Source organism: Topomyia yanbarensis, chromosome 2 (assembly GCF_030247195.1).
Source record: "Topomyia yanbarensis strain Yona2022 chromosome 2, ASM3024719v1, whole genome shotgun sequence".
Taxonomy (NCBI): domain Eukaryota; kingdom Metazoa; phylum Arthropoda; class Insecta; order Diptera; family Culicidae; genus Topomyia; species Topomyia yanbarensis.
In genome coordinates this window covers 181679081-181748995 of record NC_080671.1, presented here as the reverse complement: position 1 = coordinate 181748995, position 69915 = coordinate 181679081, and the positions used below count along the sequence as shown (strand labels likewise).

At 40.8% G+C, this 69915-nt stretch overlaps 8 protein-coding genes and 3 non-coding genes across 14 annotated transcripts in view; 5 read left to right on the top strand and 6 right to left on the bottom strand.

The window, feature by feature from the left end:
- Nucleotides 1-1357, bottom strand: part of LOC131682307 (replication termination factor 2) — a 2619-nt gene extending 1262 nt beyond the window's left edge. Inside the window, exons 1-3 of the mRNA XM_058963695.1 lie at nucleotides 1174-1357; nucleotides 412-783; nucleotides 1-351 (exon numbers count right to left, since the gene is read on the bottom strand). The exon at nucleotides 1-351 is cut by the window's left edge and continues 367 nt beyond it. Of these exons, the coding sequence (XP_058819678.1) occupies nucleotides 1-351; nucleotides 412-783; nucleotides 1174-1242 (792 nt within the window). The 5' untranslated portion in view covers nucleotides 1243-1357. The remainder of the gene's footprint in view (nucleotides 352-411; nucleotides 784-1173) is intronic.
- Nucleotides 1358-3078: 1721 nt separating this feature from the next.
- LOC131682303 (nonsense-mediated mRNA decay factor SMG8) lies at nucleotides 3079-6586 on the top strand. 2 transcript variants are annotated; one of them, XM_058963691.1, is made up of 6 exons: nucleotides 3079-3156; nucleotides 3373-3430; nucleotides 3484-3622; nucleotides 3674-4507; nucleotides 4584-4685; nucleotides 4745-6586. In XM_058963691.1, the coding sequence occupies exons 2-6, from the start codon at nucleotides 3381-3383 to the stop codon at nucleotides 6359-6361; spliced, it is 2742 nt and encodes a 913-aa protein (XP_058819674.1). In that variant the 5' UTR covers nucleotides 3079-3156; nucleotides 3373-3380; the 3' UTR covers nucleotides 6362-6586. The 2 variants fall into 2 exon arrangements, with proteins under 2 accessions (XP_058819674.1, XP_058819673.1); XM_058963690.1 differs by lacking the exon at nucleotides 3079-3156 and having other exon boundaries at nucleotides 3189-3430.
- A 68-nt stretch (nucleotides 6587-6654) lies between these two features.
- Trnam-cau (transfer RNA methionine (anticodon CAU)) lies at nucleotides 6655-6726 on the bottom strand. The gene has a single exon. It is a non-coding gene; the product is annotated as a tRNA-Met (tRNA).
- A 341-nt stretch (nucleotides 6727-7067) lies between these two features.
- On the bottom strand, nucleotides 7068-7149 carry Trnas-cga (transfer RNA serine (anticodon CGA)). Its single transcript has one exon. It is a non-coding gene; the product is annotated as a tRNA-Ser (tRNA).
- A 2464-nt stretch (nucleotides 7150-9613) lies between these two features.
- Nucleotides 9614-12430, top strand: LOC131679915 (uncharacterized). Its single transcript, XM_058960664.1, has one exon. It carries the CDS (start codon nucleotides 9614-9616, stop codon nucleotides 12428-12430), a length of 2817 nt encoding a protein of 938 aa, XP_058816647.1.
- An 8054-nt stretch (nucleotides 12431-20484) lies between these two features.
- LOC131682305 (ADP-ribosylhydrolase ARH3-like) lies at nucleotides 20485-23439 on the top strand. The gene is made up of 3 exons (XM_058963693.1): nucleotides 20485-20814; nucleotides 20872-21551; nucleotides 23123-23439. Exons 1-3 carry the CDS (start codon nucleotides 20652-20654, stop codon nucleotides 23315-23317), a joined length of 1038 nt encoding a protein of 345 aa, XP_058819676.1. The 5' UTR covers nucleotides 20485-20651; the 3' UTR covers nucleotides 23318-23439.
- Nucleotides 23440-35961: 12522 nt separating this feature from the next.
- On the bottom strand, nucleotides 35962-36043 carry Trnas-aga (transfer RNA serine (anticodon AGA)). The gene has a single exon. It is a non-coding gene; the product is annotated as a tRNA-Ser (tRNA).
- Nucleotides 36044-36268: 225 nt separating this feature from the next.
- Nucleotides 36269-45058, top strand: LOC131682304 (uncharacterized). The gene is made up of 5 exons (XM_058963692.1): nucleotides 36269-36521; nucleotides 42722-42867; nucleotides 42934-43076; nucleotides 43135-44204; nucleotides 44349-45058. The coding sequence occupies exons 1-5, from the start codon at nucleotides 36416-36418 to the stop codon at nucleotides 44987-44989; spliced, it is 2106 nt and encodes a 701-aa protein (XP_058819675.1). The 5' UTR covers nucleotides 36269-36415; the 3' UTR covers nucleotides 44990-45058.
- LOC131682306 (uncharacterized) lies at nucleotides 44986-45832 on the bottom strand. Its single transcript, XM_058963694.1, has 2 exons — nucleotides 45455-45832; nucleotides 44986-45180 (listed from the first exon to the last, which is right to left on the bottom strand). Exons 1-2 carry the CDS (start codon nucleotides 45692-45694, stop codon nucleotides 45073-45075), a joined length of 348 nt encoding a protein of 115 aa, XP_058819677.1. The 5' UTR covers nucleotides 45695-45832; the 3' UTR covers nucleotides 44986-45072.
- Nucleotides 45833-49105: 3273 nt separating this feature from the next.
- Nucleotides 49106-61661, top strand: LOC131682301 (centrosomal protein of 97 kDa). The gene is made up of 8 exons (XM_058963685.1): nucleotides 49106-49264; nucleotides 49474-49634; nucleotides 49701-49961; nucleotides 50020-50216; nucleotides 50279-50649; nucleotides 50703-50999; nucleotides 51067-51267; nucleotides 59170-61661. Exons 1-8 carry the CDS (start codon nucleotides 49261-49263, stop codon nucleotides 60363-60365), a joined length of 2688 nt encoding a protein of 895 aa, XP_058819668.1. The 5' UTR covers nucleotides 49106-49260; the 3' UTR covers nucleotides 60366-61661.
- Nucleotides 61599-62426, bottom strand: LOC131682302 (probable RNA-binding protein EIF1AD). 3 transcript variants are annotated; one of them, XM_058963686.1, is made up of 2 exons: nucleotides 62281-62426; nucleotides 61599-62213 (listed from the first exon to the last, which is right to left on the bottom strand). In XM_058963686.1, exon 2 carries the CDS (start codon nucleotides 62193-62195, stop codon nucleotides 61740-61742), a length of 456 nt encoding a protein of 151 aa, XP_058819669.1. In that variant the 5' UTR covers nucleotides 62196-62213; nucleotides 62281-62426; the 3' UTR covers nucleotides 61599-61739. The 3 variants fall into 3 exon arrangements, with proteins under 3 accessions (XP_058819669.1, XP_058819670.1, XP_058819672.1); XM_058963687.1 differs by having other exon boundaries at nucleotides 62268-62419; XM_058963689.1 differs by having other exon boundaries at nucleotides 61599-62205; nucleotides 62281-62407.
- Nucleotides 62427-69915: the final 7489 nt, after the last annotated feature.

Below are 69915 nucleotides of genomic sequence, written 5' to 3'. Positions count from 1 at the left end.
CTTTGCAACGCTGTAATCCAGTTTGGATTTCTTAAACAAGGGGCCATCTCCGATTTTATCGCTTATGAGGGCTCGCTTATTCAGTACAGTCGGCTTTTTAGATGTGCATCCGGGTATCCCACTAGTTGTTGCCTTTGATGGTCCAGCCTCCACATCATCTTTAGTATTTTCCGAAGCTGAAACTGCTGCTACCGGGATTTCAAGTTTTGATTTGGCTTTTTTCTCTGCTTTGGACTTTTTTTCAGCTTTGAGGCGTGCTACACGAGCATCCATTCGTGTGCGCATTAAATCAACATCCTCATCTGTTCCGTTCAAAATTATAACATCCTGTTCGGTGAATGGCGTTTGACACTAAAAATAGGCAAATATTTGAGCATATTTAGTTATTGTTCTCAAATATACAACACTTACCACTGAACAAATTTTGTCTTTGATCTCCTTCAGGGCCCGTTCCGAAAACACACATCCACAGGTCCAAAGCCCAGCAAATCGAAATTGGCCACTCATCTCTAGTCCAATTAAAGCGCAGATGAACTCTGAGCTTTTGCTGTCTTGGAGCTCTTTATAGGCTGGATTTGCCGTTAAATTCAAATCCTTAATGTCTTTGAGCGATTTAATGTGGGTGCATAGTTCCGGCATTTTATCTTTTTCCAGTAGATGCTCAATTACATTCTGCTTCGAATAAAGCCTGCCGAGACCACACATAACTATCGGTTTTTGCAGTCGTTCCTGGGTGAGCGTACAATGCTTCCAACGAAATTGTCTCTCTGCATCTTTGTCTTTCTGAAAAAGAATAGTATTCATGTTGCTTTTCATATTATAACAGTAATTTATTGATTACTTGGAAAAGTTAATACGAAATTATCCCATATCAACTTTTTAAAGTGCGTAATATATTTAACAAACAAAACATATTTTTGTTAATTTGTTGTAATTTTGGCACAGAAAACGGAAAACGATGCGGAATAACTCATTTTCATGAAACTCTAGTCCACAAAATAATGAGCGAAATAAGTTTCTTTAGACAAATTTCTTGACATTTTAAAGAAATAATATTGATTTACACAATTTGGATTACTGCAGTTCTATGCATGAATGTCCCATGTATATAGGAAATCTCGATCGTGAGACAGTTATGCGTTGGCCACAGTTTACAAAAACAGTTAAATTCACCTGTTCTGGTTTCTTTTTCAATCGCACTAGCTCGTCCCGCCGAGGAATAGTTCCACCGTCGCATCCCATGTTGGTTTTCCAATGAAATATGAAGAATAGTATACAAACTTCTAATTTTTACGTCCGCAAGAGCTGAGAACGAAATACTTTCTCAAAAAATTTGACACTTGACCGACGAACTCTATACCTTCATTCAAAACTGCTTAAAATTTGAGTAAATAGTAATCAATTTCAGTAATTAGGCATAAATTCTGAATATAGCGGAACTCGCATGTTACCCGTACGCAAAAATAAAACAACCTGCAGGATAAATTCTGTTAACTTAAATTTAGGCACTTTTGACCCGGTCAAACCATTCGGAATTGGATTCGGAATCCTGAATGAAATCAGTATGGAATGAAACAACCGATTTCGAAACCGATTGAGTTGGTTGTTGCATTTGAGTTGGAATCCATACTGACTTTATTCAGAAATCCGAACCGGTTCCGGAATGGATTGAACTGGGGAGTTGTACTTCGACTCAGCCGAGGTCTTCTGTGCAGTAAGGTACTTTTGAGTTATTTGGGGTATACTCAAAATAAGGTGACATCAACTTAAATTTAATCAAATTAAACTCAAGGTTAAGTTATGGTTTTTGCCGTAGTTGTTAAATGGAAACTACCTTCAACACGGTTTATCTAATTTTATCTACCTGCACGATATCACGTCATTGAGTCAAAAGTACTCAATTTTAGGTAGTGTGCATGTTTGCAAACTGAGAAATATAGCGATAAGAGCATGTTCAGCAAAGTATTAAGGCATGTTCAGGAGCGTTTTATTTTGTATGGGAGTTTCAAAGTAGAACTGGAACTGAAACATTCACATCCCCAGCAGAGCGTTTTGTTTTATAATTTCGAACAGTTGTGTTTTAAAATTTAAAACTGTTGTACAACGCCGTTCTATTTGTTACTGATTTTAAAACACGTTTAGAACTGTGTTTTCAATACATGTAAAGTTTTCAGCACAGACACTTAGACCCGATGGACTGGGGAAAAATAAATTTGAATGCAGTAACGTTCAAGGCATGGCGAGAAATGAATTTTAAACTAAATAGAACACCCGCTAAAACTGCTGCTGGGGACAGCAAGTTCTAGTTTTAAAATTTTCAGTTTTATTTTATAGAGCTGTCAAAATTATGAATCTAGAACTAAAACACTCCTGAACATGCCCTAATAATATTAAAAATACTGAATGATTATTTTTCGCATTTGCTTTTTGAGTAAAATGTACTCACATGTGACATTTGCATCCAAAACTCAAAACTGAGTAAACGAGGCGAACTCAGTTTTTGACTATGGGCAGTTTTTATAAAATTGAGTGGCTAGCCACTCAAATTTGAGTTACTATCAATGAGCGTGTGTGGTTGCCCGAATAGAAATGTACAGTAACAAAAACATGATTTTCACTGTGACAGTACAGTAATTTTACAATAATTTACAGTAAGTTTTAGTGTTATGCTACAATACAAAAACAATAAACTTTAACGTTTTTACAGTAAATTTCAATGTAAAATAGACTTTTACAGTGAAAAAGGGGGGTGGTTATGTATCTTAACATTAAAAAAATCAATTTTTCTCCATATATTTTTTTCTCGAAAACAGTAAAATTTAATGTGAATGCACTGTATCAGTTTTTTGCTGAACAGTGAAATTTATTGTTGCATAAAATTTTATTGTATATCTACTGTCAGAACTTGGCATCGAACAATGTTGAAACAGTAATAACTATAATATTTATTGTTTTATGATTGTTTGTAGGGTAAATGCTATTGTAAAATTCTATCCGGGTGTAAATCAGCTGTCAGAAATCTGATCAAAATCGTGCTCAAGAGAATTCAATCTGGCCACACTGGCTCTACTAGTAACTGTTATACTCCCTGTTGTTTCGAAACATGACTCAAAACAAACCCGCAAAAATAAAAATATTACAAACGTGGGAGTTTACGAAAAACCGCTTCAAGAAATACTAAAAAACAACGACGACCACGAGCTAAAAACGATCAGTAAATTCCTCCAGGAATGCAAAATACACATTTAAGCCAACACAACGTTAAAAAACAAACGTAAAATCGAAAACACCGAGAAGGGCGAGATAGATCTCCATAGGTCCCAGCCCTGTCAAAACTGACAAAGCAACAAAAAAAAAAACGTGGGAGTTTACTCTTTAAAATGAATCCCGTACATAGTTTCTCTTTCCCTGAAATCCCTAAAGAATTGAGGTAATATATAATTCCAACTAGTTCTTTATATTTTTTAATATCTTCCTTTTTAGTAAAATTCTCTTCAAAAATGATAAACAAAGAATTATTGTCGGCGTCATTGGAAAATCATCTACTCCAGACTGCAACAAACTTGTTGGTTTTGATTTGTTGACCGTTCATCCTGCCCTAACAGACTCGGGATGTTGCGAGGTATTTTCTAAAACGTAATGAAAAGCCAGTGCATTAATTTCTTATTCACAGGGTCGAATTAAATTTTACTTCGAGAACAAAAGCAACGTATTGTTCCTGCATTTCGAAACAACATTCGATCAGTATGTAATGGGAGATCTGTTGGCTAGAGCGGCCGAATCCGGAATCGACGATAACTTTGTAAATTTCAATAGCCGTATGCGGACACGATTCGCCCGTATGCTACTGTTTGCGATTCAGGTGTGCCACATGATTGTTCTAGTTGAACCAACGTCTGTATTCGACACAAGTTATTTATCGATCTTCAAATCGCTGAAAATCATTCGTGAGAAATACGTACTGAAATTTCTACCAAAGTTATTGAAAAACTCCAGCGTGGGAAATTACATGGGAAAGGAAGCTCGATTGTGTAGTCCACGTTTTATATTCTTTTTCGAAGGAACAAACGATATAAAGCCGGAAGATGTCGACAAGTTGGACGCTTTGGAGTGCTCTGTTGAGGACGATATTTACAAAATGCTCAGAAATGAATTTATCATCACAAACAATAGTGCGATGTCACTGTTTTCAATACCAAGAACTAAGAAATTTGTGTTTTTCAACAGTGACAGTAGAGCCAAATCTGATCCACTGATTGAATCAATAGATTTGCTGATGCAGTATTTGGATAAACCATCTGGGCAAAATGAAGCTGATGACGAAGATCTGATGTGTAGTCTGAGGCCATACGATGGTTATGGGGTGTCCGCGTGGAGCGTTGGGTTGAGTAAAAATGATAAACCAAAGAGAAGCATATTGGCACTCCTGAAGGAACACGTTTCCGAGGCATTTGAACAGGGTTTTGATGACAGCATGTCGAAGTACAGGGGCAGAAGTCACTTTGTGGTAAGCATTGTGTAGAAAGTTGGACCGGGTTGCAGGGGTTTACTTGATATTTTTTTGAATCTTTGTTTCCTTTAAGATCCCAGGCATCAAAACTTGGTTCGAAGGTTTTAAGTTGCTTCACAAAATTTTTATCGAAAATTTTGATAATAGTAGCTATGAAGCAGATGATCTTGACTATGTAAGTTTTAAAATAGGAAAGTCTTAAGTGACTAGTTAACTAAGCGAAAATTTTTTCAGAAAGCTTTTTTGGAAAATTTCCACAAAATCATCGACATTGATGAACGTTTTTTTGCCGAAATTTGTGAGCACGGTTTAGAGCTAGCCATGGTCAATTACAAAGAAATGTTACCCCATCATTATAGCAGTAACTTTCATGAGAAAAAACACCAGCAGGCACATGAACTGTTCATACGATATGCGCGAGGGCCTGAAGTGGAGAGGCATGAAATTAAGCTGAGGGATTATTGCGATTCTATTTGGCTTAACGGAAAACAACAGTGCGAGTATCCTAGCTTACGGGGAAACCCGTGCGCATTAGGAAAACACAAAGCAAACGATCCAACGGAACACTCCAGTGGAATGGTATTTGTGTCTGCCTGTAATTGTGGTCGCACTCAAGGTCATCGCGAGGATCCGTACACGATTAGACAGGCAAATTATGAATTCTACCAGATTATCGCCAAAAGTTGTAGCAACTGTAATATTCTGGAAAGGATCAAATTCCCCATATTTGAGCCATCCAGTAGTGATTTTAGAGCGGCGGAATTCATCAACAAGAATTTGTCGAATCTCATGTCATTCGAGAATTCCAACAAAACACCCGACACGAGCACGCACCCACCACTAACGAATGATCAATCGCCCCATCTTTCGGGTAGTCAGAAAAGTCAAGACGGGGCTTCAAATCTCACTTTCAGTATGGACGATAAAGACGAGGAAGGGAATCGTCCAAAGACATACGCGAGCGAAAATGAACGCGAAGAGAACTTAGATCACGAATCAATTAACGAGATTGTTATCAAAGTAGGAGAGCACGCAGCAGAAAAGGAAAAGGAAAAGATCGTTCTCAGACAGCCTTCTACGACGGAGTACCTTCCTGGGATGCTTCATGCAGCCAGTCCTGCCGGATTGCTTCCACAATTTCCCTCGTGGTCGTTGCTCTGCCTGGGACCGAGCTCGATATATACTCACAATAGCGGCATCCCAGAGCATGTCCAGAGTGGTTTTTTATCCGGGGCTAATTTTTTGCTACCCTGGGATGTTAGTGTTCGCTTGGAACATGCCCAATCATGGGCAGCATCATACGAGAAAATACGAAATCGAAAGAAAAACACTGCTCAAGCTAAATCAATTGAGACAAGTAATAATTTCACTTTGAAGATATTCATCGGTATTGAATACGAATGTCTCCGAGGACATCGTTTCATTATGAGCGGTCCAGATAGTGTACTGCGTGGTGGTTCAGGTATTGTGCGGGACAGCGGCAGCAAAGTTGTTTTCAACGATATGCCTATCTATTTTCCCTGCCCGTGCCGCAGTTCAAACGTCGCTCAATTAATGCGTGTCCACATCGTTACACCGAAGGCACCGGTGAATGTGATTTTAGAACCGAAAGTGAAAATGTTCCAAAATCATTCTCAAAATAGTCTCACATTTACCACTGGTCTGCCGGAACCGATCAAACTAAGCCAAAGTGCATACTGGATATTGCGATTGCCTTTCATCTACGAGGGTGAAAATGGACCGTTGCTGCCGCCGGTTGAGGTCAGTCCGGCGGGTGCTGCCATGCACGGTGTGTTATTAGCAGGGATGTATGGAATTCGTGAGAGTGAAATCAGCGAAGATCTGGCGTAAGAGATGTAGCTTTTCAGGTGACACAGTGTCGAATAAAACTTCACGAGCTCTCATTCAAACTTATGGAGTAATCTAATTATTTACATAACATCGGTGTAACATATTGTGATAACTTAAACCGTATGATTTGGTTAATAGGCTTATAACAAGCAACTAATTATCGATTGAGTATGCTTCGTTACAATTCGAATGGATAGATGAACACTATTAAATGATAAAAACTTATGGATCGATTCAATTATATGAGATATCAAGTACCTAATTTTAATCAAATAATTAAAAAAAACTAAGTTTAGCAGAACGTAGTTTCGATCTACGGACCTCTGGGTTATGGGCCCAGCACGCTTCCACTGCGCCACTCTGCTACGTGGAGGAAGAATATTGTGCTCATGTGTCGTTACATCTCAGTAAAAGCGAAGAGTGCTAAAAATAGATTTGATGTTCTGGATCATCTTCCTTATCTGTTTCGATAAGCCTCTGCTCTAATGTAGAGATATTAAAAAGAGAGTTATTACTGTAAATGTAGTTTTCTGCCGTGATATGCATAACAGCCCCACCTGCATAGGAAACCCATAGTAAATGGAACTGTTATGCGGATCACGGCAGTTTTGTCGAAAACTATAAAAAATAGAGAACAACTCGCCTAAAGATAGTGAGACGAGGAACGAACAATAACACATCAAAAACGCTGCAATGAGAAAAAATCCGCAGCCGGTAGGATTCGAACCTACGCTCCCAAAGGGAATCTGATTTCGAGTCAGACGCCTTAACCACTCGGCCACGACTGCACGAAAAAATTTCTTTCTATTATACATCTATACTGAATTCAATTATTTTATTCTTAATTAATTACATAAATTTTGGTCTTTCGTGAAATGCTTAAAGCAAATAGCAGGAACAAGTTTACATTATAATTTCACTGTTACCAGGTATAGTGATATGTTATTAGTTCCATTAATATCAAATTTCTTTCGAAGTACACATAATATTTAACAATATGGGATATATCTTCATACAGTAGCTCTAAAAAGCCTCATGCGAGTTCAAAAACTATTCGTCTATGTATTATTGTCATCATTATCACGAAAAAGTAATCAAGGGATAGAAATGAATAGCGTAAAGTACATATTATGGCAGTAGAGTCTATTGGAACTCTTTTTCGTGCCTCTTGGTTACGAACCAAGAATATGAGATAATGACAATATCTATTTGCCTAAAAACGGTATTTAAAAGTATGTTATATTCTTCATTAGTTATGCACACATTCATTCAGAACTATCGGCTAATTTTTAATTGAAATTAATTTAATTTTTCTCCTTTATGGCCAGCGAGGGTGGTGGCTAGCGGGTTTCATACACCCTTGACCTGACGGACAAAGCTATGGGGCCTTGAGCACAGGCAACGCAGATCCAAGGGCATCATTCGAATGACAAGTTCTGCGTTTGAGATGTACTTGCCCCGGTTGCCAGACGAATACCTGTAAAATTATTTCGTGTGACTTTGTATGTACACTCAAGTTTTTTTTGCGCGGTATTTTTTTACGCGGTTTTTTTTACGCGGATTTTGAAATTTACGCGGTTTTCATTTACGCGGATTTTGAAATTTACGCGGTTTTCATTTACGCGAATTTTGAAATTTACGCGGTTTTCATTTACGCGGTTTTCATTTACGCGGCTCGTATCCCCCGCGTAAAAAAAAACCTGAGTGTATAATACTCTAAATGATGTTCTAATGTGGTCGTGTGTGCGCGGAAGGTGTGCGTTTTGGCGTTGAGTCTAGGTCTGAGTGGGGGTAGAGGCAGGGTTGCCAAAATTAAATCTGTATTTTTATCCTAAAAAATCTTTTCATCTGTGTTTACTCTTCGAAAAATCTTTGTCGATATCTGTATCGAATCAGTTGAGTCGTTTAACCTTTTGCTGGATTATCTATCGAAGATACTAATTCCTGTTGTTTAAATCAATCAAGCAAGGACCTGTTTACATTTTTGTAAAAAAACACTACAAATCGTTCTGATATTTTACATCCAGAAACTTGAACTTTACCGATGTGCAAAATGGAAAAATAATTTTCTTCTTCATTTAATGACTTTTGTTGATATATAATGTTATATACATTAAGTCAACCAATGTAGCTGTCATATTTTCGGACAAAGAATTAAGACTTAACAAAGTCACAGAGCGTTTCTGGAAGTAGGCTTCAGCCAGGCGTTTGCTGGGTGCTAACCTGAGTGTACTACAAACCTTTACCTTTCAGAATGAGCAACCACTCCCGAATGTGAAGATATATTTTGATTAGGCTGTGCACGCAGACGAAGTAGAAATAAATAATGACTTACTGTGAGCCGTGTGAAGCAATGTTTGTAAACACGGCTCACAGTAAAAGTCATTTTTAAGTCGACTTCGTCAGCGTGCACAGCCTAATATAGAGGGCTAAGCTAAGAGAGACAAAGAGGAAGTATTACTGAAATTGTAAAAAATATTTCTAAAAATAGTTTTTGTAACATCATTTCTCAAAAACCTGTATATCTGTACATACACGCAAAAATCTGTATATCTGCACATACAGATTCTTGATCTGAAAATGGCTGAAAAATCTGTATAAATACAGATTATTCTGTATTTTTGGTAACCCTGGGTAGAAGTTCACTAATTGCGTAATAGTGTGTGGATGCCTTTTTAGCGTTTGTAATTGTGTTTGGGTCGATGTTTGAACTTGATGCGCTCGGTCTTTTCGGTGTTTTTCGTATTGACTAATCCATGTGAAGTTGTGTTAGTGCGAGATTGAGGTTAAATCGGGGTGATTTTTTGTCGAATGAGGTTAAATCAGATGGCGAATTGAAAACATCGTGTTATATGTATGTTGTCTATACACATTGCAACTGTGTTGGTGTCCTAGACGTCAAATAAGTCAATTGTATTATTTTGCGCGTGTGAGTCAGTTATTTAGGTTATCTTATGTGCCAGACCATTTCAATATTAAATGTGCAAAAGGGTGAATAAGATTTGTAAACAAACTTTTATTTCGATGGTTTCTCTTAATTTACTATAATTTGAAAGCAGAAAACAATTGAAATTGCTTCTACGAAGGGTGAAAATTTACATTAACGCATATTTTTCGTGAAATTCCACTCTGCAGCAGACTAATAAGCAAAACAAGTTTGTTTACAAAAAACACTTTCGCCCTTTTGACGAATTAATATTGATTTGTACTGTTCATGCGTGCGCATGTGTAGTTTTGTTCACAGCAGTGATAATGATAAATCAAGTCTTGAACGGCCAACTTCAACATTCAGCGGGAAACTTCACGCATAGAGTACTCGAACAAGTCATCCTGTTTCGTATTGTGCCTGTGGTGTTACGCGGGAGTAAAGCTACCATTAACACGTTCGCTTTTCTCGACGAAGGATCGTCACTGACGCTTGTCGAAGATAAACTTGCAAACGAGCTCGGCGCCAACGGGATTACGAAGCCTTTGTGTCTGATGTGGACCGGAAACGTGACGAGGATGGAATCAGCATCAAAACAAATTTCTCTGACGATCTCGGCGGTGAACGGAAATAAGGAGTACGAGGTAGAAGATGCACGTACAGTGAAGGAGTTGTCTCTTCCAAAACAAACAGTATCATTTGAACGCTTGGTCAACCAGTATCGTCATCTCCAAGGACTTCCGATTGCCAGCTATGAAGATGCTACACCCAGACTGTTGATAGGAGTAAATAACTTGAATCTGATTGTTCCACTACGAACTAAAGAAGGCCTACGTTACGAACCCGTTGCTGTCAAAACCAGATTGGGCTGGTGCGTCTACGGCGGAAAGATGGGTGAGGGAACAACACATACAGTGAACTGTCATTCATGCGGTTGCACTGTAACTCAAGAGCTGCATAACACAGTGAGAGATTATTTCGCGCTAGAGGATGTCGCGGCTAAGGCGGTGACCGTGCTTGTGTCAGAAGAAGAGAAGCGTGCCCATCGTATCCTAGAACAAACGACAACTCGTATTGGCAAACGCTTCGAAACGGGGCTGCTATGGAAGTATGACCATATTGAGTTCCCTGATAGCTACAATATGGCTATAAGCCGACTGGAATGCCTGGAGAAGAAACTGTCACGAGAACCGAAGCTTAAGGAGATCGTTCAGGAGCAGTTGACTGCATACCAAACAAAAGGCTACACCCATCTCGCTTCAAAGGAGGAACTACTCAATGCGGACCTGAAACGAGTCTGGTATCTGCCACTAGGACTGGTGACGAATCCTCGGAAGCCAGACAAAGTGCGAATAATTTGGGATGCAGCGGCAAAGGTCAGTGGAATTTCTCTCAATACGGCGCTTCTGAAAGGTCCCGATCAACTGACTTCGTTACCAGCGGTCCTGTTACGTTTCCGCCAGTTCAAAGTTGGAGTTACCGCAGACATCAAAGAGATGTTCCATCAAATCTCCATACGCAAAGAAGATCGCCACTCTCAGCGATTCCTCTGGCGTTCGGATCCTTCACACCGTCCGGAGATCTTCTTGATGGATGTGGCGACGTTTGGATCAACGTGCTCACCCGCATCAGCGCAATTCGTGAAAAACAAAAACGCTGAAGAGTTTCGGGAACAATATCCTCGCGCCGTGGAGGGCATAGTTGAAAACCATTATGTGGACGACTGCTTGGAGAGTTTTGAGAGCGCTGAAGAAGCCTTGCGCGTCAGTCGAGAAATGCGCATGATACACGATGAAGGAGGCTTCGAACTGAGAAGCTGGCATTCGAACAGTGCAGAAGTGCTAAATGGCTTAGGCGAAACCAAATCAGCTGAAACGAAGACCATCGTTCAAGGCGGTGGATTCGAGCGCGTGCTAGGACTACTGTGGAGTACGGAAGCAGATGAACTTCACTTCTCTACAACGATGACGAACGAGATCCAGAACTTGGTGGAAGGCAACCAACGTCCAACTAAAAGACAGATGCTGAAATGCCTAATGGGTTTCTTTGACCCACTGGGACTTATGAGTTTCTTCCATATCCATGGTAAGATGCTTCTGCAAGACGTCTGGCGATCGGGAATCGAGTGGGATGATGTGGTCAGCGATAGTATCTTTGAGCGTTGGCTGAAATGGACAAGACTCTTCAGCGAAGTTAGCGTAGTGCGCATACCCAGGTGTTACTTCCACGAAGCGACCCTAGAACACTATGATGGACTACAGCTGCACGTTTTTGTGGATGCTAGCGAGGTAGCTTACTCCGCAGCTGCTTATTTTCGAGTAGTGAATCCTCACGGTATAGGCGAATGTGCGTTGGTCGCTGCGAAGGCGAAAGTAGCTCCGTTGAAGCCCCTCTCAGTGCCCAGGATGGAATTGCAAGCAGCTGTTTTGGGATCGCGGTTGATGAAATTCGTGGAAGAAGCTCATAGTCTCACCATAGCGCGAAGGTACTTGTGGACCGATTCGGCTACTGTGCTGTCGTGGCTTCGAGCGGATCATCGCAGGTATAAGCAGTTCGTGGCCTGTCGTATTGGAGAGTTACTTACCACAACGGATGCCGGTGACTGGCGATGGGTGCCCTCGAAATTTAACCCTGCTGATGCCGCAACCAAGTGGGGTAAAGGCCCAAAATTGACAACGGACAGTATGTGGTTCAAAAGTCCAGAATTCTTGTGCGAACCGGAGACAAGTTGGCCTGTTCAAAGAATTCGTTCCGTGGACACGGAAGAAGAGTTGCGCCCTTGCTATGCGCACCGCGGAATTATCCTGCCAACGCTGATAATCGATTTGGATCGATTTTCAAAGCTTTCTCGGGCGGTGAGGACCATCGGCCACGTGCATAGATTTCTGGGGAACCTGAAACGGAAGCGACTCAGCGAGAATGCGGTAAATGGAAGATTCAGTTCGGAGGAGCTCAAATCGGCAGAACGCTCATTGATACGGATGGTGCAATGGCAGGCATTTCCCGATGAAATGGCGATAACAGCGCGAAATCAACAGAAATCAGCTGAGCAGTGGGAACCTCTGGACAAGAGCAGCAGAATTTACCAGTTGTCTCCGATCGTGGATGATTATGGGGTGCTCCGGATCGGCGTGAAACCGTGACAAATGAAATACGCCAAAAGTATTATGTACCGAGATTGAGAGTAGCAGTGAAGCAGCAAGCAACAGCTTGTCAATGGTGCAAAATAAATAAGGTCAAGCCGCAAACTCCGCAGATGGCTCCATTACCGGCAGCACGCATGGCCGCATTCACTAAACCGTTCACTTATGTGGGCCTCGATTTCTTCGGACCGCTACTCGTGAAAATCGGGAGAAGCAACGCAAAGCGTTGGATCGCTGTGTTTACATGCCTGACCATTAGAGCCGTTCATGTAGAAGTAGCGCATAGCCTCAGCACCGACTCGTGCGTGAAGTGCGTACGGCGTTTCGTTTGTCGACGGGGTTCGCCGGCAGAGATACACAGCGACAACGGCACCAACTTCCAGGGTGCTAGCCGACTGTTGAGGGAACAAATGCAAGAAATACAAGGAGAGCTTGCAGCAACCTTCACCAATACGAGCACAAAATGGTTATTCATACCACCCGCGACCCCTCACATGGGTGGATCGTGGGAAAGAATGGTGCGCTCTATCAAAACCGCGATGGAGACGGCCTACAACAACTGTCGTAAGCTGGACGACGAAGCTTTGGAGACGTTAGTCGTAGAAGCGGAGGCGATCGTAAACACTCGTCCCTTGACGTATTTGCCATTGACTTCCGAAGAAAGTGAAGCCATTACTCCGAACCACTTTCTGTTGGGGAGCTCAAGCGGTGTTCGTCAGCCAACGGTTGAACCAACGGATTCATCGGCAGCCTTGCGGACCTCCTGGAATCAGATTCAGTTTCAACTAGACGTCTTCTGGAAAAGGTGGACTCGGGAATATCTTCCGACCCTCACGAAGCGCACGAAGTGGTTCGGGGATGTAAAGCCTGTCGCCGAAGGAGACTTGGTGTACATCGTGGACGGAGACAGAAGAAACGGCTGGGAACGAGGTCGCGTGCAGTTAGTCATCAAAGGAGCGGATGGGAAGATTCGTCAAGCGATTGTACAAACTGCGAGGGGGGTTGTGCGTAGACCTGTCTCGAGGTTGGCTGTCTTGGAGGTGGATCGTAAAACTGAACCTGGTGGCCAGTGTTACGGGGGGGAGGATGTTGGAACTGGCAGCACGGACAATGTTGGAACTGGCAGCACGTACATTGTTGGAACTGGCAGTACGGACATGGTCGGAACTGGGAGCACGGACATACACGAGTAGGATTTACACATTTAGAGAGAGGAAAGATTTAGAGTGTAGAGAGGAAGAAGTGTCAGAATGAGAAAAAGGAAAAGATTAACAGCGTGCGGAAGAATTTCTATTTCTAAACCTAAACCCTAAAATTTATTGGCTAGTGTGAAACTTATTAACTAGTTAAAACTTAATATCTAGTGTAAAACTTAACCTATCTTAGAACTACTGCGAAACACTACTGTAAGTAAATTTGATTCAATTGCAATAATTAAAATATAAGCTAATTGGAAATTTATCCTAACCTAGATTCGCGTACGATAGAGTTAGTTTGCACTAAAAGCGGGAGATAGCGTATGCAATTGAACGAATACCGATTTATGTAAGTCTTTATTGTATAACTGCATTACCTTTATCTAAACAAATATAATTGCAGCTAAAAGCTGAATCGAAATCACAAATTGTGATTTGTTGTTTGCGATCTGCTAAACAGATTTCGGATCTTCACGCGCCCCGTCTTCTTGTTCTCCGGAACAACTAGTATGTGACTAGGTTCCTTAAGGGTGGCTATTAGAATGACAAGAACAAATGACCCACCCCTGACCTGATTCCTAGTCCCGCCAGGAGTGCTTGTTCCAAATCAAAAACAAATCGAACAACTAATTACTGGACCAACGTAGACAAAATTTGTATGGGATTTTTCGATGATTTATATGGAGAAAACCATTAGATTATCACTGTAAGTAAAAATAAAGAAGATAATTTAACTGCTTAGAACTTTGTCGAAGACTGCAAATCAATCCTACACTGAAAAAAATCCAAACGTTAATTCTATTTGCTTCAAACCGCTTAAAATTCATATGAAGAAGAAATGCTATTGTTATCACGCGCACACATACCTTCTATGTGTCAACTGTATAAACTATGTATGCACACACATAAGTTATATGCGCATATTGTTATAGAATGGGGTTTTATGTGGCTAATAGTTATGAAATGTGAATGTAAGATTAATATTTCTTGTAAATACACACATTAGGTTTATGTGCCAGCAAATAGTGTCTATATGCCTCCATTAATTGCAAAAATCTATGTGTAAAATCAATAGGCATAACGTTTACTTTTTTTTGAGTGTACTTTGTTAGAAGTTATGGCACTTTTCACGAAGTAATGTTTAGGTCAGACTCCCACGAATTATACATTTTTGTGAAATAATGGTTAGGTTTAGCTCAACCGTATGTTTGGAAGAATTATTTATTCATTTATTCTTCTTATTTCCCATTTGACCTGTGTTGGTCTACATGAAATGTTTCTTGAATGGGAAAAGCCCATTTCAGGATATACTTCAGAAGCAATCCTCAAATGGGCGTAAAACCCATGATCTATTCATACCTGATTACAATGGTTTCACACTACAATTAAAGATAATCACATAGTACACAGCATTACAAGAATAAAAATCACAAAAAATGAAACTTAAAATCTATAAGTCAACCTTCTCAGTCTACTTTTAAAATCACCACAAGATACAGAAAAATCAAAATGGTCATACACACTATTGATAACATTACATCGCCGGTTCTAACTGTACTCGGTGCGCTGAAAGTCAAGTCCTAAAAGTAATGCGATCTAAGGTTTATGGGGGGTACATTGATATTGATTTGTGAGAGAATATCTGGGGCATCTATTTGGCCAGTCAATATTTTCCCAACAAACACTGCTCGGGATGTATTTCGTCTATTGGCCAGAGTTTCAACATCGAGCAGATGACAGGGATCTTCTTCTCAATTCTGTTAGTCCAAATGCTCATATAAGGACACTATGGTGTCCTGGCTGCAGAAGCTTCCAGTACAAACCGAACAACTGAAAACTACAGTGCCCGCAAACAAGATCTCTATTTGCCTGTGCTATAACGTAAATATAATGTAAGTGACGAGTCCAGGAGCACAACAAGGTCTCAGATAATTGACACTCTCTCTAGTGTCTGGAGTATTTGGACACGTTGAGAGCCAACAAGATGCGATTGCACCAGTTACAGGAAACATTTAGATGTCGTTGAAGTTCGATATGGTCCTATATCGACCGCACAATGAGGAATAGTTTGAGAACATCAACGTATATAAGCTTGCACCCTCTGGGCACAACATAGCAAATGTTATTGAAGAAGCAAAACAGCAACGGTCCGAGATTGCTCCCTTGAGTTTATACGATTCGTTACCTCCTAATTTCACAGACAGAGCACAATCTACGATATATGATTCAAGCCACCTTCTGAAATTTGATGGGGCACCCAGCCGCTCGATCATTGCCAGAAGAAGAGAGTGGTATGCACGATCGAAAGCAGCTTTAAGATCAGAGTATATAGTGTCTACCTATGATCCCTTTTCGATGTTGTAATGCAGTATGAAGTAAATTGGGCTAGATTGGGTGTTGTTGATCTGCCTGAAAAAGCCATGTTTGTGCTTCGACATGTATGTTTTGATCTCACGAAAGAGCATATTTCCTACTAGGATCTCAAACAGTGCAGAGCGAGATTATGCCACGATAGTTCGCAACATTTCGCTTATCACTTTTTCCAAAAACTAAAAATCTAAACACATTACTTATTTTTTTCAACACACGGGTAACACTGATTGCGACAGTGACTGGTTGAAAATTAGTCGTAGAGGTGTACACAATGCGCATCTTTTCAGAATAATAGAAAGAAACCCATCTGGCCCCACCGATGTAGAGGGCTTTAACATGTTTATGGCAGCTAGTACGTCTTCGTCAGTAAATTGAACGTTTCTGAAATTAATTACATCACGAGGGGCATCTAGAATGCCACAGTCCACCTGAGTCGAGTTAGCCTATTAATTTTTAAACACAATCGAGAAGCGTTTCGCGAACAAGTTACAGATGCCGCTGGGTTAGACATTTCATTTACAAGAAGCATACCGGAAAGAAAGACCATTTTATTTACGTTTCCTATTTACAAAAGCCCAAAACTGTTTTGGGTTTCGCTTCAGGTTTCATTGGGTTTGTGTTACGCATCTTGAGTAGATAAATCGATTATATTGTTTGTAGCTGTTACTGGCTAGAATGTAATTGTGTTTCGTGGCCTGCTGTAATATCGGAGCGCAGCTGCTCGCAAAAGTACATCAATGTCAGACATTTTGTGCGGGAAAATAAAATGGTTGTTGTAGTGTATCAGCTCAGATCAGCACAAGTCCGATGCTCTTATGAAACCTGTCGCAGCTCCCAGATTGTCACAAGCGCAAAATGCTTTGGGTTAAGGGAGTCATGTTAGCACATTTGCAATATATTTCCTTTATAGCACTGAGAACTGACATACAAGTAAAGTTTTCAACTTGTGTAAGAAATAAAACTGTCGCTTTGAAATGACAACAGTAAGTAGCAACTTGCCACTTGGGGGCGCTTCGATCGGCCAGCAATCGCTATACGTGACTTGTGTGCAAAGTTGGATACAATGGTGACTCATGCATGCGAACCTGTGTGCGATGGTGATTTTCAACGTATTTTCATTTAAATGTTACACAGGTTAGTTTGTTCATCCTTATATGTCTGTTCTCTGTGTTTATAGTACTCTGCTAATACAATAAACGTGTATAAATATGGATATGCACTATATGTTTTTCACTTGAATGTGTAATTGATTTAAAAATCTTACCGTTCAGGCTAGAGCCTTGTTGTCTCTTGCTGTATGCAGAAGCCGTCTCGGTCCATTGCTGCTTGTCGCCAGCCTCGCAGTCTTATAAGGGTCCGCAGGTCGTCCTCTATCTGGTCCATCCACCATGCTCGCCGCGTCGTCCGACATTCTTACGACGTGTCCAGCCCACCGCAAGCGTCTTATTTTTGCGGTATGCGCGATGGATGGTTCTTCCAGCAGCTGATGCAAATCATGGTTCATTCGCCTGCGCCACGTTCCGTCTTCCATCTGCACGCCCCCACAAATGGTACGCAACACCTTTCGTTCGACAACTCCTACGGCGCGTTGTTCCTCCGCGCGCATAGTTCAGGTCTCGTGGCCGCTAAGGACTACCGGTCTAATCAGCGTCTTGTAGATAATCAACTTCGCGCGGCGGCGAATTTTTTTTCGACCGGAGCGTCCTCCGGAGTCCAAAGTAGGCACGATTTCTCGCCAAGATCCGCCTCTGAATGTCTCTGCTGGTATCATTGTCGGCGGTTACCAGTGAGCCCAAATACACGAATTCGTCGACCATCTCGATTTCGCCACCGTCAATCCGAGCTCGGGATGGGATGTTCACATTGTCGCCTCTAGAACCTATTCCTCTCATGTATCTTCTAAACGTTGATGGCAAGTCCAATCCTGCTGGCTTCAACCTTCAGTCTGATGTACGTTTCTGACATCGCCTCAAAGTTCCGTGCCATTATGGCAATGTCGTTGGCGAAGCCCAGAAGCTGGATGGACTTCCTGAAGATCGTGCCACTCGTGTCTATCCCCGCTCTCCTTATTACACCTTCTAACGCTACGTTGAACAGCAGGCACGATAGACCTTGCCGTAACCGTCTTCGAGATTCAAAGGGACTCGCGAGGGTCCCTGATACTCGAACAACGCACATCACCCGATCCATCGTCGCTTTGACTAATCGTGTTAGCTTATGATGATGAACAAATGATGTGTGCGCACGTTGTATTCACAGCACTTATGCAGAACCTGCCGAATCGCGAATATTTGGTCCATGTTCGCAAGAACTCCACTTGAAAATCACATGACGGCGCCGCCGCCGGTGGTTGAGTGATAAGCCGAGGTCGTTGAGATTTTTCTGAGGTGAAAAATCTGTGGTCACGTCTTCTTTCGGAAGGGAAGTAAAGCCGTTGGTCCCCGGTCCATGAGTTGATGGATCGATATCTAGTCCAGATGGTGGAGAGTCACCGCTTTGTCGTCGGTAGAGCAGAAGTAGAATCCAACTTCTATACTTACTATCAAATATGCTTATTCAGTGATACTTGAGGAGTGCGCAGTAGTATATACGGCCTCTAGCAAAAGCAAGTATCGGAGTAACCATTTCTTCCCTTTCCTTCCGCGATCTACGTTCAGGCCTGACCAGCGCCGGTATTGATCAATAAACACTTCATCAATATCAATAAACTAAAAATTAGGATTACCTTGACTTGCACATTGACATTGAACATTAGAGTGGGACATGGTTATACGAAAAAAATAAAATTTTGCTCCGAGTAACTTTTTGGGTCCCATTTAGCTCCCAGAACAACTCTGCAAATTTTTAGCTCAACCGGTAAAACTATATTTTTGCGCCCACTGTTTAAAGTTTACATGGGATTTCGTATGGGAAAATCGTCTTTTGCAAAATAATTCTTCCGAGAGTCGCCCGTTACTTCTTAAAAATAAATAGATGTCTGATTTTTATAGGAAATTTGTCAAGAAAACAAAGTTTAGAAGACTGCGAAACGATCTGATGCTTGTGGAAAAAAATTATTAAGCAAAAACCGATGCCCAGAAAATAGATGAAAATTTCACTTTTCATAGCTGCTGCTGACGGTCGAATTTATAAAAAAACTTTCTCTTATTATGTACAAATAAGCCTCAATTTATCCCTCAAATCGCTTGTGAAGTGGCCAAATAGTATAGATAAATGATTTAGACACATTAAGAGAAGATTAAAACAAAATCGCGTATAATTGGACAACCAACAGCAGTGGTGCTAGAAAAAATGAATATTTTATCAATCGTCAGAGCATCAACCGGTTTCTGCTTAATATCTTTTTTCTCAAGCGTCAGGTAGTTTCGTGGTTTTCGAGACTTTGTTTCTTTATTAAATTTCCTATAAAAACCACATAATGATTTATTTTTAGGAAGTAATGGGCGTCTCCTGGAGGAATTATTTTGTGACAGTTAATTTTTCCATGCAAAATCCCATGTAAACTTTAAACAGCGGGCGCAAAAATATAGTTTCAGGGATCGAACTACGAATTTACACAGTTGTTCTAGGACCCAAAAAGTTGTTCGGAGCTGGAATCTAATATTATAATCACCCTATTGAACCTAGCTAGAGGTGGTCGCAGCAGCTAGCGGTGGTCGCACAAGCTCAAGCAAGAACTCCACCTGAAAATCATGTTGTCCGCACTCTATTAGATATTGAAATGGCAAATGTATCCTTTTCATGTGCTTTACAATTTAATAAATTCTCGACAACTGCCAGAATTCTCTTTAAAGGGAAATTCTGGACAAGCCGGTATGGGCCGAACACAGTTCACAACACTAAGGGCCGATTTTTTCACCCTCGCTTAACTTTTAAACCATGTTCACCAGTACGTTTAAACCTGGCTTAGGTGGTAAGCAAGGGTGAAGAAATCGGCCCTAAATGCAAGAGAAAAGTTTGCTCTATTGTCTACTGCCAACATCTGTGAATTATGAGTGACCGTTTGTCCGGAATTTTCATTCGAAATGAATTTTGACAGTTGGCTTTTACGCCATAATTATATGCTTGTCGAGAATTCAAGTGTTTATTTCCACATGACGTCTCTACACTCAAAAAAAAGTAAACGTTATACCTATTGATTTTACACATAGATTTTTGCAATTAACGGAGGCATATAAACACTATTTGCTGGCACATAAACCTAATGTGTGTATTTACAAGAAATATTAATCTTACAATCACATTTCATAACTATTAGGCACATATAACCCCATTCTATAACAATATGCACATATAACTTATGTGTGTGCATACATAGCTTATACAGTTGACACATAGAAGGTATGTGTGCGCGAGATAACAACAGCATGTCTTCTTCATATGAATTTTAAGCGGTTTGAAGCAAATAGAATTAACGTTTGGATTTTTTTCAGTGTAGTTTTTTCATCAGTGTAATTCATTGACATTATTCACATAAATCTTTCATTAAGGTCTAATTCGCAAATGTAAACAAACTGAGTTTTCGCTATTATGACATTAGATAAAAAAAACTCATATTATATTTATGAACCGGTGTTAGCCCGGTTTGTATTAGTGCGAAACCGAACATTATATTAGCTAAATCCAAAGTCGAGTTATTCAATCTAATTACAATGGTTGACAAAGTGTTAATGCGTTCAAAATACCGGGGTACCCTTCTGGGGGCTTTGGTCGGAGATTGCTGTGGAGCCCCATTCGAAGGTCAGCTGATGGACAGTGGATCTAAACTGGTGTTGAAAAAGAACCTCGATACACTTGAAGGGCCATTTTTCAAAGGTAGTACATGTTAGCCTGATTACTCCATATATATAATGACTGTTTTACTGTTTGTAGCACCATACAAAAAGTTCACAGATGATACCGCAATGACTAGGTGTGTGGCGAATGCATTACTCGATCCAAACGGATTTTCTCAGAAACTTCTGGCGAAAAATTTTGTTATGGAGTATTATAAAGATCCTACCCGTGGTTACGGTGCTGCGGTTGGAGATGTATTCGCAAAACTTCGTACGACCAAAATCGCCGATCCAGTTGGACCAGCGCAAGAGCAATTTGATGGAAGAGGTTCTTACGGCAACGGGGCAGCGATGAGAGTTTCTCCTATAGCTTTATATTGCGCAAAACGGGAGAAAGATCAATTACTACAGCTAGTGCATGATTCATGCACTGTTACCCATGCAAACATTCTGGGTATCAATGGAGCAATTCTGCAAGCTTTAGCTATCAAGCAGTGCCTACTACTAGATCCGAATGGAATTCTTGATAAAAAAATGTATCTTTCATCATTGAAGAGAGATATAAACGAATTGGAAAAAGCAAATGATCGTGATCTAGATGCAAACTGCAACGCCTACGAAACACAACTTAGTGCAATTGAACAACTTTTGGATGGAAAAGTGGAACCAAGTGACGAAAATGTTCTGAATATGCTCGGTCATAACGTTAGCGCACTATATTCTGTTCCCACAGCATTATTTTGCTTTTTGAAGTGCACTGCAGGAACATTGAACATCGTAAGTATGAACTGAAAGTTATACATATATTCGCATTAGTTAAAAGCTGCAAAATTGTTTTATGGTGTATTCCACACCTGAAAATTTGATGTATGTTTTTACGCTATTCGCGCACATTTATTAGGAAAACGTCACATTTCGAAAGATACACATTGGTACAAAAGTTTATGCAAAATATTGCGCACTTCCCATCATCCTGGACTGAGCACTTTCAAAGTGCGAGTGATCAAACTGTTACCGAAAACTGCGAGCTGTCAAAACACATGTATTTCAAATGATAGAGATGGTACTTTCATAGACAGACCAGTCGAGCTAACCAGTCTATGAGAAGAATTTAATAGAATAATAGTAAGTGCGCAGTGCGGTTAGAATCCAGTTTAGTGCCACAAGCAATACCTTGAAATCCAGCTCGGTTACTCTACTGGAAACGGCATATTGACTAATCCATGTGCAGTTGTGTTAGTGCGAGATTGTGGTTAAATTGGGTGGAATTTTTGCCAAATGAGGTTAAATCAGATAGCGAGTTGAAAAAATCGCGTATGTATGTATGTTGTCTATACACATTGCAACTGTGTTGGTGTCCTAGACGTCAAATACGTCAATTGTTTTGTCTCAAAGACTCGGTTGATCATGCAGGTGCTGAGACTATGCTCCACTTTTCACAAAGTTTTCCCACTGTCTGTGCGGCTCTCTTTGACAGCAAACGACTTGAATCGAGGTTGAAAGAGAAACAAAATTTCCTCTAAATGATGTTAAATAAATGGAGGTCGAAGCATTCATTCAAAAGTTAGAGTTGTTTGTAGTGACCATACGGGAACAAATTGTGAGAATTTTAGTTGATCTCAATAAAAAATGACAGCGTACAACAGTTACAACAGTCGTTTAGCTGAATCAAATTCCTACTAGTTGATTTCATAAATACACCTAACAATTTAGTTGCTATGCGATTGAGATAATTTCCGTGCAGCGATTTTGGTGCCACCGATAGTTCTTTGTGAAATTAGAACTGCTCTGTAGCAGATAATATTTATTATATGCTTACTTTCCTTGAAAAGAGCCAAACGATGCTGTTGATTTTTTTATCGTTAATTGGTTATAATACTATTCGTCATAATGCCTAATGTTTTAAGATTTTGAGACTGCGTAGCATTTTTATTCAACTTAAAGCACCACTTTATATTTATTTATCATACTTGTGTGTTATGTTACAATATTTGAAAAATAATTGAAACATTCGCGCAAGTCATGAATGAGTAATACTTTTTACTCCGTTTAAATTTATAATGCAAATTGATTGCTTACATTTAAAGCACAAAATTTAATGGCTTTCAGAGTAGTAATCGTGAATTTTTTTGTTTATATGCATCAAACCCTAGTGAATGCTCCATCATTTTTCATTTATATCTAATAAAGTGCAACGAAATTTTATGCTTGTTTTACAGTACCGTTTTGGGCATAATTATCCCATGTCATATAAGGTTTCCAACATCAAATTGCCAATTATGCGTAGAATGGCAGTACATGAGGTTGATGATCATTATTTCGCTAATCATGTTTTAATGATTTTTCAGGCTGGCCAATCTTCTTTCCGCAATACCCTAGAATATGCCATCTCGTTAGGAGGAGATACCGACACAATTGCAAGTATGGCGTGCGCCATCAGTGGAGCCTACTTCGGGAGCACAGTTATATCAGAAAACCTCATCCGACATTGTGAAGATGCGGAGGGAATGATTGAATTAGCAGACAAACTGTTAGAATTGTGAAGCCATATGCAGTTTTTAATTGTTTCCGATGCAGCTGGCGTTAAAGACGCGTAATCGAACTTTTTTCACTTTTTTGTACGCAAATGAACAAATAAAAATTATTTTATAAAATTGAATTATCACGACCACACGTTTCATTGAACTATCTTGATTCCTATTCTTTTGCAGGGATAATTGTCAAAAATTCTATTCTATGTGGCTAAATTCTCTGTTAAACGAGTACGTTTTACTTAGTTTTAGAAAATCAATTAAAAATCATTCTGATGTTTTAATGGTTAGACATATGTATTCTTATATTTAGAAAGATGAGCTCTACCGGTTTATGAAATACCTAAAATAATTTTATTATGGGTATAATCAAATTTAAAATTTTTCATATATGATGTTGCACCGATGATGGTAGTGAAATTTTTCGGGATCCCTTGTCTCTAGTATGGGTAGGGTTTAGCATATTTATGATATTCTAGCTAATACCTATCGCGCGTTGCTGCGATTTTCCACTAAATAGAAGGAAAACACAAGTTGTTCCGTAGCGCCATCTGGCGGGCAGATAATCCCCAACCAATAGCACACAAACACGCTCCATAACAAATGCCTACTGTGTAAATTTTTTTACGGAAATCGGTTAAGCCGTTTGGGAGTTTATAAATCATATACATACAAACTTTGGCTTTTATATATACGGCCCCATTCTACGCGGCGTGTGACGTGAGACGACTAATCTCACCTCACTCTACGCGACTTTTCTCACCCGATTCTGAAGAGTCACTTCAGGTGACGTGAGATGCCCATTTAACCGCAATGGGGAATCTCACATCACCCGAGTCGACTCTCAGAACAGGGTGAGAAAAGTCACGTAAAGTGAGGTGAGATTAGTCGTCTCACGTCACACGCCGCGCAGAATAGGGCCGTTAGTCTTAAATGAAAGGTACATTGTTTTCATCGGCTCCTATTGAATTTTGTGTGGGTTTGACTTCTAGTTCCGGAATTACAGGATGATGAGTACAATCACGCAGAAAATCCCGATTTCAACGGATACTGCGACGAATGTATAGAGGTGATTTTTTTTTCAAAAATGCGACCACAATTGCTTGGATCTATAGCTCTAGGTATCTAACAGTCATTCAAAGTCTCTTTGGCCACAATCGCCGGATCCGGCGGCCCTGACGGAAGTATGCAAACTTAGAATAACAATTACATCGGTGTCTCGGATATGGCTAGACCGTTTGGACCAAACTTAAATGAAAGCTTTTACTGCTGCTATTAAATTTAATTCTGATCCGACTTACGGTTCCGGTGTTGCGGGTTGTGGCATGCAGTCAAGCAGGCATAGAAAATTCCGATTCAAAATGATACCCCGATGAAGCTAAAATGGTAAAAATTTCGCTAAAATGAATATATCTATGTGTCAAACAACTTGTCGCTGTTGTGCTATCTTATGACAAGCGCCATTTAGCACATCTCGAGGAAAACTATTTTAATGTAGAATACATTTAAGCTTTCAATATAGGGGTCCCGTTTCAAAATATTGGCTGCGGCGCCGCGTCAGATTTTGAACGTTAATAACTTTTATCATACTTAACAGAATGATTTGATTTTTAGGCCAATTTGTTGGTAATATGTTCCTTTATGCTGTATTAAAATTTGAAGTATGTATAACATGCAAACACAAAAAATTGTGTTTTGAAAAATCTTTCGAAAACGACTCGGAAAAGTGAAAATTTTCAGCCCATCCCGCACAGAGCCGTCAAAATGGTGGGCCAACCGAACAATAAAATAATGAAAAGTTTATATATATATATATATATATATATATATATATATATATATATATATATATATATATATATATATATATATATATATATATATATATATATATATATATATATATATATATATATATATATATATATATGTCCACTACATGTTTGTTCCTATGATTATTCGTATTGGGTTGCTTGACGAGAGCAGTTGGTGGGGGGAAAGACGGCATATTCCTTTGGTTAGACCATTAGAAGCCGGACGGAAAGGAAAGGTTCATGCACGGCACGAGAACGAGCGAGAAAGCGATAGTAGTGCATATTAGCGCGATTATATAAATATCTGTCGGTCGGTTTTTCTCATCATTCGTATTCGTTCAAATACTAGCAAGCAGCCAGTCCACCGAAGGAAAGCAGTTGGCAATGACGACGGTCTGAAAAAGTGCCCCAGCTACTGGTGACCCATGGCAACCAACTACCGATCAGGAACTGTCGCCCTGCAAGAATTTCGCCCCAACTAAAGGGCAACAGAGCAACTAATCTGTAGGCTATCGTTCCAGCGTCTGGTTCGTGAGATTGTACAGGACTGCAAAATCGAGCTACGCTTACAAAGCTCAGTCGTAATGATGCCCCGAGAAGCTAACGATGCCTACTTGGTCGGTTTGTTCGAGGATGCAAAATAGTGCCCCAAGCGCATAACAACAAACGGTTCTTTACAGGACCAATTAATTGTGTTCTAATAAGAGTTAAACTGAAATTTACATTTTATGGTGTATAACAAATAATTTTCAGAAAGCTATATAAGAAATACGATGTGTGGAAAGAAAGAAAGAGAATTTAAATTATCCTCTCTCGCTCATTTTCGTGCACTGCTTTTCCATTCCTTTCTGCTGCTAATACCATCATAACTAAAACGAATGTGCGTGTTCCCCCACCATCCCATGGCCAGTGTTGCCACAATTGCATGTTGAATTATTTTATCGATCCTCACTAGTATTGATAAAATATAGAACGTGCAAAGTACACTAGTCGCATGCTTTTATTCGAACTTTTTGGCAGCCTCCGTTGATTAACTGCATAAATCGATTTGTTTGTGCAGCTCCTTGCTAGTAGCAAACTAAATAGCCTTTATCAGCGCTAACAAATAACACAAAAGAATTTAAATTTGTGAAAATCTTTTCCTTCCTTCTTTTCAAATCTGCAACATTCTTTGATAATATTGTTGTAATGTTGTTATTGAAAAACTGAACATGAAAGTTTGCTAGCACTGGCCACTAGATTGAAGGCGATGGAAAGACAGAATATTCGTTTTGGTTATGCTAGTATTGGTAGCCGAACGGAAAGGAAAGGCACAGGAATGGCACGAAAACGAGCGAGAGAGCGATAGCAGTGCTTTCTCGTGTGTTCATATATGAATATTGGTCGGTCGGTTTTTCTCATCATTCGTATTCGTTCAAGCACTAGCAAGCAGCCAGTCGACCGGAGGAAAGCAGTTGGCAATGATGACGGTCCGAAAAAATGCCCCAGCTACTGGTGGCCCATCGCAACCAACTACCGATCAGGAACTGTCGCCATGCCAGTATTTCGCCTCAACTAAAGGGCAACGGAGCAACTAATCCGCTGGCTAACATTCCAGCGTCTGGTTCGTAATGTGTATTACTTCAAAGTCGAGCTACGCTTACAAAACTTAGCCGTAATGAAGCCAGTGATGCCTAACTTGGTCGGTTTGTTTGACGATACAAAATAGTGCGCCAAGTATGTAACTTTCTCGCAAAAGAAATCAAGCTGGCTCACAGTGCCCGCTGGGAGTGGGCGTAAATTACAATAAAAGCAATGGTTCTTTTCAGGACCAATCAATTGTGTTCTAGTGAGAGTTAAACTGAAACTTTCATTCTAAGATGTGTAACAAATTTTCAACAAGCAACATAATACGTTGTGTGGAAAGAAGTAGCTTGCACACGGAATAAAAATTTAAATTATCCTCTCGCTCGTTTCGTGCACTGCTTTTCCATTCCTTTCTGCCGCTATTATCAGTATAACCAAAACGAATGTGCGTGTTCCCTCACCATCCCTCTAGTGATCAGTGTTGCTTCAATTGCATGTGTTTAAGAGAAACGTTGAAGTCGCATGCTTCTATTCGAGCTTTTTGGCAGCCTCCGTGAACTAACTGCATTAAATGATTTTTTTTGTGCAGCTCCGTGCTAGTAGCAAACAAAATGGCCCTACCAGCGTCTGATTCAAAGTCGAGCTAAGCTTATAAAGTTCAGCCGTAATGGTACCCGAAGAAGCCAGTCTTGTCTTTTTGTTCGAGGCTACAAAACAGTTCGCAGGCACGTAACACCATCAACACCAACGCCGAAACCATAGGTTCTTTTCAGAACCACCATTATTGCCATAGAGAATTATTTGAAAATTCCCCATTTAAACGTGATTCTGTTGAATATTATTAGATTTAAATTAACGTCTCGAATTGAAGTCACGACGCTCCGGTTATGTCACAGACATTACCCACCCATCTTTTTTATTGTGACCACGACGAACGGTTTAATATAGACACCCCATTTCAATATTTCGGAAGGAACAGAAGGTCGAGTTTGGAAAGTTTGTAACTTTCATTGTACTTAACCAAATTACACAATGTTCGAACTAATGATTCAGAAATATGACCAGGAATCTTCTATTAGATTTGTAAGTATGTATAATTTACATGAATAAAGAAAAATTGATTTTCAGGAATCTATTATTATCTGTTCTGCCATTGGCCAGTACTATGCGACTTTTTCATGCTAACAATTCATTTCATCGTTAGCCATCTCCCTCACCAAGGCCAACAACGCCAACAAAAACGGTCCTTTTCAGGACCACCATCATTTTTGTAAAGAATAATTTGAAATATTCCTCGCCCAAATCACTTTTTGTCCGAAAATTCCAATGAGTATCAACATATTTGAAGAACGTGTTCCCTATGTATTCTACATAGGATTGAATATCTTGAAACTTATACACGGTATAAACAATTCAAAGAAGACAATTGATTCTTATATTTATTCTGTATTAATATCTCAAATATTACAAAGATCGGTTGACTATGTTGCGAGTTTTTACAATAAATGTAAACAAAAGTCGCACTCACACGTGTCATAGGTGTGTATTGATGACAATTTTCCATAGAAAAAATATCAATTTTTAACTTTTATTCATATTTTTGGCTTTATTTGGCCTATAAACAACCGAAGAAGCATGAGTCAGGAAATCTAGAAACAATAGTTTTTTTTTTGGTTGCAGTGTTTTTTTTTTTTTATCTTAAATACGTTTATTTAGGCCCAAATGCTTTAGCTTAACGAGGCCGATAATTCATTTTTTTTTTAATTACATGTCACATGTTAGTGGGGGAAAGGAAAGCCGTATTTAGGGGCGGCTTGCTCCCCTCTTATGTAAGTAAAGGAAAAAGGTAGGAAGTGGGATACATATTGTGTAATTGATATCGTCGTTTGCTGATTGATCATTGTGGCGGATATGCACACTTTGTTGTAGTGTTGTAGTTTCCAGCCTGTAATCGCAGGGGCGAGGGGAGGGTCGATATTTCGGATAATTATTGGCACTCTGATACTGTCATGATGTTCTCTATATCATCTGCATGTGAGGTATGTCATGATGTTCTGGGTAGACGGTTATCAAGAAGGGTATGCACCGAAGACTCGTGAAGCAATGCCATATTGTAGATACAGGGATAGGTTGGTGAGATTCTACTGTGAATGAGAGAGGGGAAAATGTATTAAACTTGGACATCAATGGTTTTCAAAAAGATATAGATAAGAAAAATATAGGGGTGGTCACGGCTTGCCAGGACGTCCCGGACTGGCACATAGGGTGATCTACCTCGGGCCCGAAGGGAATCTATTAGTTGGGACCTGGCAACACAGTACTCTGCGCACAGCCAAACAACATGCTCGATGTCGTGGTAGCCGTTCTCACAAACACAATGATTACTTTCAGCAAGCCCTATACGACGGAGATGCGCGTCAAACGAGTAATGGTTGGACATGATCCTTGACATCGTACGAATAAAGTCCCGGTTCACATCCAACCCCTTAAACCAAGCATTCGTAGATACCTTCGGGATAATGGAATGTAGCCACCGTCCCAGATGCCCATTGCTCCATGAGGTTTGCCAACTATCGAGCGTCCTCTGACGAGAGATACTGAAAAATTCGTTGAAGCAAATTGGTCTTTCGTAAGTGTCGCCTTCTAATGCGCCCACCTTGGCTAAAGAGTCCGCCTTCTCATTGCCCGCAATAGAACAATGTGACGGGACCCAAACCAAGGTAATCTGGTAAGATTTTTCAGATAAAGCACTCAGATATTCCCGTATTTTCCCCAGGAAATACGGTGAGTGCTTTCCAGGCTTCGCCGCACGGATGGCCTCAATGGAGCTGAGACTATCCGAAACGATGAAGTAATGGTCTGAGGGCAGGGTGTCAATGATCCCGAGAGTATACTGAATGGCAGCTAATTCTGCGACGTAAATTGAAGCAGGATCATTGAGTTTGAATGAGGCAGCAAGATTTTCGTTGAAGATACCGAAGCCTGTGGACCCGTTGAGAATTGATCCGTCAGTGTAGAACATTTTGGCGCAGTCGACTTGATGGTATTTGTTATAGAAAATATTTGGGACCACTTGTGGGCGAATATGATCCGGAATTCCACAAATCTCTTCCTTCATGGATGTATCGAAAAATACAGTGTGATCAGAAGTATCTAAGAGATGAGCACGGTTGACGTTATACGTAGATGAATTGATGTTCTGTGCCATGTAATCGAAGTACAATGACATGAATCGGGTCTGAGAATTAAGCTCGACAAGCCTTTCGCAATTTGCAATCACCAATGGGTTCAGAATATCGCATCGAATGAGTAATCGATATGAGAGGTCCCAAAATCGATTTTTCAGAGGAAGAACGCCCGCCAGCACTTCGAGACTCATCGTATGGGTCGAGTGCATGCAACCCAAGGCAATACGCAAGCAACGATACTGGATTCGCTCCAGTTTGATGAAATGTATGTTCGCAGCGGAGCGAAAGCAGAAACATCCGTACTCCAACACTGATAATATCGTTGTTTGGTACAGCCTGATTAGGTCTCCTGGATGGGCACCCCACCATGTTCCAGTTATTGTACGGAAAAAGTTGATCCTTTGTTGGCACTTCTGTTTCAGATACCTAATGTGACATCCCCAGGTACCTTTAGAGTCGAACCATACCCCGAGATATTTGAATGTTGAAGCCTGAGCAATAATTTGATCCATTAATTGAAGCTGTAGTTGCGCTGGTTCACGCTTTCTAGAAAATACGACTAGCTCAGTTTTCTCCGTGGAGAACTCGATACCCAGTTGGAGAGCCCATGCAGACAAATTGTCCAAGGTATCTTGCAGTGGTCCTTGCAAGTCGACGGCTTTAGGACCTGTAATAGAGACCACACCGTCATCTGCAAGCTGCCTTAGCGTGCAGGAATTGACAAGACATTCGTCAATGTCATTCACGTAAAAATTGTAGAGGAGAGGGCTTAGACATGAGCCCTGGGGAAGGCCCATGTAGCTAAATCGTGATGTCGATAAATCGCCATGCGAGAAATGCATTTGTTTTTCAGACAACAGGTTTAGCAAAAAGTTATTTAAAATTGACGAAAGACCATGCTGGTGCAACTTCTCATAAAGAATGTTGATCGAAACTGAATCGAAAGCCCCCTTAATATCCAAGAATACTGATGCCATCTGCTCTTTGTTAGCATATGCCATTTGAATTTCTGTTGAGAGCAACGCAAGGCAATCGTTCGTCCCTTTGCCTTTGCGGAAGCCAAATTGTGTATCTGACAGTAAGCCATTTGTTTCGACCCAATAGTCGAGCCGAAACAGGATCATTTTCTCGAACAACTTCCGGATACAGGACAGCATTGCAATCGGACGATACGAATTGTGGTCGGAGGCTGGTTTTCCTGGTTTTTGGATGGCGATGACCCTCACCTGTCTCCAGTCATGTGGGACAATGTTACCCTCAAGAAACCTATTAAATAGATTCAACAAGCGTCTTTTGGCAGAGTCTGGCAGATTCTTCAATAAGTTGAATTTAATTCTATCCTGCCCCGGGGCTTTATTGTTACATGATAAGAGAGCAAGTGAGAACTCCACCATCGTAAACGGTATTTCGTTCGCGCTATTGTAAGGCGACGCGGCGCGGTAGATTTTCTGTGCCGGGGCGGAATCCGGACAAACTTTCTTGGCGAAATCGAATATCCAACGGTTTGAATATTCCACGCTCTCGTTAGTACTGTTTCGGTTTCGCATACGTCGGGCCGTACCCCAAAGAGTGCTCATCGATGTTTCTCTTGTTAACCCGTCGACAAACCGGCGCCAGTAACTGCGTTTCTTAGCTTTCATTAAATTTTTCATTCGCTTTTCTAATATCGCGTACACTCGATAACTAGCAACTAACCCGTCGTTCCGGAAGGTTTTATACGCGGCAGCTTTCTCCGCGTACACGTTTGAGCACTCTTTGTCCCACCACGGGTTGGGAGAACGTTTTTGGGTGTTCACGTCGGGTACTCGTTTCGTCTGAGTTTGAATCGCGCTATCGAGAATCGAGTTGGACAAAAACTTATATTCTTCCTCCGGGGGAAGTACCTGTGTTGAATCGATAGTTTTGGATATCGCAGCAGCGTAGCTCTTCCAATCAATGTTTCGTGTGAGGTCATAGGGAACATTGATTGGTGCCGATGGTCTTGAACCAGTGGTGATTGCAATTACAATTGGTAAGTGGTCACTACCGTGGGGATCAGATATTACCTTCCACTTGCAATCTAACCGTAGTGATGTCGAGCATAAAGATATGTCCAGTGCACTTGCTTGTGCAGGTGGTCTAGGGATCCGTGTCATTTCCCCTGTGTTCAGAATTGTCATATTGAAGTTGTCACAAAGGTCTTGAATTGTCGAAGATCGATTATCGTCGTATAGACAGCCCCACCCCGTACCGTGAGAGTTAAAGTCTCCAAGAAGCAGGAGGGGCGAGGGAAGGTGTTCAATCACGTTGGAGAATCTTCGATATCCCATCATGGCCCTAGGAGGAATGTAAATAGAAGCAATGCAAAGATCTTTGCCTTTGATTGTTGTTTGACAAGCGACAACTTCAATGCCTGGCGTCGAAGGGAGGTTGATTCGATTGAAGGAGTAGCACTTTTTGATCCCTAAAAGTACCCCCCCATATGAGTCTTCTCGATCCAAGCGGATAATGTTAAAATCGTGGAAGTTGAGGTTTATATTAGAAGTTAGCCATGTTTCACATAGGGAAAATGCATCACAATGATTGTAATTTAGCAAGTGTTTTAATGAATCGATTTTGGGGATAATACTTCTGCAGTTCCACTGTAAAACAGTGATCAGATCCCTGATTCCGTCTAATAAGTTAGCCATCGAAGGATACGATCGCTGTAAGGAGGGGCCATTGTTCAGTCAACTGTTTTAAAAATGTTCTTACTGTTGGTAGAATAGCAACCAGCAAGCTTTTCATAGGATCGGTAATGTTGAAAGCTGTGAATATCCAGTCCACAATGTCAGAAAATTTAAGGAATCCCGTTTTAGGGTGAGTTTCTGACTGTAAAATTGGAGCACTTGGGATTTTTGGTGCCCCGGGGAGTGCTGGGAACTCCTGGTTGTATCTCAATTTCCCAAAACCAGGAGGTATTATCTTCGGATTTGTACCAGCACTTCCAGTTGATGAATTATTTTTATTTTGTACCCTTGTTTGGGACAACCTAGGACCCTTACGAGGAAGTTCAGGTGAGTTTTGATTAGGTCTTTTCCTAGAGTTTCCAAGCGGAGCCAAAGAATGCCCCTCGCAAGGGTCGTTAGAGGCGTTATCGTCAGTTGGCAAGAGAGCGAATGGGTTTTCGGAGATAAGTGGAACAGCTCTTTTAAGCATTTCTGCGTAAGAGCGTCTGGAGCGATCTTTGGCGGATCGCTTCAGTTTATCCGCGCGAAGTTTGTACGTTGGGCATGTCAAAAGTGCATGCGGATTCTCCCCACAGTAAACACACTTCTCAGCGGGCCTACTGCAAGTATCATCCGCATGGCGTTCCCCACATTTACCGCACCGTTGCTTGTTGCTACAGTAGGTGGCCGTGTGACCTAGCTGCTTGCAATTGGAACAATTCATGACCCGCGGTACAAACAGGCGTACAGGTAGACGAGCTCCTCCCACTTCAACGTAGCTCGGAAGTGCAGATCCGGCGAAGGTTACGCGAAACGAGTCTGATGGATAGTAATTACCATCTTCGATGGACTTTGAGTGCAATTGCTTGCACTCCAAAATCTTAACTGATTGAAGGTTAGGGTCCTTAAAGCGGCCAGCCCCATCATTCATCAGATCATCGACAGTTAGACCCGCATCACTTACCACACCGTCGATCTCCACATCACGAGAAGGGATGTAGACGCGATACTCCAGCGTAAAGAGGCTATTGCTAACGATATCATTGGCCTGTTTCAAGTCAGTAACGACTACGCGCAGTTTATCTGACTGAACCTTTTTAATCTCGGTTACGGCCGAGTAACGTTTTGTCAGCTCCCGTGCAACAGTTATGCTGTTTAACGGTTTATTTTTGGGCCGAAAGTATACCACCCAAGGACCAGCGGATCCATCCTGGTAAACCTTGACTCGGGGGGGCTGTGAGACATTGGGGGGAAGTGGATCGATCATAACATTATCTGTCTCAGTATCAGATATATGTTCTTCTTCCCCATAATATTCGTCTTCGGAGGGTGATCCTTCTGTTTGTTCCATTTTGTTGCGGGAGCAACACGCTCGACCGCACTGTTTAACTTAAATCAAAATAAAAAATCAAAAGCAATAAAAAGAAAAAAAAAAATCGATAAGAAAAGTAAAAAACAAAACACTTCACCAGTTGGTTCCTGACGAGCTGGTAGGCGAATTGATCCTTCGTTTGTTTTATCCGTCACCCGCGTGACCTTCACACAATAGAGCTGATATAGCTCGTCTAAACAAAGCCGTCTTTCAGGCAAGAAAACTGTTTAGTAACTTCACTGCACCGATATCGCAGGTAATAACTATCACTCGCGGGACTGTTTATTACTAATGCTTTACTGCAGCCTCTGCCACAGCAAGCACCTTCGTACCACCGAAAAAACTAAACCACACCGGAGAGAACAAAAAGCACTTGTTTCCCGGTACAAAGTTGGGTTACGAATGGTTGGTTGCAGTGTTGCTAAATATGCTATATTTCCAGTTTAAAACATAAATTGCATTTTTCTCGCCATTCGTGTTTTTTTGTTTTGAAAATGTTTATGCCATTGTGTTTCTCAGATAGTTTCACACATAAAAACATCTTATACATCAAGATAACTTGATCCAATCCCCAGACACAGCCATTTGAAGCAAAAAATTTAAAATTTCTTAGCACGTTTCTCGCTATATCTCAGTAACCAAAGAGAATGTCAAAATTCTGTAAACGCCACTTTGTAGAGATGTTTTATACAACTGATGCGACATATCTATCTCAGTTTACCCCAAAATGACGTTTGTCATAAGATAGCACAACAACGACAAACTTGCATTAGCAGTTCTAGTTCACTAACGGCCAACCGAAGTCTCGTCGACCGCATCGACCATCATACACAGTTCCGGAAGTGCCGCGGAAGAATCGCCACATATAAAACTTAACAAACTCACATCAGTTTATCGGGGATGGTTGGGACGATCTTCATAAACTTAGTCCCAAATTAAAGGTATATAATCGTCATAGATGTCTATAAAATTATTTACGGATCGGTTATATGGTTCCGCAAATATAGACCGAACCTTCCGGTCACATATGAAATTCTCACATAAGCCGGAAATTTTTTTGTTTCTTAAGGGGACCACATGCAATTTCAGAAATCCAATTCGTACTTTCGATGCCAAATATCTCCAAAATGCATGAAACGATTAGATTTGATGTTATGCCGAAAAAAATTTCGGCTGCTATTAATTTTTATATCGATCTGAATCCGTTTCCGGAGTTACGGCTTTAACCCTCAAAAAACTTGTAATTTGAAAAACAAATGATCGAATGTTTTCGGGGCTTCGATTTCCTCACTGATAAAACGACAAAAAAGAGGCTTACGATTTTGTTGGGTCTTAGGAGTGATGCTTCTTGAAATCACAAATATAGCTTGCCTTTTTGAGGGTTAAGAGTGCGACCAGACCACACATATAAACTGATTCAACTACTACAGTCTAGATCACTAAGGACACCCCAAAGTCGCTTTAACATTGGCCGCACCTACGACGGTACCTGAGTTCATAGAAGTAGGAACTGAATAGGAAAATTTAAACATCAAATTTACATTTTTGATTGAAATCTCGAAAAAAAAATTATTTCTTTTGTATTATGGCAATTTTTTGCCTTTGCCTTTCTCATATAGAAAGATTATGCAATCACTCTGAAAATCGTCAACATAATTTTCTTTCGACTGACATAGGATTTATGGATTGAACAGGAGCGTATCTAGGGAAGTAAGGAGGACATCAGGTCCGTGGCTGGCGAGCGTGTATAGGTGCAAAGTGTATTAAGAATGTAATAGACATTTCCACAATTATATTGAACATAATCGGTCATGGAGTCATAGTTTGAAGAAATGAGAAAGGCACAATTGCACCGCTAGGTGGATTAAAACAGGTTTTTGGAGTAAGGTAAACAGATATACGAATATAACAAAGACCACCAGAGTAGTTTAACCTATGGCTCAAAAGAACAACCCGTATGAATAAATACCATTCCAAAACCTTTCAAAGCTTGAGAGACGCGAACAAACAATATCTTCGCACAAAAAGACGCAGTCGGTAGGATTCGAACCTACGCTCCCAGAGGGAATCTGATTTCTAGTCAGGCGCCTTAACCGCTCGGCCACGACTGCCTTTCGTGCCGATTTACTAATTAAAATAACTCATACGATGCTGGCTGCCGTTTTGAATGTTATGTAATCGAATAGGTGTTTGGCGATAAGCTACCACTCAGAATGCCATGTGTTGCTCTGTATAGGTACTCAATATTCATGATGAATAATATGTTGATAATGATGCCTTCGGCTGAATACTTTTGCAACAGGATCGTGTCAGAGTCCTATCAGTTTCGAAAAACATCTCCAGGAGAGTAGTTTGAATTCTGGTTGTTCGCTTCATGTTTGGAAATTGTTGTTTAAATTAATTATAGTTGGTACTTAGTTTTGCTTTAAGCGAAGTTTCGCTGCTAACGGCTCTACAAAGTGCAATAGTAGGAAGAAGGTAGAATGATCGCGGGTGATCTGTATGAATCATTGAAGTCAGCTGTGAAGACATCGTTGTTCTTCGTATTTTTCTGTGCACTTCTGCCAGTGTTTCTTATCAGTTATGCAAGTGAGTTTTCGGTAGTCTGTTTACTAAGGAGCTTGAAATGAGTATTTAAATAGAATGTGATCCCGATGTGATTATTACGTCAATGTGTGTGACCACGCTTAAACCACGACAGATGATCAGCTGCATCCTCATCGTTTTAATTGACAAGGCTCGTGGCAGCTGGAACAGTAATGCTTGCATCGATATTGTTGTTTGCATGAATTAAATTCAAATAAATAATTGCGTTCAAATACACAGGTGTCATGCAGAAATTAATAATAATTATGATTTGGTGAAGTAATCTTCTGGTTGAAATGTTTCTTTTTCTTGTATATAATACAGCTTTTGGAATGAAGAATATAAGGAAAAAATTATGGCGCTCAGTTCGGTTTGGCTCAACGCTGGCCAATTGTACGTCCAATACTGCCATACGGATGCCATGTGCGGTGACAGAGGGCGACGTGGTAACAATTTAGTCAAAGCAAAGTGATATGTAAAGAATGTCGCTCATGGCGTTGACTGATGAATTAACCCTATATATTTTTATTTTCGTCCAGCATATGTACATAGAATGTTATTACAATATTTACTTATATTCTATACATTATTTCTATGATTAATTCAAATTTAATTTGTTTTCTAGACATGGAAAGGTCAATTATTTTACAATTTTCATTATAATGACTAAAATAAATTACGAGTTCTTATTTGACAGTAAGGTGAATAAAATTTTATTTGCGATAGTAATGATGCGTTGAGAAACAATGTCGTTGATAAAGCAAAGCACGACAAATTCGGGGCATTCTTTGAGTGTTTGTATACTAATGAGCATGCAACGTGCTTTATACGATGGAAGAGGAAATGTCGTCCAGTTTAGTTTACGAAGTGCGTACAAAAGAAATTGTTTTTGGACTGATTCGATGCGTTTTTCCTACATGACTGCGTATGAGTTCCATACTACGCTGCAGTATTTCAAAATTGGCCTGACGTATGTATTGTATAATGTTGCAGAATGGTGTACGGATTTTTTCGACAGAGTTGGTCAGCTTACCTATGTCATATGTTTGCAGTTTGAACAGTAATAAAGGTATATCAATGCGGTCGAATGCTTTACTAAAGTCTGTGTAGAGAGTTTTCACATGGTTGCCATTGTCCATTGTATTTATAGTAAATGTTACAAATTCTAAGAGGTTTGATGTTGTTGAGCGACCTTTATAAAAGCCATGCTGTTTGCTTGTTATTTTATTTTTGATTTGCCGAAATATTTTGTCATTTACTAGTTTTTCGAATAATTGTGGAATTCATGAGATAATGGCAATCCCACGATGGTTTCGAATGTCCGATTTAGCGCCTGATTTAAAAATTGGCACTAAAAAGGATGATTTCCATATTTCTGGGTATATTCCATTTTTCATTGGCATGTTGAAAATATGTAGTAATGGGTGGTAATGGTAGAGTGAATTCTTTTGCTAGATTTTTTAAAAATATTGGTACAATTCCGTCATGTCCAGGTCTTTTTGATGCGGCTAAGTTTTTGAGTGCAGTGGTAATTTCATGTTCAGATAGTTCGTGGACGGAAATGTCATTATTACGTCAGGTTCAGGTATAAATGATAAGTGCGACGGTCGCGGTCTGTTTCGGAGTATACACTTCTTGAAAGAATTTGCCAAATAAATTGCAAATTTCAGTACTGTTATTTTCTACATGCCCGTAAAAGTGCATTTGGGATGGAAAGTTGTTACTTTGGAAATTATTTGGAAAGGTCTTGATTTCATTCTCGATTTTACGATTATATTCTACATGTCGAGTTGGGAGCAAATGTCCAAATAGTTTTGCCGATTTGTAATGCTATGTTCTTTCTTATAAATGTTTGTGCCTTTTGTTTCCTATTTTTCAAGTTTATCAGATGCTGTTCATAAGTTCTTCTTTTTACTGGTGCTGTTTAAGAAATTAAATTCATTACAATTAAATAGAATTCAGTCACTGCTTCGTTAACATTTCCTTCTATACTCAATACAGTTTGCCAATTTATTCTACATAGTTTATGTTTGACTTCTTCAAAGTCGGTTTTATATTCACGACAGTTCTGACTTCGACTCTTGAGGCTCTTCTAAATATCAAATCTCCATAAATATACCTTGAATAAGAAGCAGCATCATGTTTATAATAATATTATAGACTGCAGATTCCGTAGAAGGAATGAAATCTTTGTTGCCGGTTTCCGTTGAATGATGAGTCATGCTATGCTCTGTGTTCTAGCACAGATAACAGACGTTTAGGCTCGATTTGAATCGTGTGTAAATACCCGCTACTGAGGTTCCGAATAAATCAGACGTCTGAAACACGTTCGGCAAACGTTTGTAGATGGCGCAATGATCGATGCAATGCAGTTAGAGTGCAGCTGTCAAACACGTATAGCAAACAGTTGCGCAGATGGCAATAGTGAAACACGGATTTCCAACGTTTATCAATTTGAAAGTTTACACAGGTTTTTGAAGAAATTTTGTTCTAGCCTAAACGTCTGTTATCTGTGGTTCTAGTTTTCATAAATCGCTGTTGATTGCCTTTTGGTTTAGGGTTTGTTCGTGACAGATCGTCTGCGTTGCTTTCATGTATATATGATCTCAAATTTGAGCTTTTCAATAGCTAGTTTCCAGTGGAGTAAGCTGCTGTTCTGGTCGTTTTTTTCTGCCAAAGCCACACGCAGGTCCGGCGGAGTACGTGGGTAGTACTACCCAATCGAAGAAAACTGAGGAGGCAATTACCTACTCGAAAGTTTGAAACAAACGAAAACCCGAAAAACACTGCTTTAGGCCAATTGTAGCGGACCGTGATTCTGAATGTGATATTCATTGTATGGTTCAGGTATGTACGGGCGTAGGGACTCGCGATCGCGTGTATCATCGCGAAGGGCTCGAGCATTTGTACGTTAACGTGCTCGTTCGCGTGTGCGTTTGTATGTTGCGTGTGCTAACATGTATGTAACTTTGCGTGTATATTTTTTTACATTTTAACGACATTCAATTAGCTATACACCAATTTTTTGTGTTTTGTGTCAGCAAAAGATTTTGCTGAAACTTTTCAGCAAAACTGGATTTGCTAAGCGTACAGCTTTGCAATTTTTGTTTCGCTGATTTTTAGTAAAGCCCATTATTTTGACGAAAATCAGCAAATCTACAGAATTTGATTGCTGAAACAATCAGTGAAAGAATGGCAATTTTACTGAGTTCCAGCAAATCAAACTGGCAGTTCAGCAAATTTTGACAGTTTTGAATTGCTGTAATTACAGCGAAATCGTTTTTGCTGGAAGTATTGCTGATATTTCAGCAAGGCTAAATTCAGCAAAATTTTGCTGATTTTCGACAATCAAAATTTAGTGTATAGAGATTACTGGGTAGGGAAAGTTATGAAAATTAGAGCAATAGTACTCAAGTGAGAGCAAGGATGTGAAGTAAACAGATCGGAAAACTAGAAGTGGCAGGGTCATTAGAACAGGCTTAATATCGTACGGGCTTAATCTTTGTCTTCTGCTAATGAAAGTGGAGCTTAGGCAGCATAACTACGAATCACCCGAGTTCACTAGCATGTGTCCTGGTATAGATAGACATGTCCAGCTTTACCGTAATAACCGACAAAAATTAAGCCACGCAAGATCACCACTGAAAACCTGTCGACGATTAGCATCAATCAATGATGATTGCTGCTGTTCATCTCTGTTTGCCTTTCGAATGCCGGGATAGATTTTTATTAGACTATTGTCACTGTGCTTACAGTCGTAGCGGGTTTGCTACATTTTGTAAGCCAATGGCTGTGTCTACAGCGGCTACCCACCGCTGCCGATGGATTCCCATCGGTTCCTTTTTTATTTCGAATATGTTAGTCACATTTTTTTTACATTTTAACGACATTCAATTAGCTAGAGATTACTGGGTAGGGAAAGTTATGAAAATTAGAGCCATAGTACTCAAATGAGAGTAAGGATGTGAAGTAAACAGATCGGAAAACTAGAAGGGGTCATTAGAACAGGCTTAATATCGTACGGGCTTAATCTTTGTCTTCTGCTAATGAGGGTCGAGCTTAGGCAGCATAACTACGAATCATCCGACATAGATAGACATGTCCATCTTTACCGTGACAATCGTGTGTGTAGAAATTCTATTTTTTAACCGTGTGCCTTTCGCATATTCGCGTGTGTTCTAGAATGATTGCGCGCGGACCGTGAATCTGATACTTAATTTTTCGTGTACGGTTCAGATTCTAGAAGAAAGTGGGTTCTTCCATATCACTAGAGTTCCCAGTCAGGTCGCCGTAGAAGGTGCGGTCTAGTGGTTATGAGCTTTATTTTTTGAATGGTTCAACTGAATGTATGGACCTAATTTGCTAGAAAGATTTCCGGACGTGACCGATTCATGATCGCGCGCGTTTGTAACTTCGTAAGTACTAAAACGTTCACATAATTACCGGATTGCTATGAAGTTTGCGCGACCGCGGGCATAGGTGAGCGTAGATGATCGCGAAGGGCTTAAGCGTTCGTATGTTGACGTGTTTGTCGCGTGTGCTCACGTGTATAAATTCGATTTTGAAACCCTGCGGCCATTCATATATTCGCGGACCGTCATTCTGATATTTAGTTTTCAGTGTACGGATTATATTCTGACAGGGAGTGAGTTACTCCATATTACTAGAGTTCCTGGCCATGTCGCCATGAAACGTTTTGTCTAGTGGATATGGGAGTTATTTTTTTCTTAATTTTTCAATTTTTTTATTAAATAACATGGACCTAGACTGTTGGTACCGAGGATAGAGACTTCCGGACGATCCCGATTCATGGTGGTGCGAGCGCGGGAGTTTGTAGGTTGACGCTTGAGATCGCGTTGGTAAGTTTATGAGTGCTGAGACGATCACCTTATAACCGGGGTGTAATCATGTTTGCGAGTTCGTGGGCGTAGGTTGCTTGGAAAATCGAGAGGGGCTCTAACATTTGTACGCTGACGTGATTTTGCAACATATTTGCGTGTGTTCTTGAATGGTCGCGCGAACCGTGAGTCTGATATTAAATTTTCGATGTGCGGTTAGAATTCTGACAGAGTGGGATCCCTTATATCGGTAGGGTTCCCGGTCATGTCGCCATGAGACGTGTTGTCTAATAGGTATGAGCGTATTTTCTTAATTGGTCCAGGTGAAGGCATGGACCTAGGCTTCTAGGATCAAGGATAGACTTCCGGACGTGACCGATTCGTAATCGCGTGCGCGAGCGCATATTTGTAGGTTCCCGCTTGAGACCGCGTTTGAGAATGTGTGAGTGTTAAGACGTTCACTATCACCATCTTTGCTGGCTCAGCTGAAGGCGTAGAATGGTAGTATATGACTTGAAAAGAAGAAGTAAAAGACAATAGATGAGAGACGTAATAGATTAGACAGGTACAAGATACAGCTGAAGTTATGATCATCATATGAAAGATATACATTAGTACTTCAAACACTACTAATACTCGAATAGCCAACCACCATACATAGCACATCCTTTCTCAATTATCTATTTGTTACTGGTTGATTGTTGGTTATGAGCGGGTAAATAGAGGAAAGGTATAAAACAGAAAAAAGGCTCACATCAGCCCTCCCGGCCTCCTCGATACACCACTATCGAGGCGTATTGTAAACCACAACTTGAAGCGGGTTTCTTATATAAATCAAATCCTGAGTAGTTATAATGATTGGTGGATTATTAACATGAGAACTAATTAACCTCTAGTAGTAGAACTTGGTGCAAATAGAAACTAAAAAGAGCGAAGGTCCTTATATTTAGATAAATCTGTGGCTTGATGATGTTTACAATACCGTCAATCGCATCAACCTGCGAAAGGGAATTTCTTTTCTTTTTAATACAATTTTCTTGAAAATATGCGAAACAATTTGGAAATTAAGCAGAGACACTGCAAGGTACAAATCCACGACTTCGTGAAAGGGACGTGTCATTTGAGCTCATATATTCTGTTTCTTGATTCCTGAAGCGGGACAATGATATTGTCTTATACAAAAAATATAGATACGACAATGTTATTGACACGCTTATATACGATAACTTATTGAATAAGACACATAGGTATTAGCTAGTTTACAATACAACATTGACGACAGATTTGCACAAAACGTACATTAATTTCTTAATTGATTAACATGTGAAACAAACTAATGAATTGGTGTATTTTATCTTCAAACAGCTGTTGCAACGACAAGAAAAGTATGGATCGCCTTCTTGTCAAACCGATATCCATACCTTAAGTTTGCAAAAACAAATAATATCCGAAGTTTGGTAGACACATCGAGAAATCCAGGAGTATTTCACGTTTTACTACAAATTGAGGGAAAGTATTGAATACATTCTTATGTTTTTTAATAATTTAATATGGTTTTCGTGTTAATTCATATAGGATTTTGCGACACTCACGCAATTAAAGCGAAGTTTATCGATCACGTGCTAGGTCGACGTAATGGAACTAATCGTTTGTGCTTCCCGCGGTTGAAATTTCCACTAATTTCTTGCTGGGGGCAGTATGCATTCGTGAAAAAGACTAAGTATACACAAATCAATCCTAATACGCGAAGCGATTTTTACAGAATATATCCATTGTAGAGATTTCAACATTGACAACCACATAATTCTGGCTCCTTCGCTTCATCGTGGTCGACCGCTGACCGAGGCCAACCTGCAGGACTATGTGAGCGAGATCATTTCCAAGTACATGCCGCCGGATATTCCACCGTGGCAGATTTTTTGCATTCCAATGTTTTCGGGAAATCCCGCTAGTGGTTCCGCTGAGTGCGACAGCAGTGCCCCCTACTACTATCTTCTATACAGAATTCACCATTTACTTTTGGAAGAACAGAATAGTCTACGGATTTCAGACTTGCTTCTGATTGATGTTCAAAATGGCTCCGAAATGAATGGAGGCACGATTTCGGAATGTACATCGATATTTGCAAATCTGATGGAAGGACCTGTCTTCATACCACGACTATGGGGAGATCTATGTACAACAATTAGTAATAGATGGAATGAATTTGTCTATCAGCACGATCCACTAGAATCGCCGGATATTGAAAGGAAACACATCGCCGGCATTCAGCAATTAATTTCCGTGGTATTGATAGGTGCAGTAAACGTGGTGTCCGACTTTTGGAAAGTTTTTTGGAAGATCTCGGACAGTCCTTTGATGAAAATTGATTTCTTAAAGTCACTGATTGATCGTGAGATTCAAAGAAGAAATTTAAATCTAGGAACAATTTGGAATGCTATCGTGCTTTCTCTAGATCCCATCAATGTGATCAAAGAGTGGATATTTATAATGTGGAAAATTGGAGCAACATTGACGCTTATGGTTCCGTGGTATGTGTTTAGAGAAATCGAAGCTGCAAGAATTTACATTTTAATGAAGAAAATCAAACGAAACACCCTGGTGGGCTTCTTGCTGGAATACGTGCCATTTTTCTACGGTGGAGTATTGGAATACTGGAAAGGATGTAAACTTCTGTACACTGCTCCCAAGCTCGTTTATGAAGAGTTGTTTGAGCATAAACCTAATACAGAGCACTATCTACAGAATGTAACCCTTTGCGGAAGGAAAGTTGTCTCGTGGTCGGAACGGATCAAATCTAGCGAACTCCTAGTTAATTCTCTTGAACATACAGTATCCAAAAGGACAGGTAGATAGAAAATCAAAATTAATTGTTTTATGTTCGGGGGTTTTTCATTCTAAAACTGTTGTATACTATGTTAAAAGTGATCTTAGACAGCACCTATGTTTGTTAAAACTTCACAACTCGTTTTGATTCGTTTTTCCATTACAGGAACATCTCACCAGAAACCAAGCAACAGATCACCCAGCGAAATTGAAATCATGTTGGCGATCATGTCGAAATCATTGCGTTCATTGTGCCAAGAGGGCGACGGTAAAATTCCAGCTGCAGTTCAGATTAGCGGACGATGTATGGTGGAGGATTATCTACTCGGCTCTGTCGACTATTGTACCGGAAACAGTGGATTCGTCTCATTAAATTTGCCCATAGAATATGACGACAAAAAACTACTTTTTAGGGCGATTCGAGCATCGATAACACAGATACGCAAGCAGCAAGGCATGCTAAACTATTTGACTGTAGTGCAACTTAGGAATGACTTTCTCACAGACGCTCTTCCAATGGTTGTAATGAAACTCCTGATGAATTATCTTTCTAGACGATTTGCTTTAACCGTAACGGAAGTTATTGAGAATCGATGTGCTGGTGAGCGTAAGAATTTACTAGGACATACTATAAGAGACATAATTTACTTTAGGCCACCTCAATCAAATACCAGCGTATCGATTACGGTACACACATTCAATGGAGAAGTGCGATTTGCATGTATGGCTGATTCAAATATAAGTCCAAAACACCTGGCGTTGACGTCTGGGTTTCGGAAGCATTTGATAGATTTAAAAGCACATTAAACCACGACACGTTCTTTAACAACCTTTATTTTTAAGTCAATAAACAAATGGAAAGATTCGAAAAAATCACTCGCTAAAAGAACTTATCCCATTCGGTACATTTCGCGGCAGTTGGCCAGAAAGTTGCATAGCATATTGTGTCCTGCGACATCAAATTCTTCCTCTCCATCAGTTGCTTGGTAGGTGATTATCTAAAAGACAAATATTGATTGATTCATTTCCTGATAACAAAAAAGGTTTTATATTCCTGGAGCCCCCCTTAAAATTGATATATCCGTTTTTGGCAATTCATGACACCGATGTAGTCGGTATCTGGTCTATCTGATTTTTAACTCCACTGGTCTTGCACCAGGAAAAAAGGAAAAAGGTATTAGTTCGCATATGTGCTAATACTTGGACTTGTAATTAATACAAGTTTGAAAGCAACAGGACATCGTGAGCTAGTAAGTCGAAATTAGAACTTACCTCCTTGCACCGAACGCTATCGTTCGAACCGGCCATACCAATGATTTCGACCCAGCCGTGCAGCAAACTACTCAAGGGTTCACCCAAGAACACATTGATCGACATTCCATCGGTAGATCGTGCTGTGAAACTGCGACCGTCTTTTTCGGCCCGTTCTACGAATACATGAATACTTATCGGCTGACCTGAATGGCGTTTGAGCAATGATCCATTGACGATGGCACGGGGCTCGAAATCCATTGTATTAAACTTTGGAGAGAATTGAGTTAAACTTTAATTAAACTTTGTTAGAGCAGAACGCGAAAAAACACGAATCGATTAATATTTTGGTATTGTTGGCGCGCTCGTCCTCCGTGTTATGTTTGATTTCATCTGACATATATGCTCGCGTATTTCTAGAGCATTCGTTTAAAAGAGCATAAACGCAAAATGTAAAAGTTTTTTTTCGCTATTAATGCTGGAATTCGACCATCAGATGGCACGCGAGTGCATTGATGATGTTTCTAATTTCATCCGTCAAAACGCAGCGATAAATTATTTTGCATGTTATAAAATCAAATAAAAACCCTATAAAATGTAATTTGTTCTGATAAAAAAAATCATTTTTTTGAAGTACAATTGTTTAGTTAACCCTCCGGAAGTCGCGCATAAGGCCCACTGAACGAGCAGCCGCTGATGCCCTAAGACGATTTCGCTAGCTTTTCAGAGCAGCGTGTACTCAGTGCACTAGCGCAACTGCCAGAAGGTTAATCGGAAAGCTACCAAGAGTGTAAGGGCGCTTACAGAGTGGCCGCGAGAAGCTGAGCTGGGGCTTGTACTGACATTAGAGTGCGAGATGCGAGAAACCTGCTCGCAGCATACAAATGAAACCTGTCAGAGTAAAAACAGGCAGTCGGCGCCGATCTACTCGGCTTTCACTCTGACATCATCTCTTTGGTTTGCAGCAAGCAGGTTTCTTGCATCTCAATGTCAGTTTCAGCCCCAGCTCAGCTTCTCGCCGCCACTCTGTAAGCGGCCTTAGTTTCATCATTGTAGCATACTCTATGCTATGTTAATCTCCTCATATTGCAAGCGTCATGTTCATCCCTTCTGGATTACTCATGACATCATTTAAGTCATTTAAGACAGCCAACACTCGAGCATTAGTCCGAGTGCTTGTAACACTTTTCTAGACCATCCGAGTTGCGAAATCACAATTGAACCCTCGGCGGTTCTTCTTCAAAAATTTAGATTCATGAGTAAAACTCACTTCAATCGAGTAAGTCGGAATCTGAAAAGTTCCATTGAAGGTCCGCAAGTCAGGACCTGAAATCATCCATGCCTAATTTATGATACAATAATAAAAAATCACACGATGGCAACCTAGGGGCAGATCACTCTAAGAATGTAAAACAAATTTGCATCAAATTAAAAAAAAATTCATTTAATTTCCATCTTTCAGGCACAAATCCCCGACTATCTACGGGGAACGTGCCATTTGATCCAATATATTCTGATTCTGAATGTATGACAAGTTTTTTGTAGGGTTTTAATGTCTTACACGCAACGCAAAATACATTATGAATTTCTATTTTGATGGAAAGAAATGCATTTAATTTCGCTGATTTTTAAAAATGCATCACAAGTGATCTGCCCCTAGATGGCAACACATTTTTATGCTAAAGAGTAGCAGATTTTAAAATTTTTCAAACCGGTGAAAGACCCCTTCGTGCAAGCATTCGTACAAAGTTGTGTATGCTCGAGAGCTAATTCTTGCCAAAAGTTAACTTTGGAAAAATTACGACAAATTTATCCAATCTCAATCCATTTTTGCTCGAAAATCGACCAATTTGATGTAGCTGGCAACTATGTCTGCTCTATTACGAATCTTTCTATTCTGGTAACAAAATTTATGTTTTTGTTTTGATTTGTTCCTGCAGTTATGCCACGGGTAATATTTTGTTTTGGTTTTATCGAACACTGAAACTGTAAAAATGTGAATTCATTTTTTTTATGACACATTTCAAACCATCCTCGGCTAGGGGCAGATCACTTGTGATGCATTTTGGAAAATCAGCGAAATTAAATGCATTTTTTTCCATCAAAATAGAAATTCAAAATGTATTTTGCGTTGCGTGCAATGTTTTTGCGTTGCGTGTAAGACGTCAAAGCCCAACAAAAAACTAACCCCATATTCAACACAACGTCGAACAAAGTGGATCAGCGTAGGACGATTGTTACACAAACTTTTGTGCGAGGGAGTGCAAAGTTTATGAAAAAATGGAAATTAAATGCATTTTTTCTAATTTGATGCAAATTTGTTATACATTCCTAGAGTGATCTGCCCCTAGATCCTCGGCCATTCCAAACCATTATTAAGTAATGTTGGAAAACCGAATTCAATCCGAGCTAACCAATGACAATCTATCAATCCACACAGAATTTTAGATTATAAGTTCATCTTATAAACAAATCACGATGTGTCGTTATCTCCTCGTTGTACACACACATTTAGATACTGAAATGGCAAGCGTGTGCTTTTCATGCGTTTTACTATTGAACCATTTCATGTGTTTTCCACAGGTTTAGTTTTTTCTGTGTCAACTCAACTAACATGAAATACGAGGTAGCTGATCTGGATAGAAAACACGATAGTCATTATATTAAATAAAAGAGTGGAAGTATTTGAAGAGCGATGTTTGCCCGGTGTGTTTATGTACTGTCTTAATACGGAAGGAGTTCCATAATCAAATCAATCGTTGCGATATTGATATAAAATATACCCGGTACCGAAAACCTCTGACTAACTAAGGGGTCACAAAAGAAAGCTCAATATCTCGAGAAAAAACTGTCAGCACAGCGTACAACAGAGCACAGACGTCTACATCGATCTTTTAACTTGTGTAAGAATTAGGGGCTCTAATTGGGACATGCTAGTATGGTGGCGCTAGTATTTTAACAGATACTCATTCAAATATTTACATAAGTATTATAAACTTATTTATTCGAACACGGATGTCTATTCTCTATGTTATTTACTTCTGGAATATAATTTTTCCAGTTCGTTTTCTTTATTTTGAACTTAAATCCTTGCTTTACTTAAAAAAACATCAAGGGTGAAACACTCAAAAATAGAAAATAATTCCGGTAATACGCGATGCAACGAAATACGAATTCCTATTGAATGTTTCTATATCAATCAAGAAAACGAGTTTTTTTTATCAATTGCATACCGTATTTGTGTAAAACTGTGTTATATTTACCTTTAAATATGAAACAGAACAGGCGTTCTATAGCATCAAATCAGGAAAAAAATCCTCATTGGTTTGATACAAATAATGAGCGCTAGTTTTCGGATCCATCGGACTACGTTTTGCGATTGAGAGCCAGTGGCAAAAATCAAGCTGCGCTTCTTAACTCATAATGAAAATGTACAATCCTAATTATTCATTAATGCAAAACAGGTTGTATCAATTGTTTTATGGTAATGTGTTGTATTTCAAAATGAATGATGTTCGCAAATACAGAAAACTCCCAAGGTTTAGAATCGGGAGAATCGCCCTTTTGATAAAAACAAACTAAGAGGCCCAAGATTTTATATTTGCACCCCTGCTGGATGCTCACCCATCAGGAAAAAAACATCGCATCATATAAAGCAGTAACAACAAGCATAAAAATCTCACCCCGCTTATGCTCTCAGACGCCTCACTGATGTTTTTATGTATAGTAGTATGTAGACGCATAAAAGGATAGCAAGAAAAGCGAAACAAGGATAATTTTGACGTCTTTTTAGGAAAAAAGTGTTGTGCAAGTCTGAATTAAGAAAAATGGGTAAGTTTGTTGAGCAAATTATTGAAAATATGATATTAGGCTTATTTTCGAGCACCAATCGCTATCACAAATTATTACATTGTTGAATATTACGATAACGTGCTGAATGAAAGCTGGACAATGTGCATGCATGCTAACTGGAGCATTCTTTGTTGCAATCGCTTTATCTTCAGTCAATACAAAGTCAATAATAATATTTTCTTTATCAGAAATTGAAGCTGATTCTCAAAAGTGTGTACTCGATCTATCGAAAAAATGTTTGAAAAAGATTCCGAAAACAGACGACGCCCAGCAGTACAAAGTGTTGATCCTGGACGACAACGAGTTGCAAAAAATTGACAATATCGATTCTTATCTTAAAATTGAAAAGGTAGTAAACATACCTAACTATGTTATATCACGTTAACAGCTAATTCATTTTTTTGAACTTTTGCAGTTGTCTCTGTGCAAAAATCAACTACTGCGGATGTATGGCGTTTGTCGACTGCACTGTCTGCGGGAATTGAACCTCTCCTATAACGGCATTCTCACGATTGAGGGTTTAAAGGATTTGAATCAATTGACACATTTGAATCTCGAAGGAAATAATATCAAAACGATTGAACATTTGAACACTAACACAAATCTGGAATTTCTCAACCTTTCGGAAAATAGCATTGCAATAATCTCAGATATTTCGTTTTTGAAGAATTTAAAGGTATACCAGATTTTTTCTTCTTGCTTCACTTGCTTATATCCGTATTCTTTATTTTTAGGAACTTTACATGAATGGCAACCGAGTAGCTCATTTGAGGCAATGCGACAAATATTTACCCCAGTCGCTAGAAACATTAACTCTGTCGAAGAACAATATTTCAGACTTGAACGAAATTTGCACGTTGAGTCATTTAAACAATCTCAATAGTGTTACCATAGCGGATAACCCGTGTGTTCAGATGACAGGAAACTCGATGTTGGTTCTATTGAAGAGTGGATCGAACTTTTCAAGATTTATTCTTTATTATTATATTTTAGTGGTTTCGATTATCGCCCTTTCGTGCTAAATTGGTGCATGAGCGTAAAGATGATCGATGGATTTGTGGTGACAGCGATCGAAAGCTTAAAAGCCGAATGGTTATACAGTCAAGGACGGGGCCGTCAGTTTCGAATTGGAGACCAAATGGCGTTAGCTAGATATCTAAGTACGGTTTGTCCGTTGTCTGGGGAAGCATTGGAAAACGAAAACGAACGAAAGTTACGATTGATTTTGAGTAAAGCTCAACAGCACCAGCGTCAACTGCAGGAACAAAATTCAAGCGGTGGTGATGGGTCTGTGACTCCGGTGAATAACTCACCATCTTCTCTAAGACGAAAAGGTCAAACGAGTAGAATTCAGTCACCCAGAGGTAAGTAGTTTAGGTTATTTGACAAGATAGAATATTTTCTTGTTTGTTTTCAGTTACTCGTTTGAGCGGAAGACAAAACTCTCCAGATACTATGTCCAACAGTTATCATGGGAATACTTCCAGTAATTTGATGACTTCCAGCCAAATCGATAACTCTGGCAATAGTCAGTTGTTTGAGCTTACCAAATCATTAATTGATAACATAACTTCCGATAACATCATGTCCCAGAGTTTGGATCCAAATATGTTAAATAGTAGCGGTACAGGAAACAATCTAATAAATGCATCGATGCACGAAAGCATTATTTTGTCAAAGCAGTCCAACGCTGGCGGAGCAAATTTATACAACGGTATTGAGCGCATCCGAATATTCGTAGTTTAAGTCCAAGAAACTTAATACGTTTTGAACTATTTTAGATCAACCGCCAGCGACTCCAGTAATCATGGGAGGGCCACTTGCTGCCGCTTCAAAAATGGTACCGGTACCGGAATCGTTGATGAGTCCTGATTGTGGACCGACTACTTCACCGGCCACGATTGTACAGCGCAATCTGCAACATTGCACTAGTCAACCACACCCTCAAACACCTCAGATCCCTAAGGCTATTAAAACCAAAGGTAGGGAACGCATTTCTATGGTATACATACCCATTCCGGTTTTATTTCATTTTTTTCGCGCGCTGTAAAATTTAAACTCTTCATTGATTCACATTTCAAGGGCAAATACGGACTGTATTTTTTCGTTACATGGTATTATCATAATGCACTTAGGGCCGATTTCTTCACCCTCGCTTAACTTTTAAACCAGGTTCATCAGTACGTTTAAACCTGACTTAAGCGCTTAGCGAGGGTGAAAAAATCGGCCCTTATTAATTAAGTTCAACCTTTTATTCATATATTTTTGCATAGCTGTATCCGCAAATTTTCGTTGTCACTCACTCACTTTATTTTCAATCGGCAATATAATCTATGGATTCCACAGGGTAGTGCTCTAGAACAATTTGTGTTTATCCTATACATTAACGACATAAAGATCAATGATCAATCTTGGATGAATAGCAAGTAAAGTATTTCACGGATGTACAGTTTTGTTTATCATCGTTGATAGGTTCAATTGTTGCATCAGACTTACGAACATTGAACTAGCAAAGTTTAGTGATTGTTTGAAGTGGAAAAAACTGAATATTACTAAGACCATTACTAATATATGATGGTAACTACGTGATCGAGAAATGAAAGTACTAAACAATAGTTGAAATAGATGGAGCGATGGTTAAATGAGTTGCAACTATCAAATAGCTTGAGATCACATTGTTCGAAACTCAGTTTCAATTAGCGCATGAACTAAATACAATTTTGTACAGAATTCCAAATGGAATAGTATTTGTTGCACAATCGTGTATGAAAGAGATGTGCACCGGTACAAACCGAACATGCTGGCAACCTAAGATGGTTAAGCCACTGAGAACTGACATACAAGTAAAGTTTTCAATGTGTGTAAGAAATAAAACTGTCATTTCGAAATGCCACCAGCAAGTAGCAACTTGCCACTAGCCGGTGCTACGATCGGCCAGCACACGCTATTAGTGGCGTAGTAAGAAAAAAATTTAGAGAGCAGGAAAAAACTGTCCAAACCAACAACTCAGGGAACGGGTTTGGGCAGCCAACCGACCCGCTAAAACAACTACTCTTGCACGGAACATAATTCCTCCCCGGAACTACGGCATTACTTCGGGGAGAGATTTTTTAATGTGTACAGCACACACATCAATCCAATAACTTAGTAGTTAGTTGATCTTGGTTTACAACGTGGGAATTCCTGTATGGCAGCTGGAAAGCTAGCAGTGGGTCGAGGATCAGTGCTCTTCCGCTACGAGGACAATCTGGGCGGAAAACTTCAAGTTGTCTAATTTACTGAGCCCTTGTTTCATTTAGAACCATTTTGAGCTCCCGACTTGTTTGTGAATTACTCGGTCTAGTTCCTGACGATGAGTCTAGCCTACTCCAACGATGAATTCTAACCAACCAGTCAGGTGCCGAGGTCAGTTCGGCGATTCCGGTGGAACAGGGTGTTCGGTTCGCTAGTGCCCCGACGACCCGCGACTCGTGGTGTCTTTTCGCGGTGTACTCAGTTCAGTCCCCGGTGGTGTCTACGCTGACCGAGAGTTCCGCGGGGAAAGAAGTTCTCCCGATACCGATTCTTCTTTGATTTTCGCTCTTTATTTCTCTCGGGCAAACCGGTGGGTGCTGTGGTCGGTCCGGCGATTCCGGGTGGAGCGTGGCGTCCGGTTCGCTGGCGCCCCGGCGACCCAAACCTGGTGCTCTGTCGCTGTGTACTCGACTAGTCCCCGGCGGTGGATCTAGTCTACTCCGGCGGAGAGTTTCTGCGTCACAACTCCGTTGACCGTGTTCCGCGTGTTTACGTTCCTTGTCATTCTGTAGACCGAGTTAATATCCGGTCCTCTCGTTTCAAGCATATCCCTGTGCGTCGCTTCGAGTCTCGAACATTTGAAGACCACATGCTCCGGTGTCTTCCCGACGTTCTCACACTCCGTTGCGTACCCTAACCGCTGAAGCAGCCGTGGCCCGACAGGAGCTGTGTCTGGTGGAAGTTCATCCCTCCGTGCTTTCTATTGATCCACGTCAACATTTTTGGGGTGAGCCTGTAGGTCCACCTTCCCTTCTCCGTATTGTATTTGCTAGCACTATCTCGCGTTTAAAAGTGGTCCTAGCCGTCCGGAATGTCACCTTACATTCTTCTCTGACTTGCTCTCTGAACGCGTCTTCCGGATCTTACGCAGGCAGCACGGAGGATGATGAGCCTTTCGTTCCACCGATACGCCGGATGCCGGCAGTTCTTCAGCTCCATTTCCTTGGCATTGTTACATCACATGCCCTCGCTATTGTTTCCGACAGCTCATCGGCACTCGGAATTGGAGTGACGCTGTCCACAAATGGTCCTCACCGAAGTGCTTTATTTTCCAGTTCCGCTCGCCAGTCCTCACTTTCAGCGTCATCGTACAATTTCGCCCACCAATGGGTGTTTTTTTTTACAATAGAGAAGACGTTTACGTACTAACCCAATACACGCGCTATTAGTAGGTGTCCAAGCTATCACACGGGGTGTACTGGGGGCGAGTCGGGCTCGAATGGTGACGCTGCCATCAATATCGACTAAACTCCATCGTTCCCCCCAGGGACTACCTCTCGGTATTACTTCTGGGGGGATGGCTATACTTGATGTACTCATTCACTCTCACTCACGCGTTCATACGTCCTGTATGAGGCTTACTTGGGTGCTCTCTCTATCGCACCTTGATTCACTCTCTAACACTCCACATGAGGCTGACTTTTGTGCTCACCTTTTTCGTTCCTTGCGAGGCTGACTTGTGTTCTCACCTTTCTCATTCCTTGCTAGGCTTACTTTTGTGCTAGCCTTTACCATACCATGTGAGGCTGACTTGGATGCTCATCCTATCACCTGGTTCACTCTCGATCGTACCACACTATTATACCCCTGTCGCTCCCCTGGCATCCCATGTGGGACATTTTTCTTAGGCCCCACTTCTGGCATTCCATGCGAGGCTGACTTGTGTGCTCACCTTTCTCATTCTTTGCTAGGCTTACTTTTGTGATAGCCTTTACCATACCATGTGAGGCTGACTTTTGTGCTCACCCTTAACATGCCGTGTGAGACTGACTTGGATGCTCACCCTTTCACTCCTCTGCCACGCCAAGAGGCATCGATAGCTAAGTCCTAACATACTACGCTACGACCCTCCCATCTTGGCATGAGGCAGTCCACATATACGCCTATACACTCGCTCTTCTGCCTTGCTTCGGGGTGGCTGGGTTTACCCCTTACGCGGTTGCCAGTCGCTGCGCCAAACCTGTCTCAGCATGAACAGACCTCACTTTTCTGCGCTCGGCCTTTTTCGCTCCAACTAACCAATCACTAGTTAGTCGTGCCCGTCGTCTGTTGCTCGGTGTGCCAAATTACCTGTAGCCTACAGGCAATCTGGGTGGTTGCAGTCGAGACTGCGTTCCACTTCTCCACCGATTGACACATCCGCTGAATAAGGGTATCAGGGGTTGTGTCCCAGCCACAGACGTCAAGCATTGCTCTTCTTTCGACGTCGAAACGAGGACATACGAACAGTATTTGTTCGGCAGTTTCGTCTACACCTGGGCAGTCCAGGCAGACTGGAACCTCCGCGTGCCGGAACCTGTGGAGGTACTGTCGGAAACAGCCATGGCCTGACAGGAATTGTGTCAGATGGAAGTGAACTTCTCCATGGGGTCTTCCCACCCAGCTCGATATGTTAGGTATCAGCCGATGAGTCCACCTACCTTTCGAGGAATTATCCTACTCACACTGCCATCTGGCGACCGAGGTCACTCTGGTGCGCTCGCGGGCTCCTTTATTTCCACATAGCTCGAAGCACTCCTCATCTTCCCGAATGACCAGCCCGACTGGTATCATACTCGCTATCACGCAGGATGCATCGTGTGATACCGTGCGGTAGGCAGATATCACTCTGAGGCACATCACGCGGTAGGTGCTCTCCAGTTTCTGTAGGTAACTAGTTACCCTCAGTGCTCTTGACCATGACGGGCCGCCGTACCTGAGGATAGATACGGCAACGCCTGCCAGTAACCTACGTCTACTGGCGCACACCTTTGAGCTGTTGGACATCATCCTCGATAGTGCCGCAACAGCAGTCGACGCTCTCTTGCATGTATAGTCGACGTGGCTGCCGAAGGTCAGCTTGTCGTCTATAATGACTCCGAGAGACTACAGACTCCGCTGTGAGGTGATCACGACTTCTCCCACATGGATAACTTCATGTTGTACCGACTTGCGGTTGTTGACGATAACTACATCCGTCTTATGCTGAGCGAGCTCGAGGCCTCTCGCGTTCATCCATTCCTCCACCGTGTTGATCGCGTGTTCTGCAGTTAGTTCTACCTCAGGGATTGACTCCCAAAAAAAACTCCATGGTTACGTCGTCGGCAAAGCCGACGATCTTGACCACAGGAGGGAACTTTAGTCTCAGAACCCCGTCATACATGAGGTTCCATAGAACCGGGCCTAGGATCGAGCCCTGCGGGACTCCGGCGGTAATCAAAACCCTTTTCTGACCGGCATCGGTCTCGTATAGCTACGCGGTTCTGGAATTAGCTTTCCAGGATCCGGTACAGACCCACCGGTAGGCTAAGCCGGTGTAACGAGAGCGCGATGGCATCTCAGCTTGCGCTGTTGAATGCGTTCTTCACGTCAAGTGTCACTAATGCACAGTATCGAATGCCTCGCATTTTGCATTGGATCGCTATCTCGGCAGTCTTTATCACTGGACTTGCCCTTTCGAAAGCCAAACTGGTTGTTTGACAGGCCGTTCGTACCTTCTGCGTACGGGGTTAGCTTGTTGAGGATAATCCTCTCAAGCAATTTGCCAGTCTTGTCGAACAGCACCAATTTCTGCCTTTTCCATTATCGGGGAAACGGCACTGGTCAAGGCATCTCTGCATAGCTAGCCTGAACATGTTCGGGTTCGCTATGATCGCTGCCTTGAGAGCGCTGTTTGGAACTCCATCCGGCCCTGGAGCTTTGTTCATTGCTAGGGATTTAGCCACTGTGAGTAGTTCTTCATTCGTCACCGGAGCCACCATTTCGGCCGTGCCCGCACTGTCTCGTTGTGCAGGTGGCCAGAGGCTTGTGGCTCGAGACGGGAAGAGTACTTCGATAATCGTCGCCAACCGGTCCGGAGACCGTTCTGCTGGTGAAGAGCCCCCTTTGGTCTTGGCCATCACGATCCTGTAGGTGTCACCCCACGGATTCGCATTGGCACTCTCACACAGGTTGTCGAAACACGCTCTCTTGTTGCTTTTAATGGCCTTGTACAGGGCCAATTTCGCAGCTCGAAACACTTCACGGCGGTTCTCTCTTGCATCCTCGGTGCGGGCTCTTTGCATCCTACGTCTAGCTCTGAGGCAGGCTGACCGTAGAGCTGCAATCTCGGCACTCCACCAGTATACCGGGCATCTACCGTTTCTTGGCAGTGTTTTTCTCGGCATAGTGGCGAATTGTTCTAAATCCCGTAAAATGCACTGCAATCACCTTTTCGAGGAAAAGAGAATCTATTTGTTTCGACTACAATCTCTCAGGACTGCTTATTCTGCGAGAATGTAGCGTGAAGGATCTTGGAGTGATGTTAGATTCCAAACTCACTTTCATGCAACATAGGCCGGGCATCACGAACCCTGGGGTTCATCATCCGCTGTCAAATCATTCACGGATATATACTGCCTAAAGAGCCTGTACTGTTCCCTAGTCCGGTCATCTCTCGAGTATTGTTCGACGATTTGGAGCTCGCACTATATGAACGGTTGTGACCGAATTGAATGTATTCAACGCAAGTTTGTACGATTCGCCCTGAGACAGTTACCCTGGCGGGATCGTTTTAGACTCCAGCATCGCAGAGACACAACAAGAGCTCTAGTAGTCGCCGGCCTGTTGTCAGCGCACATCGATTCTCCAGCCTTGTTCGAACGAGTAAACGTCCAAGCTAGAGGAACTAGGGCGTTGCGCAGCAATAATCTTTTGAGTGTACCTCTTCGGCGGTTCAACCACACAGCGAATGCGGCCATCACTGGATTACAGCGAACTTTTAATCGTGTGTCACACCTTTTCGACTTTAATTTAACTCGTAATGTGATTAGGACAAGGTTTTTGATTTTTTTTTAAAGTTTTTAGATTAGGACATCATTATTGGGGCCGATTGCGGACTGTTAGTGTGGACACATAATATTTCAAAATCGTGGTTATCGATCCATTGTATGTACTATGTGCAAATCGTACTGAATATGTAATATACATTTCCACCATTGTATTGAACAGCCATGGAATCGTAGTTGGGACAAATGGCACAATTGCACCACTAGGTGGATTAAAACAGGTTTTTAAATTTTTGTTTTCGTCCTCTTTCTGGCATTTCAGGTCTTAGCTTCAAGCTGCTACCTAGGCTCGTAGTCAGTGATGCGAACGGTACCGGTAAACTACATTTACATTTGCACAAACCGTACAGCCCGCTACAGCGACACATCATAACTGCTCTTGCCAGAACGTAAGCCAAACCGAGTACACTTTTCCTTACAGCAGTAAAATACATTTTTGTTTTACTGCTGTACTCCGACTACTCGGTGAGAGTGTGGCGTAGTAAAGTTCGCCCTCTCGCTTTGTGCACTTTTCTCTGCATAGTCAAAGGGAGCGGCCTGCACACGAAAGCGTTGTTGCCGGTCGTGGCGTAAATGAACCGCATTCATTGTCGTTGTTTGTGATTAAAAATATTAAAAGTGTAAAATAAGGAAAGAGAAGCTATACCGCTCGCGCCTTGTGGTTGTACTGGGGGCACTATTTTTTGTAATGTTACTGCTTTGCACACAGGCCGCCATACAGCGCTGGGCGTCCTGCACTAGCGAACGACAGCAGCGTCGTATGAGAAAGGAGAATGTAGGCAGAATTATTACAGCCGTAGAAAAGGTAAGCATTTTGCATCCTTGCTCGTAGTAAGTCGCTCCTATATCCATGGTTACCTTTACAAGCAATGAATTTGCATTTGCCCATCCGTGGCAGAGTAGTGAAATGGCGTGGCTGTCCGTGCTTCAAATTTGATGAAATCCTTATTCAAACTCGTGTTATGCCGCCAGTATACCATAATTAGGATCTGGTATCGGTCCCAATGTGGCACTCCAATTGGGTTAGGGTGCTTTTTGCTAAAGTCTTGGATAAAGGCTAAGCGGCGCGGCATCGACTGGCTTTGACGGAGCTGCATACGGATTTATATGGCTCTTACAGAGGTTTAGCAGAGCCCAACTTTGCCTTACCCCACCATGTCCTTGCTCCCCAAGCCCTGAACTTCTGTCTCTGCTGCCCCCGTATTTACCCATTTGTCTAAAATTGTTTGGAAGTAACACCGATTATGTCAAACAAGGGCGTGTTTACAAATTCGTATAAATCCAATTATACATAGTTATGAAGTTTTGAGGGTTGCACTCAAATATCATAAATAATTTAAGCTCTATCGTTGTGTGTAATAAAGGAAAAATATTATTCTTTATGTAATTACCCGAACATCACCAGTCTTAAAGAAAACACTATTGGGGTCTTTTAGTGTATAAAGAAATACACAAACAGGTGCATAACATGCTATTAATTGTGACAATACGTACTTACTTGCGCGTTATACGCTAGTACAAACTTTAATCCATAATTCTGGCAATGTGAGAAACCGTGCAAAAAAACATTTTTTTGTTCAATTTTAGTTTCCTTATTATTCGGGTATCAATACTTCCCCATAGTGATTCCACGATTTTCATTTAGTCGACGCTTGCTGCGGTGTTAGTTAGTTCTGATGTTACGTTGAGAATGTCACATTATGTTTTCATTAACAATTCCTTTCATTGGTACATACGAAACAATACTTGGAATATTCTTCAGTTATAGCTTGCTTATTTTTGCAGATAACTCTCGAGCCGCGGGAACTCCAATGAGTACCGGAAAAACATCAAGCCCACGGCCGACAAAGCGCAGTACTTCGACAAACAATAGCACCAGCAACAGTGTCAGTAGCGAGCGTTCATCTCCATCGCTGTCTCCTCGCAAAACAATGATCAACATAAGTAACAACCATTCGCGAACCCTATCGGCCCAATCAAAGCCTTCGGCGCATGCCACACCCCCAGATGGAGGTTCTAGCAACGCTGTCAGTTCGGATGAAGATAGTGAAGCAATCAATATTGATAAGTTGAAAACTATACGTAATAAGGTGGCTCAGCAGACTGGTCATGTTCTTGCCAAAGCTAAGGAGAAGGTCAGCGTAGATGGTGCGGCTAGTATCAACAACAAAACCACCGAAAATTCCGCAATACTGATTCAAAAAATATGGCGAGGTTATCGGACACGGAAACGTGGTCAAAGTATAGCCGAAGTTTTACAGAAAAAACGGACTCAGGATTACATTTTGAAACTCACCAAGGATATGGAAATGACGAAGACGGCATTGGAGAACGAACGTAAGATACAACAGTTGCAAATGCAGGCCATCAATGCTCTCTGGAAGAAAGTTTCCGCAATGCAGCCAACTCAGTCCGCAAATGGCACGACCGATACAATGAAACTTGATGTGATCAACAATGAAAATAGTTCTGTTTTAGTGGTTCAAGATCTTACAAAGACGTGTTCAATGTTGATGAATCAAGTGCAACAGTTGCAAACTTCGGTTCGAGATATCGTAAATTGCATGCAGTTCTTTGCCAACTTACCACAAGGGAGCACTACTTTGTCATCAACGGTTTTAGATGCCACTGAGAATTCCAAAGGTAGCTGTGAAACACAAACCGAAATAGTGGCGGTTCACACTCCGCAGGTGGAACAGTTGCCTGCATTTCCTTTTAAATCGTCATCGAGCAAACTGACTCGGCCATCATCACTGCCAATCAGTTCTTCAGAGACTTCACCAAAGATCACCTCGCAGGATGGCAAACCTATTATCGAGGAAGAAGAGTTAGACCCAAAGGAGGCAGAAACAGGGGAAGAGGTTGTGGTGGAAATTGAAGCCGATCCCGGAGATACAGAGGAGAACGACGATGGTGAGCAGAAGGAACAGGACGAGAGGGAGCTGGAAATTAAAAGTGATGTACTAGTGGCAACGAATTAACTATACTGTGGTTGTAGATCTAGTTATTTGTAGAGACGCTGTATATTTTTTATGAATGCCTTTATAAGTTTTAACTCAGTTCAAATTACTATTTTTGTTAATTAATTTTAAGTGTAGAAATGTTACTCGCACTGATATTCAGTTTGCATTATCCCTACAAGAGGATGATAAAATGTACATTCCACCATGAATCACAATATGACAACTTCCATTTATTTTAAAAGGTAACATTCACAGAAGGATTTGCCTCCTTTTACTTTTGTTTGGATTTCATTCTGCCATTGCTCTTATTCATTATGGTGCGAGCAGAATATATTGTAACACGTGTTTTTCGCATCATTTTAACCCTTAACGCGCAAGACCTTTTTGAAATTTACTGTTTCAATATTTAATTATTTAATGGTTATTTGAGATATTTTTATTCGACGTTACGCATGAAGAATTAACGATTGATCAATCACCTTTCAAAAATATGTTTCAACTATGGCTAAGCCTTTATCACATACATGGCTCAATGTTAGATTCATTTCAATTAGGTTGACGAGAAAGACCATTTTTCGACATTTGGCGCACGAATAAAAGTCTGATCGATACTAGGGTTGATGCGACTATGTTTGTCTTACGAATTCAGTTGAGTTATTGCAGTATAATCATTTATTTGAAGATTTTTATCATTTTGTTTTCTAGTATACAAACAAGCATTGAGAAGATTTCTATCTATTTGTTAATGCACTGCGCGCCATATTTTAAAGTGCAAATTGTAGACATTTAAAAATATTTTCATGTAGATCGTAGATTTCAAATGAAAAACACGTTTTACTAGGATAATGGAAGTTTTACCTGTAACAGTAATAGATGGGAATTTCATACTCTGCGCAATTTATTACATTCCCGAATAGCTTTGATGTAGGTAATTCACAGGAAAAAAGTGCTCTCTATCTCTCTGGTCTTTAAGAAGCAGTTATTTGCTAGAAGTAAGACAGATCATTAAATAAACAAAACAAGGAAATGCTTTAGCAGCTGTTCCAATTGTGTACTATGGCAAACCAAAGAACAGAAAAATACACTTACTATGAAGCAAACAAGAACAGCTCAGCTTACATTTTAATGTTATCGAAAAAATACTACAACAAAACAAGCCAAACATAAAACCTGCAGCTTTTTAATTATTTATTATAACGGATTCAAACACTACGTGACTGTATAAAACCACTGAGAAATAAAACGGCTAGGTAACTACAATTTCTTGATCTCTGTGCAAGAAATATATTTCTTATATTAAAGCCAACTGATTTAGATCCATCTGTTTTACTGTGTTAAATTCCGTGCCGATCGTACCATCAGACTGATCAACCGAAAAGGCACAATAACGTCTTAGTTGTCCTCGTCGCTTTCGTTACCGGTAGATTCATCGCTGTCACTGTCAGCATCAACAACTCTTCGGTTAGTGTTCCGAACCAGCCCATCCTCGTCAAGATCATCTTCGTGTTCGCGCTTTTTGGTAAAACGCTTAGGCCAGATACCTTCCTTCTCGAATAGTTTGATATGCTCCGCAGTCAGGATGCGGCAGATTTCAGCTTTCACTTTGTTGCCTTCCTCTATAGGTTCGACCAATACGAAGTCGCCTCGTTTGATCCACACGTTCTTGCGAAACTTCACTGGCATTAAGACCAGAAACCGTTCATCTTCCTCGATTCCAGTTTCCACTTCATGAAGGTTGTTGCCACGGCTGGCTACCACTCGGACGATCGATTGGTTCTCCTTGGGAGCATCGAACTCGTCCGCTTCTTGCTCTTTCAAAATATGTTTGATTTTAGTCACACGGGACATTTTCAACTGTCTGTGGTACTAAAACGGAAGAAAGCTTAAATTTTGATCTCAAAATTTTATTTATGTTTTTACATCTACGGCTGACCTATAATACTTTTAAAGTACTGAATAACGTATTACAGAAGTTGATAACTATTTTATTCATTTGATTAAACCAAGAAATTCTAACGCGCGAACACGCAAATGCGGAATACAATACAACAAAACAATGTTTGCCATTATGTAGTGACATTTATCGCGATGTTTTTTTTTCACATCATGCGATGTATCAGGGTTGGATTCTATTCAACACATGACATTTTGGCATTGAAAGAGCAAATCGCGTGACGACGCATAGACAGCACTGTGGCGTTTTTGAGTTATCGCATAGTTCCATATCAACTTTTGAATAGGGCTAATAAGATTTGTAAAAAAATGTTTTGCTGATTTCTCTTAATTTGTTATTATTTCACCCTAGGGGCAGATCACTCTAGAAATGTACAACAAATTTGCATCAACTTTGCACTCCCTCGCAGAAAAGTTTGTTTAACAAACGTCCTACGCTGATTCACTTTGTTCGAGGTTTTGTTGAATGTAGGGCTAATTTTTTGTAGGGTTTTGACGTCTTACACGCAACGCAAAATACATTGCACGCAACGCAAAATACATTGCACGCAACGCAAAATACATTACGAATTTCTATTAGATTAGATTTCAACACAGAAGACATTTGAAAGTGATTCTACCAAGGGTAAAGATGTTGATTCATGCGTATCTTTCATGAAATTCAACTCGACAGCGGATTAGTTTACAAAAATCTCATTAGCCCTTTTGAAGAGTTGATATTGAGTTTATCTTCTTGACGAATATTGTTATTATAATTAATAACCAGTGCAGATAGAAAAATCTTACCCGATTTCATTCTGATCCTGATGTCGGCCATTTGAACTAGAGATGGTCGGGTTTCAAATTTTTCGAACCCGAACCCGACCCGAACCAGAGAGCATGAAAATTGAAAACCCGAGCCCGACCCGACCCCGAAATTATAAAATTTTAAAATACCCGAACCCGACCCGAGCCCGAACATTTTAAAACTTAAAAACCCGTACCCGAGAATGAAAATTTTGTAAAACCCGAACCCGACCCGACCCCAAGAATTTTAAAATTTGAAAACCCGAACCCGAAAATTTAAAATTTTTGAGCCCCGATCCGAACCCAATTTGCTAATACGAAGAATCAACCAAAGATCTCGAATATTTTCAATTCTAGGCACCCGAGCTGGACCCTAGGCTCATCTAAAAATAGTAGAATCATGCGAATCTGAAGTAGCACCATACGCAGTTACCTGCCTATGGCAAAACGAATCACTGGCGAGTAGAATCCGCATTTATATTTACTATTATTGAACGTCGAATTTGATATGTTCTGAGAAACTTATAAATCGTCGATATCTTAACCGGAAATTAGGTTCATAACAGTTTTTGCAACCGGCCGAGACGGTTGTGCCTCCAGGTGGAAGGTTTTGTTCTGGAGAGAGTGACGGAGTGTGAGTCGCTGTATGCGTTTTTGTGGGAGAGAGAGAGAGACCAGTTTGTTAAGTGTGAGTCGTCAGTTGATACGTCGGAGGCGTGGTCAACGGCATCCTCGACAAGTGGTGTTTTGACAGCAAACCGCGGGTAGACGAATTTGCCTACCACGGTGGCAGAAATCGACAGTGATCGTGTCTGTACACACAGAAAAATATTTTGTATTGGTGTCGTCGAGCAATTCTAATCGACGAGAGGGGAAGCGTCACAGGTAGACCCATTTGCTCTATTTGTCTACCGCAGAAGTGGTACGACGAATAAGGAAAAGTGCCGCATCGACAGTGGGATTTTCGCAGCAAGCCACAGGTAGCCACATTTGTCTACCGCGGTGGTGGAAACGGAGAGAGCGCGCTGGTGGTGGTGATACCGACGAGCAGCTTAACCGGAGAGAGTTTTGAAGTGTTGCAGGTAGGCCTATTTCTCTACTGAAGAAGCAACGCGACGAAGTAGGACAGCAAGTGTCACATTGTCAAACAACGGGCACCGAGTTTACAACGTAACACATGAGGTGTGTTCTACCGGTATAACAGGTATATTTTTCATTCCTTTTTGTGATAGTTTTTCTTGCTAGGTAAAATGGATGAAGAGATGGGAGAACGAGTAACAGACCCTCCCCCTAAGCCTGTTGAAAATGTAAACCCGAGTAGAATTAAAATTTACCCAGAGTCGTCAACGGGACCATGGATTGTGTTTATTAGGCGTAAAGTAAAGGCGCTAAATATCATTCAAATTTCGAAAGATTTGACTTCGCGATTCTCGGATGTAAAAGAGATCGTTAAAGTTAATAAAGATAAAATACGCATTGTCGTTGGTAGTCTCAAACAAGCCAATGCAATTGCTTCTTGCGAGCTTTTTACGCGTGAGTATAGAGCGTATATTCCTTCAAAGGAAATTGAAATTGATGGGGTCATCACAGAATCGAGTTTGACTGTTGATGACATAATTAAGCATGGGGTTGGTCGTTTCAAAGACACCATACTTAAAGACGTAAAGATACTTGAATGCAAACAATTGCATTCAGTATCACACGAAGGAGATAAAAAAGTTTATCGACTGTCTGACTCGTTTCGAGTGACTTTCGCTGGGTCTGCGCAACCCAACTATGTCATTATCGATAAGATTCGTCTCCCTGTTCGCCTTTTTATCCCTCGTGTAATGAATTGCCTTAATTGTAAACAGCTTGGCCACACAACCACTTACTGTTCCAATAAGGCACGGTGTGGCAAATGTGGGGGTTCTCATCAAGAGGATACTTGCAATGAAAATTCAGAAAAATGTTTAATGTGCGGAGAAAACTCGCATGAGCTCCCTGCATGGCCCATTTATAAATTGCGCGAGGATAAAATTAAACGATCCTTGAAGGAGAGGTCTAAGCGCTCCTATGCAGAAATGTTGAAAAATGCTACCCCTAAACCCATCTTCTTAGAAAACACTTACACATCTCTATTTTCGGAACAGTCTGACTCCGACGGAGCGTGCGAAGGTACATCATTTGTTTTACCCGGAAATTCCAGAAAAAGAAAACAGTTTTCTTTTCCCAAGCTGCCAAGCAAGGGCCTTAAAATTTCTCCACCAATAGATAAACTGCGCCCAAAACCGAAAAATTCCGATTCAAAACCGAAATCAATTCCACCCGGTTTTGGGAACGTACAATCCAAACAGAACACCATTACTGGAAATAATAAAATTTCGACTTCCTCTGAGCCTCAGCCGGGGGTAGGATTATTGAAATTTTCTGAAATTGTTGATTGGATTTTTAAAGCATTCAATATTTCTGAACCACTAAAGAGTATACTTTCAGCTTTCCTCCCAACAATTAGAACATTTTTAGAGCAGCTGATTGCTCAATGGCCCATCCTTGCAGCAATTATATCCTTCAATGGTTAATTCAACTCCTAAGGTGAAAGACTCCATCACTGTTTTACAGTGGAATTGCAGAAGTATCATACCTAAAATTGATTCCTTAAAAATTTTACTGCATAATTTAAAATGCGATGCTTTTGCTCTATGTGAAACATGGCTTACCTCAAACATTAATTTCAACTTAAATGATTTCAACATTATTCGCCTAGACCGAGACACCCCATATGGAGGAGTGCTTCTAGGAATTAAAAAGTGCTATTCTTTCTATAGAATTACCATCCCCATGATTGCTGGCATCGAGGCTGTAGCAGTCCAAACGAATATTAAAGGCAAAGACATGTCTATCGCTTCTATATATATACCTCCCAAAGTTCAAATTGGACAACGTCAAATTTTCGAGGTAGTGGAATCCATGGCTGCTCCGCGTCTGATACTGGGAGACTTCAACTCGCACGGAGTATTGTGGGGTTCCCTCTACAATGATAATCGATCCTCTTTGATATACAATGTTTGTGACGAATTTAATATGACAGTTTTAAATACTGGCGAAACAACACGCATCCCCAGACCTCCTGCACGTCCAAGTGCATTAGATCTATCTCTGTGCTCGACATCACTTCGGTTAGATAGCACGTGGAAGGTTGTACCTGATCCTCACGGTAGCAATCATTTGCCAATCGTTGTTTCAATTAACAGTGAATTAGGCCTTACGAATTCAATCAATGTTCCTTATGACTTAACACGAAATATTGATTGGAAAACATACGAAACATTAATTTCCACTTCTCTTGCTTCGACAGAAGAGCTACCCCCTACCGAAGAATATGAATTCCTAGCGGGTTTAATTATTGAAGCAGCAGAACAAGCCCAAACGAAATGCAATCCTGGAATGACAATAAATAGACGGCCCCCTAATCCTTGGTGGGACAAAGAGTGCTCTGATGCATATGAAGCTAAACAAGTTGCCTACAAAGAAATTATGAAACAGAAAGGGGGTATACGTGAGAACTTTGAAAATTATTTCATTTTGCAAAACAAATTTGACAGTCTCCGTCGTGCCAAAAAGTCTAGTTATTGGAGACGCTTCGTTGATGGCTTGTCAAGAGAAACATCAATGAGTACTCTTTGGAACACAGCCAGAAGAATGAGGAATCGTAACGTGACTAATGAAAGCGAAGATTTTTCGAATCGTTGGATATTTAATTTTGCCAAGAAAATTTGTCCAGATTCTGCTCCTGCGCAGAAAATCATTCGCGATGCTCCCACAAGTAACGATTTCATAGATTCGCCTTTGACAATGATGGAATTTTCAATTGCACTCCTCTCATGCAACAATAATGCTCCGGGACTAGACAGAATAAAATTCAACTTGGTGAAGAATCTGCCTGACCTAGCAAAAAGACGCTTGTTGAATTTATTCAACAAGTTTCTTGAGCAGAATATTGTCCCGCGTGACTGGAGACAAGTGAGAGTTATCGCCATTCCAAAACCGGGAAAACCAGCCTCCGATCATAACTCGTATCGACCGATTGCAATGCTATCCTGCATCAGGAAATTGTTGGAAAAAATTATCCTACGACGTCTCGACAATTGGGTTGAGGCGAACGGCTTGCTCTCAGATACCCAGTTTGGTTTTCGGAGAGGAAAGGGAACGAATGATTGCCTGGCGCTACTTTCGTCAGAAATCCAACTCGCTTACGCAAAAAAAGAACAAATGGCGTCTGTGTTCTTAGACATAAAAGGAGCATTCGACTCAGTCTCCATTGATGTTCTCTCGGAGAAGCTACATCAATGTGGTCTTTCACCGATATTAAATAATTATCTATACAATTTATTGTCAGAAAAGCACATGCATTTTTCATATGGCGATATGGCGACACTCAGAATAAGTTACATGGGCCTCCCACAAGGCTCTTGTCTAAGCCCCCTTCTCTATAATTTTTACGTGAATGACATTGATAATTGTATTGTCAGCCCATGCACTCTAAGACAACTTGCAGATGATGGGGTGGTTTCTGCCACAGGACCAAAAGCTATAAATTTACAACAACCATTGCAAGATAGCTTGGATAATTTATCAATTTGGGCTTTAAAACTGGGCATCGATTTCTCTACGGAGAAAACAGAGTTGGTCGTTTTCTCAAGGAAGCGTGATCCGGCTCAGCTTCAGCTCCAGTTGGTTGGTAGAACGATAGCCCAAGTCCTGACTTTTAAATACCTTGGAATTTGGTTCGATTCTAAAGGCACATGGGGAGGCCACATTAGATATCTAATAACGAAATGCCAACAAAGGATAAATTTTCTGCGAACAATAACTGGATCATGGTGGGGTTCTCATCCAAGTGACATGATAAGATTGTATCAAACAACAATACTTTCAGTAATGGAATATGGGTGCTTCTGTTTCCGTTCAGCTGCGAACACTCACATTATTAAACTGGAACGGATACAGTATCGTTGTTTACGAATTGCCCTAGGTTGCATGCAGTCGACCCATACGATGAGTCTTGAAGTACTAGCGGGTGTTCTTCCTTTAAAAGACCGATTCTGGGATCTCTCCTCTCGTTTACTTATTCGATGTGAGGTTATGAACCCACTGGTAATTGAAAATTTTGAAAGACTTGTTGAGCTCCAACCCCAAACCAGATTCATGACAGTGTATTTCAATCACATGTCACAAGAAATAACGCCTGCTAGGTATGTTCCCACATACGTCAATATACTAGATACTCCTGAATCCACTTTATTCTTCGACACGTCCATGCAAGCAGAGATTCGTGGAATTCCGGATCATCTACGCTCGCGGGAGATCCCTAAAATATTCACAAGTAAATTTCAACACATAGACTGCCTTAAAATGTTTTACACTGATGGGTCACGAATCATTGAGGCCACTGGTTTCGGTATTTTCAACAATAATTTTTCAATTTCTCTCAAACTTGCAGAACCCGCCTCTGTTTATATAGCGGAACTAGCAGCAGTTCACTATAGTTTGCAAATAATTAATACTTTACCCCCGAACCATTACTTTATCCTCACTGATAGTCTCAGCACAATTGCAGCTCTACGCTCAAAGAGGATTGATAATCAAGATCCATTCTTTTTGGGGAAGATACGAGAATCTCTGAGTAACCTAACAAGAAAATGTTATAAATTTACCCTAGTGTGGCTCCCCGCCCATTGCTCTATTGCGGGAAATGAGAAAGCTGATAATTTAGCCAAGATTGGTGCACTAGATGGTGAAATATATGAAAGACCCATCGCTTACAATGAATTTTATAGCGCTTCTCGACAGAGGACACTTGCTAGTTGGCAAACATCTTGGGACAATGGAGATATGGGACGATGGCTACACTCAATTATCCCTAAAGTATCAACGAAGGCATGGTTCAAAGGATTGGATGTAAGTCGGGACTTCATCCGTGTGATGTCAAGACTCATGTCCAATCATTATACTTTAGATGCGCATCTCCGTCGTATTGGGCTCGCTGAGGGTAATCATTGTGCTTGTGGAGAGGGTTACCATGACATTGAGCATGTTGTTTGGTCCTGCACTGAATATCGTGAAGCCAGATCACAATTAGTAGATTCTTTACAAGTCCGAGGAAGACCAATCCATGTTCCTGTTAGAGACATCCTGGCGTATCGCGATCCTCTATACATGGAACTTATTTATCATTTTCTAAAAACAGCGTCTGTCAAAATTTAATTAAATTCATCTCCTCATACTCTCATCTAAGGCTAATCATTCACCAATTAAAGTGTCTTAGAATATTCAGTTTTTAAATTTAGACAATAACAGAAAAAAAGTAAATAAATACAAAAAATACTAGATCATTATGAAATATAATAATGTAAGGAAAAAAGCAAACAATAAAGTGATTTCAGTGTTAGTTTTAGACAAATTACTAGTATAGTTAAAATTAGTCTTAAGGATTTTTGTAACGTGCTATGTAAAAAAAGAAACTGGCGTAAAAAGCTTTTGCAAATGCCGTGTCAAATAAACGTATGGAAAAAAAACCGGAAATTAGGTTAAATCGGTGACTAACTAGTGGGGAAACAGAAAGCATAATGATCACAGTTTCAAACAACCTTGCCCGTCAGTAATTGGCAATTCGTATTCGACAGTTTACATGACGTTACCCACGTTACTGGTTGGTACGGTTAAACTTGTATCAAAGGGTATCAATAAAGATTCTCTGACGCGTTCTTGATGTCCCATCATTAGCGTTAGGACGATCTAAGTTATTTTATGCTTCAGATTATACGGTAAGCGCGCTGGTAGAGATGCT

Excerpts from the sequence above, each read along its gene's own strand:
- LOC131682303 (XM_058963691.1), top strand. The coding sequence starts at position 3,381 with ATGAATCCCGTACATAGTTTCTCTTTCCCTGAAATCCCTAAAGAATTG. Across the intron at positions 3,623-3,673 it reads CAGACTCGGGATGTTGCGAG|GGTCGAATTAAATTTTACTT; the intron begins GTATTTTCTAAA and ends TCTTATTCACAG. Across the intron at positions 4,686-4,744 it reads AAGCAGATGATCTTGACTAT|AAAGCTTTTTTGGAAAATTT; the intron begins GTAAGTTTTAAA and ends AAATTTTTTCAG.
- LOC131679915 (XM_058960664.1), top strand. The coding sequence starts at position 9,614 with ATGATAAATCAAGTCTTGAACGGCCAACTTCAACATTCAGCGGGAAAC.
- LOC131682305 (XM_058963693.1), top strand. The coding sequence starts at position 20,652 with ATGGTTGACAAAGTGTTAATGCGTTCAAAATACCGGGGTACCCTTCTG. Across the intron at positions 20,815-20,871 it reads TGAAGGGCCATTTTTCAAAG|CACCATACAAAAAGTTCACA; the intron begins GTAGTACATGTT and ends TACTGTTTGTAG. Across the intron at positions 21,552-23,122 it reads CTGCAGGAACATTGAACATC|GCTGGCCAATCTTCTTTCCG; the intron begins GTAAGTATGAAC and ends ATGATTTTTCAG.
- LOC131682304 (XM_058963692.1), top strand. The coding sequence starts at position 36,416 with ATGATCGCGGGTGATCTGTATGAATCATTGAAGTCAGCTGTGAAGACA. Across the intron at positions 43,077-43,134 it reads GCATTCGTGAAAAAGACTAA|AGATTTCAACATTGACAACC; the intron begins GTATACACAAAT and ends TATCCATTGTAG. Across the intron at positions 44,205-44,348 it reads TACAGTATCCAAAAGGACAG|GAACATCTCACCAGAAACCA; the intron begins GTAGATAGAAAA and ends TTTCCATTACAG.
- LOC131682306 (XM_058963694.1), bottom strand. The coding sequence starts at position 45,694 with ATGGATTTCGAGCCCCGTGCCATCGTCAATGGATCATTGCTCAAACGC. Across the intron at positions 45,181-45,454 it reads ATAGCGTTCGGTGCAAGGAG|ATAATCACCTACCAAGCAAC; the intron begins GTAAGTTCTAAT and ends TTTGTCTTTTAG.
- LOC131682301 (XM_058963685.1), top strand. Across the intron at positions 49,962-50,019 it reads CGTTTTTGAAGAATTTAAAG|GAACTTTACATGAATGGCAA; the intron begins GTATACCAGATT and ends CTTTATTTTTAG. Across the intron at positions 51,000-51,066 it reads CGGAGCAAATTTATACAACG|ATCAACCGCCAGCGACTCCA; the intron begins GTATTGAGCGCA and ends GAACTATTTTAG.
- LOC131682302 (XM_058963686.1), bottom strand. The coding sequence starts at position 62,195 with ATGTCCCGTGTGACTAAAATCAAACATATTTTGAAAGAGCAAGAAGCG.